The following is a 72,089-nucleotide window of genomic DNA, read 5'->3' as shown; positions in this document are numbered from 1 at the left end:
GAATAACACCTTAAGACACAAATCAACCAAAACCCTAATGTCACCTAGATACTCCAATGTCACCTCAAGTATCCGTGGGCATGATTATACGATATGCATCACACAATCTCATATTCATCTATTCAACCAACACAAAGGACCTCAAAGAGTGCCCCAATGGTCTAACGGGGAATCACGACGAAAACGTGTGCCAACCCCTATGCATAGGTTCCCAATGTCACGAAACCCACAAGTTGGTCACCAAAACATACATCAAGTGGCACGTGGTATCCCATTGTCACCACAGATATCCACGGCAATACATACATCAAGTGTTCTCAAGTCTTTAAATACTCAATTCGATAAGATTACTTCAAGGGGAAAACTCAATTCATTAGAAGAGAGAAGAGGGGGGAGAAAACATCAAGGATCCAACTATAATAGCAAAGTTCGCGATACATCAAGATCGTGCCAAATCAAGAACACGAGAGAGAGAGATCAAACACATAGCTACTGGTACATACCCTCAGCCCCGAGGGAGAACTACTCCCTCCTCGTCATGGAGAGCGCCGGAATGATAAAGATGGCCACCGGTGACGGATCCCCCCTCCGGCAGGGTACCGGAACAGGGTCCCGATTGAGTTTTGGTGGCTACGGAGGCTTCTAGCGACGGAACTCTCGATCTAATCTCCGTTCTGGAAGTTTTAGGGTATACGGAGTTATATAGGCAGAAGAAGCATGTCAGGGGAGCCACGGGGGCCCCACAAGGCAGGGGGCGCGCCCTAGGGGGGCGGGCGCGCCCTAGGGGGGCGGGCGCGCCCCCCACCCTCGTGGGCAGCTCCCGTATCTTCTGACGTGGGGTCCAAGTCCATCAGGTGTGTTTCCTTCCAAAAATAACTTCTCCAGTTGATTTCGTTCTGTTTCGACTCCGTCTGATATTCCTTTTCTTCAAAACACTGAAATAGGCATAAAACAACAAATCTGGGCTGGGCCTCCGGTTAATAGGTTAGTCCCGAAAGTATAATAAAAGTGGATAATAAAGCCCAATATTGCCCAAAATAGTAGATAATATAGCATGGAGCAATCAAAAATTATAGATACATTGGAGACGTATCAAGATGACATGCCCAAGATAAAGAACTTCATCGAGCCAAAACTCACATTTGGAAAACTTTGCATAGAATTGAAACTCTCTAAGGTTGTCGAGCACCAATCGCAAATGTTTGGCATGATCCTTCTTATTATTGGAGATACATGTGACGCCCCGAGACCGATGTGCCAGGTGTCCGCCAGTTATTCGCTGTTGTTGCTTTGTCATTGCTTGCGTGTCATGCATTGCATATCATGTCATAATGTGCATTTCATTTGCATACATGTTCATCTCATGCATCCGAGCATTTTATCCCGTTGTCCGTTTTGCCATCCGGCGCTCCTATGTCACCCGGTGTCCCTTTCTACCTCTTTTCGTGTGCGGGTGTTAAACGTTTCCGGATTGGACCGAGACTTGTCATGCGGCCTTGGTTTACTACTGGTAGACCGCCTGTCAAGTTTCGTACCATTTGGACTTCGTTTGATGCTCCAACGGTTAACCGAGGGACCAAAAAGGCCTCGTGTGTGTTGCAGCCCAACACCCTTCCAATTTGGCCCAAAACCCATGAAAACCCTATCCATCATCTAGAGCATTCGATCACAATCACATGGCCGAAAACCACACCTCATTTGGACTCTCCTAGCTCCTCCTATGCCTATTTAAAGACCCCCTCCGAAATTTTCGTTCTCCTCTTTCCGAAACCATAGCTCCACCCCTCTCCGCGCGGCCGGACACGTCCGCCGGCCGCCGGACACGTCCGCCGTCGGCCGCAGCGAATCGCGAGCCGCCACGTGGCGCCCGCGGCGCCCACATCGCCGTCCGCCCGTTCGGCCCGCAGCAGGCCCTCCGCGGCCCGAAGCCACCGCCGCCCGCGCCCGTCTGCCCCGCCGCCTCCTTCCCCGAGTCCGGCGCCCGACTCCGCCGCGACCCTCGCCGCTCCACCGCGGCAGGTTCCCCGCCGGCTCCACCCTCCTCGCCGCCGTACGCGCTCGGCCTGCCGCCGGTCGCCGCCGCACACCCTCCGCCCCGCCGCCCGCGTATTCCGCCGCCCCGGCCGCGCTCCGGCGATCCCCTCCGCCGGCCGGAGCTCCCACCGCTGTCCCTGCCTTCTCCGGCGCGGATCCGGCGAGATCCTCCGCCGCTTCAAAGTCCGTGCCGCGGTCAACCCTAGATCCGCGAGGTGATGATTTTTCTCAAAGTCCTCATTTTCCAGATTCAAATTCCCTTGTTCATCACGCTGTAACTTTGCATCCGTAGGTCCGTTTTGGGCGTGTAGCATATCGAAATGTTCGTCTCAGAGAGCACATCATTTCATATCATTGCATCATTTTCATTTGAGTTTATCTTGATTCCTGAAATGCTGTTGGAAGAGTGCTATTTGAGTTAATTGTCAGATCTGCTGCACCAAATAGCTATTTGTCATTTTTGCCATGATTATTGTGTGCATGATATGCCCATGAGCTCTACATGTGTTTTGTCATATGCTTTGCCATCTTTCCAGAGGTGCTATCCATGTATTTTTGTGATGTGTGTGGTGACTAGCACAAGCTTGCCAAGTGGAGCATTCGTTAATGCTGATTTCAGGGACTTAGCAATTCCACTAAGTCCTTGATCTGTTTTTATCAATATGCCATATGTTCATGTTGTTTCCTAGTGATCTGTGTCTGTTTTGAGGATGATCAGTAAGGATGATTTGTTAATCTTGTAGTTCTTTATCCATCCATGTCTTTGTTTGCAATTATGGAGCACCCTAGCTTGAGTCAATCGAGCTCTACTTTTGCTATTTCATGAATCTGGGAAGATTGTCTACTTGTTAGCGATTTTGCCGAGGATGTTGTAGTTGATCCGTGCATGCTATCTTGTTGTTCATGCCATGTCTAGCTTTCATAATGTGTATTATTGATGGGTGTATGCTTATATTGTCATGACATGCTCTGTAGTGAGTGCATCGAGCTCGTAAACATGCCTACTTGATATCTGATTTGCATGCTCCAGTTTTTCACTAAGTCTGAGATCTGATTATGTTTTTGCCATGTTCACATGCTTGCAATTGTATTTTCTAATCCCTTTTGGCTCAAGGTCACTAACGTACTTTTGTTAAGTTCTTTGAGTAGCTCCATGCCATGCTTTACTTTGCCATGTTCAGGCCATGTAGCATATAGTTTTCATGCTCCAAAGTGTGCTATCTGATCTGAAATTCCAGACAAGTGTTAATTTCACTAAGTCTGAAATCTGTTTACCAGTTGCACTTTTGCCATGCTTGTTTGAACCTGTTAATGGTTGAATTGGCCATAGCTCAGTGTTCATCTTTTGTTAAGCTTCACGAATGGATCCCTGCCATGTATTTTGTTGCCATGTTTGGGTGCTATAGCATGTTTAGCTTGTTGCATTTAGATGGCTACTTGCTGTATATGGCAGACCGGTGCCATATTTGAATTGCTTGCCATTTCCAAACCGCGTCTCCAATTCCGGCGTTCTTTATATTGTTTTCAAGCAAAATCATCTCACCTTTCCAGTGGCACACTTGGATTTCCAAGTTGAGGCCAGGTTCATTCATTCCTTGTTAAATCTTGCATATGCATCACATATCGCATCCCGCATAGCATACCATGTTTGCATCATGTTGTTTGAGCTTTGCACGTGGTTGATTGTGTCCTTTTGCTTGTTTGTCTTGTTTGGTTAGAGCCGGGAGACGAGTTTGCTAACAAGGAGCCCATTGAGTTTGCTTTCAAGGATCCAGTCAACTTTGACAACTTTGCAGGCAAGATGATCATACCCTCGAAATCACTTCTATCTTTGCTTTGCTAGATGCTCGCTCTTTTGCTATGCCTATGCTACGATGCCTACCACTTGCTTATCATACCTCCCAAATTGCCATGTCAAATCTCTAACCCACCATGTCCTAGCAAACCGTTGATTGGCTATGTTACTGCTTTGCTCAGCCTCTCTTATACCGTTGCTAGTTGCAGGTGAAGATTGGAGACCGTTCCTTGTTGGAACATTATTTTCTTGTTGGGATATCATTATATTATCTTGTTATCTTAATGCATCTATATACTTGGGAAAGGGTGGAAGGCTCAGCCTCTCGCCTAGTGTTTTGTTCCACTCTTGCCGCCCTAGTTTCCGTCATATCGGTGTTATGTTCCCAGATTTTGTGTTCCTTACGCGGTTGGGTGATAATGGGAACCCCTTGACAGTTCGCCTTGAATAAAGCTCTTCCAGCAATGCCCAACCTTGGTTTTACCATTTGCCACCTAGCCTCTTTTTCCCTTGGGTTTCCGGAGCCCAAGGGTCATCTTATTTAAACCCCCCGGGTCAGTGCTCCTCTGAGTGTTGGTCCAACCTAGATCCCCTTGCAGCGCCACCTCGGGGAAACTCGAGGGCTGGTTTTAGTTGTATGGATTGCTTATCCGATTGTGCCCTGAGAACGAGATATGTGCAGCTCCTATCGGGATTTGTCGGCACATTCGGGCGGTGTTGCTGGATTTGTTTTAACTTGTCGAAGTGTCTTGTAGAACCGGGATACCGAGTCTGATCGGAATATCACGGGAGAAGGTATATCCTTCGTTGACCGTGAGAGCTTGTCATGGGCTAAGTTGGGACTCCCCTGCAGGGATTTGAACTTTCGAAAGCCGTGCCCGTGGTTATGGGCAGATGGGAATTTGTTAATGTCCGGTTGTAGATAACTTGAACCTTAACTTAATTAAAATGAATCAACTGTGTGAATTACCGTGATGGTCTCTTCTCGGCGGAGTCCGGGAAGTGAACGCGGTGTTGGAGTAATGCTTGCCGCAGGTTGTTCTCTAGTTATGCGTTCGCGCTTTGCCTTCTCTTCTCGCTCTCATTTGCGAATAGGTTAGCCACCATATCTTTCTAGTCGCTTGCTGCAGCTGCACATATTTTACCTTGCCTTACCTATAAGCTTAAATAGTCTTGATCGCGAGGGTGCGAGATTGCTGAGTCCCTGTGGCTCACAGATTACTTCCAAACCAGATGCAGGGCCTGATGACTCCGTTCCAGATGACGCGCTTGAGCTCAAGTGGGAGTTCAACGAGGATTCACGCCGTTACTATGTGTCTATCCCTAATGATCAGTAGTGGTGCCCAGTTGGGGCGATCGGGACCGTGTCGCATGTTGGGTTGGTCTTTTATTTTGGCACCGTAGTCGGGCCATGAGTGATTGGATGATGTAATGCTATTTATGTACTTTGTTTGACGTGGCGAGTGTAAGCCAACTATGTACCTTCCCCTTTTATTATTTATATTACATGGGATGTTGTGAAGATTGCCTAACTTGTGACATTGCTTTCAATGCGGTCATGCCTCTAAGTCATGCTTCGACACGTAGGAGATATAGCCGCATCGAGGGCGTAACAAGTTGGTAATCAGAGCCTTCCCCAACCTTAGGAGCCCCCACTGATTGATCGTTTTTAGCAGCCGAGTTGAGTCTAGAAAAAATGGTTTGAGTCATTTAGGAATTATATATCGGAGAGTTTAGGAATTCTTTTTACTCCCCAGTCCCTTCATCGCTCTGGTAAAGCATCCTGACGTAGAGTTTTGACTCTTCTCTTCTCAAATTTCACTAAATTTTTTTTAGGATCACGCGGGTATCTTGGAATCGTTCGGATGGATTTGTGACGAGAACATTGTTCTTGGTGCCTCCTGTCATTTAGGGGTTGTGGCAGTGTCCCAGGGAGTTGAGCTCCGAGGTGTTGTCGTCACAATTTTATCGTTGCAGTTCTGGAATACCTGAGTTTAGTACGCCGACATCGAAAATATCTTTTATGCAGTTGTTGGTGAGATAACCTCGACGCCACCCAGTACTGGGGCGGGAGTTCGGGAGTATTGCCATAACTTGTATAACGGATGCTTTTCGAAGGTTGAGGTAGATGGTTTCCGAAGTTTTTCTTGGTTATGTGTTGAAGGATAGATACAGCTGGATGTAGGATTTGCTAGATTTGGGTGAGATATTATGCTTCCCCTGTATCCCCAACACCTGATTGCATAACCGGAAAATTTTCGGGAGTTTATAAGTGGGAATTCAAGTAGCTCTTGGGATTTCTTTCCGACAGATGTATGATTTGAAATTGGGGTTCGACGTCTAGTGGTCCGCCTATTCACGATTGGTTTGGTCTCACTGTGTCTTAAACAGTCCTTGGCTATGCCGACTCAGGGACACTTCGTATGTCATGTGCACTGCCTTGTACATGATGGTGCTGTACGATCGAGCCCGTGTAGGCCCCACCACGAAAACTTCGGACGAAATCTCTATCATATGTTTGTTCCGGCTTATTCTGCAAGTCAATCCTTTGTTTTGTTTTGAGTTGTGGTATTCGAGTTGCTTCGATGTCAAGTGTTGGTTCCATACCTTTTTCCTAAGTGGTGTTCTCATACTCCGATGGGAATACTAATCCTTCTTGATAATCGAGATTGCCATGTAAATCCTTTTCACTGGTGTGTTTCTCTTCAAGTGGATCCGATCATTTCAACATCCGCAAGATCAAGTATCAGTTCTTCTCAACGTTGTTTGTTTCATCCGCCCAAGCTGCCTTTGTTTTTTCCACCCTCCCACCCTTTTTTCTTGAAGGACTAAGATTTCTTTATCATGTATCCTTTTATTCTTGTGAAGTCTCTCCATCCTTTTCTGTCAATATTGTTATCCGGTCATTCTCATGAAGATTCTAACGGAGCCTCAAGTTCGTCATTCTTCATTCCTTTCATCTACGGTGGATTCAATTCAAGCTTTTGGTGTTGATCATATCCTTTCCTCGTTTCAGAAGTTTTATCATACCGGTGCAACCTCTCCTTTAAATCATTTCAACGGTGTTTCTTTTGAGTGGGCCCTAACCCACAGCTATTTTCCCAGGATCTTACCTGACTCTTCTTATTTTCCCGGAGCTATTCCCAAATTATTTTCAAAGTTTGACGTAAGAATGAGTTATCATCAGTCAATGGCCTTCTCCAAGATCTTTCAAATTCTTTTCATCATTGCTTCAACCTTTATAATTTTCATCCCGGAGTATCTCAACAACTCTTGTTGGTGTTTCTCGTCGTCATTCTCAACATTTGAAGACCAAAGAAGAGTTTTACCTCCGAATCTTGTCCGTTCTCTCAGAGACTCGTGATTATAGTTTGTTGCCTTCCTCTCATAATTGTTTTCGTTCGTGATAATTCTTTTCACCCATCCGGAGTAATTCAGAGTATTTTCAGTTTGTTTCTCCGGAGCCCATCATCTCATAATTATTCATTCTCAGCTTTAAGCTCTTTTCTCTAAAATCTTACCGGTGTTTCGTGCAAATGTCCTCTATTCAGTTCGGGATCTTTTCGTTCACTTGTATCTAAATACTCTCAAGTATCGTCATTCGTTCTCAAATTCTTCCCGGTGTTTTCTTTATCTTTTCTTCAATCGTTTTCAATTCTTACGGTGGTTCGTTCAAGAGTTTTCTTCCTTCGTGTATCATATCTATGCATTCGTGCTTTTCAAATTCTTCCGGTGGTTCATTCAATACCTTCTCAAGTTTACGCTATATCTCTCTTAATCCTTTCTACGACAATAAGTAGTGTGCCAAATCCATTGTTTGTCATCAATTTAAATTGGTGAAGGATAAGCACAATGTAATTCTTATTCTTGTTTCATCGAGTGAAATCAATTCCTTATCCCGGAGGTTCATCAAAATTCTTGTTTCCAATTGTTCATCTTCTCTTTTTCCCGGAGTTCCAACCTTTTTCAACTATTTCATCACGGAGATCCATCTAAGTCATTACAAGGATTCACCTTGTGCTTTCAATTTCTCTTTCTTTCGTTTGATCATTCTTTTATTACCGGAGTTCTTCAGGAAGACTCTACATGTTGGTTCATAAAGGATTTAATTCCGTCTAGAAGTTTTTCATTGAGATTCTTTTTCTGAGGAGCTCATGCTTTCCTCATCCTGTAATCCGGAGTGCAATTGTTTCTCCCTTATCTTTTGAGGTGGTAATATATCATTCTTCATTCACAAGATTGAGATATTTAAACCCATCAATCTCTTCATTGCAATTATCTTGGGTTATATTTCACCTAAAGTTTTCCCTAAGGATTGTTGCTATTTATGGTGCTTATAAAGGACCCTAGTTCTTTATCCTCCCGGCGAAATACGTTCTCGTCTCCTTGCTGATATCAATCCAATTCTTCTTCCTGTGAGTGGCAGGTTGTCACCTCATAATTTTGAGATGTATTCCATAAGACCATATCAAGCTTATTCTTTTCGTTGTTGTTAATTCAACAACTCCGTTCGACCCTTCTCCTAAATATGCTTTTTCAAGCTCAATTGAGGTAGAAGATGTTGTTTTCTCCTCCGTTCTTTTGATTCCATTATTTTATCTCTTCCGGAGGCATTGTGGTGTTGCTCTCCTCACTCTTCATCTCGGATTGTCAGGTATATGTTCTTTTTGTGCTCATCCTTTTAACCGGAGTGTCATGGCCTCTTTCCAAGTATCCTCTCATCCCGTGAAGATCATGTTCAATTCCTTCCATTTCAAACCGGAGTATTGCCATAATTGATCTTTATCGTTCTTTGTGCTTCTTGTTTCAACCGGCGTGCTTGCTTGTAATTCTTGTTCATTGCAACCTTTTTTCTTATGTCTTCAACCTACAAGGTTCTAGTAATGTTCCTTGTTCCTCTTGTCTAACGGAGTGTTTTCAACTTTGTTCACCTTCGTTGTATTCTTTTCTCGTATTTGTTCAACCTCGCAAGGTTCTTTGGTTTCACTCAATTGTCAAAGAAGCAATTTGGTTAACCTCACCTCTTCCTCTTCCTTTTCCCTCCGGTGCCATCCCTAGGATCTCGGGTCGAGATCCTCTCGTAGTGGTGGAGTGTTGTGACGCCCCGAGACCGATGTGCCAGGTGTCCTCCAGTTATTCGCTGTTGTTGCTTTGTCATTGCTTGCGTGTCATGCATTGCATATCATGTCATCATGTGCATTTCATTTGCATACATGTTCATCTCATGCATCCGAGCATTTTTTCCCGTTGTTGGGGATATTACTACTAGGCGTAAACCGGCCTATCTGGGCCGGGTTAACTTCGTAAGTAGTTATGTATGTTAAAGCCCAAGAAGACAGAGGAAGGCTCAAGGCCCATGGTCGGTTCAAGGCCTGTAGCCGTAAACCGGCGTTAGTAGTTAACTTGTATTGTAAGTTAGGAATAAATAGAGATCAAACCGGACACATCTACGAGCCAGTATTGGGACTCCGTAAGCCGACGGGAGTCACCCGTGTATATAAGGGAACGACCCGGCGGCGGTTCAAGGAGGACAGACAACAACTCGAGACATAGGCGAAGCTTGTTTGCTCCCTAGTCATCGAAACCCCATCAATTCCATCACAACTAGAAGTAGCTTTTACCTTCATTGAAGGGGCCGAACTAGTATAAACTCTCTTGCGTCCCTGTGTCCGCTTTAACCCCTTCAAGCTAACCCGTCGCGATGGCTCCACGACTAAGTCCTTTCTCTAGGACATCTGCCATGACAAAACCACAACAGTTGGCGCCCACCGTGGGGCTATCACATGATGGTTTCCGGTTCTTGGAGGGCCGCTTTGAAGGACTCGAGGGCTACGCTGTAGGCCGGATGACTAAGAGTCGTCGCGGCAAGCTCTACATCGACGACGCAGGCTGGGGCCCCGAGGCCGGCTCAATTGAGTACGGGTCCCGGGTCCCCTTTGGTAGCATTCACGTTTTCATTGGCAAGATCGGTGAACCGGGCCCTGAGCCGGACATCTGCACCGACCTCGTCGAGACGGCTCAGCGTGCGCGATCCGCCCGGGTTAAACCGGCCATGAAGCATGCCTTCGTGGGAGTCATCCATGGAGGAAGTTATGAGGATGGATCGGAATCTCGTGGCGATGCCGTCGTTTGTTCCGATGACGAGTCATTGACCGGAGAAACCGAATCTCTTTATCAGCTACAAGACGGCCGAATTGGGGGCTGTTCCGATGGCGACAGTATTCCGGACCCCTCTGATCTGCCCAACCGGGTTGGAATATTCATGACTGGCACACAAGCAGCGCTTCATTCTTCGACCACTGCGGCAACGACCTCCGGTTCAGCAGCGGCAACGGCTGCCGGGGCAGGAGGCCCTGTGCGCCCGCCGGCTCAGGTTCTATCAGAACTATTTGATGCGTTGGCTGTGCTTATGGCGGAGGTTAATCCGCCGGATCAGGACGTTCACAACGCGGAGATTGCAAAGGTAAAGGAACAGATCACCCAGGCCAAGGAGGATCTGGCGGCTGAGGACACCAGGATGGCCGTAGAGCGGGCCGCTTTAGACGCACAGGCCTACAGGCTTATGTTGGACCAGAGCGCATCGCATGAAGTCATGAGGAGGAAGCACCGATCCCGCTTACCTCTAGTTTTCGAGGCCAGAGACCTTTTCAACACTCCAGGACCAAGAGCCGGCAATCCGCTGGAGGGAAACCGGGCAGAAGCCCCTGGGACCGGTGCACCGGTTCAGCCTCGTCAGATGGACCCGCCTCGCCAAAACACCGTTATACCTCAGGATGCTTTAATACCTCCGGGTCACTACTCCAACCCAATGGACAATCTTGTTGCCGCTGCTGCACGGCTAGAGGCCATTCCAATTGATGGTGACTCGCCGCAGGCAGTAGAGACGCGACGGGTCAAGGAACTTCTGAGGACAGCTTTGGCCCAACAAGAAGCGTACTCGTACAGCCGCGACCGGATCCACTCCACCCCCCATCCAAGCTGGAGCTATAGCAGACATATGGATGAACCAGCAGTGTCGAGTAATGAACGACGTGGAGCACCCCGTGGCAACAACCCGACGGGTGGTGCTGATGACGCTCAGGAAGTGGTGAACCGGGCCCGAGCGCGCAGGGAGGCCGAGTTAGCTGCATAGCATCAGGCTCGGCAGCTCACACCGGTTCGTCCAACCACCTTGACTGAACCTGGTGTTACTTCTAGTTCTTTGGGGGTGCCTTGCCTTATCCCCGCTTTACGCAACGTGCGCCTGCCCAAGGATTTCAAAGGCCCGCGCAAGGTACCAAATTACACGGCGGATCAACCTCCAAAGACATGGGTGGAGAGCTATGAGATGGCCATGGAGATGCTTGATGTGGATGACGCGGCGTGTGCGAAATACTTCACCATGATGCTTGAAGGAACGGCCCGTACTTGGTTAAAAAGCTTGCCGGCTAATTCTATCAGTTCATGGGCCCAATTACGAGCCCGGTTTAACAGCAATTTCAAGGATACCTGTAAACAGCCTATGTTGATAGTGGACTTAGCTGCATGCGTCTAGGAGGAAGGAGAATCAACAATTCATTGGGTGCGCCGGGTTTCACAAGTGTTGCACTCATCAGACCGCATCAACGCTGACACCGCAGTATTAACCCTAGAAGGCAACTGCCGGTTTGGGCCCCTGAAGCTGAAGTTGGGACGGATGAAGCATCATTGCACTAACATGGGGACCCTCATGGCTGCTTTGGTGAAATATGTTGATTCTGATAGTACCAAGGATCCCGAATCTGATGATGACAAGATAGGGAAGGGAAAGAAGAACAGCAGCTCCAAAGGTCAGCAGCATCACTGGGTAGGCAATGGTGGCGGAGGCAAGTGTAAAGCGGACGGTAACATGGACTTTGTGGCTAATACCAACGCACAGGACAATGGCCAGCCATGCAAGGGTAGACCGAAAAATCGTAATGGAGCACCCAACCCTAACCCAAACCGCCTAAACTATCTGCTAAGCCAGCCCTGTCCAAGACATGGGATGAAGGAGGCGCCAGCGAACCACCTTTGGAAGGATTGCTTTATTATCCAGGAGTTCAAGAATTCTAATAATTTCCGGTATGATCACGAATCTGGCGGTGGCTCAGGATCCGGGCTGGGTTACGGTGGAGGAAGTTCCGGTTCAGGATTCAATGGTAATCCGGGCGGACATAATGGTCAAAATAGTCAGAACAACCAGGGTGGTTACAACCAACAGCAGCAACAGTCAGGCTACCAGAACAACCCAAAGCAGTTGAGTAGTGGGCAGTACCATGTCTTCACCACTAGCTTGGACAAGCAAGACCGGAAGGTTCAGAGGCGGGCGGTCAACTCTGTTGAACTGGCCATACCCCGTTATCTACGTTGGTGTGAACAGCCAATCATATGGAGCAGAGAGGATCACCCACCCCAGGTCGATAATCCGGGTCAGTTGGCTCTGGTGGTGGCGCCTCAAGTGGGAGGTTATAAGTTCACCAAGGTGCTCATGGATGGAGGTAGCAGCATTAATATCTTGTACTATGAGACCTTCCGTCGTATGGGACTGACAGATAAAAATCTTAAACCGTCTAATACGGTGTTCCACGGTGTAGTACCTGGTAGATCAGCATATCCTGTTGGCAAGATAGCTCTGGAAGTGGCCTTTGGGGATGACCATGATTCCAGGTCGGAGACATTGATGTTTGAAGTGGTGAAAATCTAGAGTCCATATCACACCCTGTTTGGGCGACCAACTTACGCCAAGTTTATGGCACGGCCCTATTATGTGTATTTGCAGCTCAAGATGCCGGGTCACAGGGGGACAATAACGGTTCACGGAAGCCACAAAATCGCTTTGGAATGCGAGGAAGGAGATGCGGCTTATGCAGAGTCGGTTTGTGCCACCAAGGAGTTGAAGTACTATAAAGACAATGTTGATCCGGCGGACATGACTCCGTTGAAGAAGCCAACTACGGAACATGATCCGGCCCTGAAGTTCAAATCGGCAGTAGAAACTAAGCTTGTTGACTTCGTACCTGGTGATTCGTCCAAGCAGTTCAGCATCAGTGCCAACTTGGATCCGAAATAGGAAAGCGCGCTCATCGAGTTCATCCGTGAGAATCGGGACATTTTTGCATGGAAGCCCTCTGACATGCCAGGTGTACCGAGACAACTCGCTGAGCACGCACTTAATGTGGATCCTAAAAATAAACCGGTGAAACAGTTCCTCCGCCGGTTTAACGAAGAAAGACGCAAGGCGATTGGAGAAGAGGTAGCCAGGCTCTTAGCAGCTGGCTTTATTGTTGAAGTTTTTCACCCTGAGTGGCTTGCCAATCCGGTGCTGGTCCTCAAGAAAAACGGCACCTGGCGCATGTGTGTGGATTACACAGATCTTAATAAGGCTTGTCTAGCAGATCCTTTTGCCCTCCTCCGTATTGATCAAATTATTGATGCTACGGCGGGTTGTGAGCGTTTATGTTTTTTGTATGCGTATTCTGGCTATCATCAGATCAAAATGGCAGTTAAGGACCAGGAGAAGACAACATTTATAACCCCCTTTGGAGCCTTCTGCTATGTGTCTATGCCCTTCGGGCTCAAGAGTGCCCAAGCAACTTACCAACGGTGTGTATAAAATTTTCTTCACAAGCAGATTGGCCGTAATGTACATGCTTACGTGGATGATATCGTGGTTAAGTCCAAGGAGAAGGAGACTCTGATTGATGATTTGAAGGAAACCTTTGATAACCTGAGAACATACAAGATGATGCTTAATCCGGACAAGTGTGTCTTTGGTGTACCGGCGGGCAAGTTATTGGGTTTTCTGGTGTCCAACAGGGGAATTGAGGCTAATCCGAAGAAGATCACGGCTATCACCTCCCTGGCTAAACCGAAGTGTATCAACGATGTTCAACGCCTGGCAGGACGGATTGCCGCACTAAGCCGGTTTATCAGTCGCCTTGGTGAGAAGGCAATCCCTTTGTATCAGATGTTGAAAAAGACGGATCAGTTTGTCTGGAGTTCTGCTGCTGATGAAGCATTTGAGGACTTAAAGCGGCAATTGGCCAATCCGCCTATGCTCGCCGCTCCCATTGACAAGGAGCCGTTACTGCTATATGTTGTTGCTAATTCTCGGGCAGTCAGCGTGGCTATTGTGGTGGAGCGAAAGGAGGCAGGTAAGGAGCATCTGGTTCAACGTCCGGTCTATTATATCAGCGAGGTGCTCATTGAGTCCAAGCAAAGGTATCCGCATTGGCAGAAGCTGGTGTATGGAGTTTTTATGGCAAGCCGGAAGCTTAAACAATATTTCCAAGGGCACCCAATTACGGTGGTCAGTTCTGCTCCTTTGGGAGATGTCATCCAGAACCGGGAAGCAACTGGCCGGATTGTAAAGTGGGCCATAGAGCTGGGGCCGTACGGTTTGAAGTATGTGCCTCGGACAGCGGTTAAGTCTCAAGCACTTGTTGATTTCATCAATGATTGGATGGAAATGCAAGCACCTGAAGAAAAGCCGGATCACACGTATTGGACCATCCATTTTGACGAATCCAGACAGTTGGAAGGCTCGGGGGCTGGAGTCGTATTAACTTCCCCACGAGGTGATAAGTTTTGTTATTTTCTCCGCTTAATGTTCCCTTGTACTAACAATGCAGCTGAGTATGAAGCCTTGCTCCATGGTCTCCGGATGGCTAAGGAGATGAATCTAAGTCGAGTTAAGTGCTTCGGTGACTTGGACCTTGTGGCTCAAAAAGTGTCTGGCACTTGGGACTCCAAGGACCCACTCATGGCAGCGTATCGTCGGGAGGTGGATACGGTTGCATGTTATTTCAAAGGCTATCAGGTGGACCACGTGGACCGGCGGAAAAATGAAGCGGCGGACGCTTTAAGCCGGCTGGGCTCTCAGCGCAAACCAGTCCCGCCCAATATTTTTCTGGATGTGCTGCACAACCCGTCGGTCAAGATCGCTGGTGAAGAGGACTTGGCTATTCCTGATCCGGAGGCTCAATTGGTGGCGGCTCTTCATGTTATTCTGGATTGGACGCTTCCTTACCTGGCGTACAAGAACCGGGGCGAGTTGCCAGAGGATGAGATTCTGGCCCGGCAGATAATCCGGCGATCCAAGTCCATGGCTATCATCAACGGCGAGTTGCATCATTGCAGTGTATCAGGAGCTTTTCAACGCTGCGTGTCTCCTGAAGAAGGCCGTGAAATTTTGCGTGAGATACACGAAGGAGATTGTGGTCACCATGCCGGTTCAAAGTCTTTGGTGGCTAAAGCGTTTCGCCATGGCTTCTATTGGTTAACCGCACATGCTGATGCGGAGGATCTGGTCAGACGATGTGATGGTTACCAAAGGTTTTCAAGACGTGCTCATGTACCGGCTCAAGAATTGAGAATGATTCCAATTACTTGTCCGTTTGTGACTTGGGGGCTGGATATGGTCGGGCCTTTCAAAAGGTCCAAAGATAAGAAGACCCACCTCCTGGTGGCGGTTGACAAGTTTACAAAGTGGGTGGAGGCAGAACCTGTTAGCAAGTGTGATGCGGCCACGGTGGTTCAATTCATTAAAAAGGTGATTTTCTGGTTTGGCTTTCCACACAGTATCATCACAGATAATGGTACCAATTTGTCCAAAGGTGCTATGAAGGAGTTCTGCGAACGGGAGCACATCCGGCTCGACGTTTCATCAGTGGCACATCCACAGTCCAATGGTCAAGCAGAAAGAGCTAATCAAGAGATCTTGAGAGGCATCAAGCCCCGGCTCATGGTTCCTTTGCAGAAAATGTCGGGTTGTTGGGTAGAAGAATTACCATCTGTGTTATGGAGCATCAATACAACGCCCAACAGATCAACAGGATACACACCGTTCTTCATGGTTTATGGAGTGGAGGCGGTTCTCCCCAGTGATATCCGTCATGATTCACCTCGTGTAACGGCTTATATTGAAGCGTACAACGAGACAGCACGGCAAGATGCTTTGGACCGGTTGGATGAAGAGCGTGATATCGCAGCCGCCCGATCGGCGATTTACCAGCAGGATCTTCGTCATTATCACAGTCGCCGAGTCAGAACCAGAACCTTTCAGGAAGGAGATTTGGTGCTTCGGCTCATCCAAGATCAGACTGATATGCATAAGTTATCCCCACCTTGGGAGGGGCCTTTCGTGGTCAGCAAGAATCTGCACAACGGGTCATACTATCTGATCGATATTCGAGAACATAAGGACTCACGTACATCAGAGGAGGAGACCAACAGGCCGTGGAACATAGCTCATCTTCGGCCTTATTATACCTGAGCAATTGGTTCTGCTTATGTACATATTACAACGATGTATATATTAACTATAATAAACCGGAACCTCAGCTAAAGCGGGGTATCTGTTCTTTTACATCATGTGTGGTTACATGGAGTTGTTCTAAAGCGGCTTCCGGTTTACCCCTTGAGTTCGCTTTGCTAAAAGCATCGTGTTATATCACTTGGAGGATTGGTCGTGTCCGAACCAATACCATTCCTCTTGATAGGCGAGAGCCACCAGATCACTTGGGGACTTGGTCATGTCTGAACCAGTCATGCCTCTTGGTCGGCTTAAGGCCACAGAATCACTTGGGGGCTTGGTCGAACCCGAACCATGACCATGCCACTTGATCGGCATAAATGCCACGGTTTCATTTGGGGACCTGGCTGACTAGAACCATAGTTACACCTAACGGGAGCTTGGTCGTGTTCGGCCATGGTAACACCATCTGATCAGCTCAAATAAACCTTTTTTTGCAACGTTTTGTCATTGCACTTGATTTACACTTTTCTTTGAAGGGGGTTTTTTGCTTTTTATTGCGTTTTTTAAACAGACAAAGTTTTTTAACAAATCAATTGACGGAACACAGTTCACGTCACTCCGGAGACTATTTGCCCGGTTTGATCCTTGTTGTTAACATCCTCTTATGGAGTAACACGGTGTTTATTATAACCCGGCACGGTTTACATAGTAAACTAGCGTCATATATATAGGAGCTGTTATCTCCTCCAACAGTGTGGGTTTGCAAAACTTCGCTTCAAGATTGGCCAAGCCAACTTCACGCTCAACGATGGCAGGTATTATGTATCTCAAAATTTTGATCATATACTTCAAATTTTGTTTTGCATATTTTGATTTCAGATATGCAGACATCATATTCCGCCTGACGGTACAACCGCGGTGGCACTTGACGAATTTTTCATTTCAGAAAGTGTTATGGAAAGTTCATTACCACAGGAAGAACAAATTATGCACGAAGGCATATCAACATCAAAGGTATCAGCTAGCCTATTACAAGGCAACATGGTGCCCATAATAATATAATTGTTTTTCGCAAAGGAGAGGCAGTTTTAAAACCGGCTTCCGGTTCAAGCTTGGTCACCAGCCTGGCCTGATGGTTGTGGGTCATCCTGCACCGCTTCAGCCTCCGTTTCTCTACCCAATGGCTGGAAATCCACAGTTGTCCAGTCGATTCCCATTAATGCTTGAAAAACAGCTTCATCATGGATCAACAATAACGGGTCAATATCGGGAGCGTAAGTATGCTTACGGATTGGAGGGATCAGATTTTCCGATTCATGGATTGGTGCGGCTATTCGCTTGTTCTGACTGTCATATTGGGCTTGATAATGAGACAAGTCTGCTTCCTCAGCCAATTGACAAGCTAGCGGACGTACCTCCCGGTTTATTGCTCGCAGATCCGCTTCACCAAATTCTGACCTGTCTTCCTTCAAGCTGGGATAGCCCTAAGCCGCTTCAATAGGATCAAAATCCGGCACCCAGGCTTTGGCCCGGATTAAGGCATTGATTGCACCGGTTCGAGCAGCAGATTTCTTCAGCTCTTCAACCCGGGCAGGAAGCACCGACAGTTTCATCGGAGTATCTTGAATCAAAGTGGGCGCCGGTTTGTTATGAGATGCGGTACAGATGATCCGCTGGGCACCAGTATATAATTGTTCAACCAATGTATAGGCGGCTTTCAGTTTCTTCCGCACATCTGACCCCAAGTGACCAATGCGTGTCCCTGAAATACGATAAAGGGTTAATAAACCGGTGACTCTGTAAGGAGGCAGAGCCAATTCAGAAGGCAAAGTGGCTTACCAAAGATAGCAGTAGTCATGGCATGCACGTGCCGCTTTATGGTGGTCAGTTCATCCGCCACTAGTTTTAGTGCAGCCTCGACATCCTCTACTCATTTGATCAAAGCGGACTTTTCAGTGGCCCAATCCACCCGCTTCTTCTTGAAGCTCTCCTTAAGTTGTTCCATGGCGCTTAAAGCGCTGGCCAATTCCTCTTTCGCTTTGGAGGTTTCAGCCTGTTGGGTTTTCAGGTTTTCTTGGAGATCGGTGACTTGGTTTTCTTTCATCTTCAGCTCCACCTGCATGCATACAGATATATGCTTCAACAAATCGGTATAAGGATTCAAGTACCAATCACATAACAAGTTATGCACTTAGCACTTGGGGGCTAATGCATATTCGATCTTCATCTTTCAATTGCTTACAAAGTCCCAAGATCAATACAAGTATTCAACTTGGCACTTGGGGGCTAATGGCTATTTGCTTGTATATATTCTGATGCGGCAATTTCAATTACTTAAAGTACCGGTTTAACTACGTTAAGTTGAACCGGCCCTTGGGGGCTACATCAGCGAATTTCAAAGCATCAAGATTTATATTGGTAAGTCCCAGTTTGAAAGAATATTACAAACCGGCCCTTGGGGGCTAGGAGAGTCAGCAAGAATGGAAGCATACAAGCAGGAAGGAGCATATGGAAGTTACCTCATATTTCTCTTTCATCATATTAACCAGACCGGCTTCATAGTCGCGACTGGTATACAACCGGTTTAGATAGCCAGAATGGATATCTTGGGCGTTCAGAGCAGCATAAGTCGTCAGATCAGCGTTCCACTTGCCTTTGCCAAAGGCAGCAAATTCTTCCTTGGCAGAATGTTTGGATAAAGAGACAAGATTGCTTGGCTCAGTATGGCCAGTGCCAGTAATGACAACCTCATCATCCTGGGTACCGCCGGTTTGCACTGGGGCTGTTGGCTTGTTAGTAGGTTTTGCTGGACTGGTGGAGCTTTCAATCCGGATGGAACCTGTGGGCTGATTGACAGGACCTGAGGCGTCAGTAGGTCTCTCTTCAGCAATAAGATCATCGTCTTGCTGCGGTGGATCGTTGGGTATATCCTCAGGAATAGCCGTTTCAAGATTGGGTGTCTTGCCTGGTTCAAGAACGACATCTTCTTCGGCCGCTTTGTCCAGGCGGGCCTTCTTTCTTGGCCTAGGTTTGGCCTGAGAAGAATAACAAATCAAATACAGCATATGTTCTAAGGCGATGTACTACAAACATCACAATAAGTATAGCTTACCCAAGCACCGTTTTGAGCGGTGGGAGCTGAGTAGCCGATGAATCCCCAGAAGATGAGTGGGAAGTAACCTGGTAATCGGAGTCAGACGGATTAGGAGGTTGACGAAAGCAGCCCGCTTTAGGACAAGCACTGACAAGCAAATTAGAGACCTCTGAATGGCGTTTCCGAACCGGACTGTTCAGTAAACCGGCGGAGGTAACTACCTGGCCGCTGTGCCGGGTTGTGCGACGAGCTTCGTGTTGTTGGGTCTTCATAAGAAATTTAGGATCCAAATAAGCAAGAGGATGAGAAAATTTAACTTTCCGGTTTGCCTGACGGATTTTTTGTGAAGGCAAAGTTTCTGAATCGGAAGAGAGAATAATTACCTCTGCAACATCCGCGTTGCTGGCTTCGGCATCATCCTGACAAATATCATCATCAATAAGACGCATGAAAAATAAACCAAGTAAGTCAAGCTCTACCTCAAAGTCCGGATTATCCACATCATCATCAGGGGCCGGATTAGAAGATGCAGTGGTTCTTTTCCTGTGGGCAGTCTTCTTCACAGCTTTAGTCTTTTGCCGAGTTGCTCTTTCCGGTTTGTCTGGTTTTTCTGGTTTCTCCTGCGGCAGTTTCTTGCTCCAAAACGGCTCATTGCCCTGATTACACAAACACTGATATTAAACAAAGACCAGATATATCATTAACAGATTCAGCAAAAAGAAAAATCAAAGTCTTACAGCTGGCGGTTTGTTGGTGGCACAGAAGGGAAGCAGGCCATTTCTAGCACAGGCGTGTTCCGGTTCATTCAGCATCTTATTCACAGCCTCTGTGATTTCTTCATCGGTGAGCTGGATTTTGGAATGTCGCAGTGGGTCATCAACACTGCCAGTATACTCGCACATCAAACTGGAGCGCTGGCTAAGGGGCAGTATGCTCCATGATATCCAACAGTGAGCGAGATCAACCCCTGTTAAACCGTTGGCCATAAAGGCTCTGAGCTTTGACAGTTGAGGAGCATATTTACTTCTATCCTGTGTAGTCAATCTTTGTGGAAAAGGGTGTGTATTGCTGAGCCGCTCCGGACGAAAGCCAGGCAAGGGATTCTCACCAGCAGGGGAGGTGTCTTTGCAGTAGAACCATGTCTGATTCCATTCTTTGGGGTGGCTATGCAGTTTGGCGTAAGGGTATGTGACCTCTTTCCTTTTCTGAATCGCCACGCCACCCACGTCAGTAAACTCAGTACAGCGGTTTAGATGGAAAAGGTCTTTGAACAATTCCACTGTGGGCTCCTCTTGAAAGAACGCTTCACAGAGCACTTGGAAGTGACACATATTTGTAACAGAGTTGGGGCCAGTATCTTGTGGATGGAGCTGGAAATCGGCTAAAACATCCCGGTAAAATTTAGAACCAGGTGGCTTAAAGCCCTGGGCTAAGTGATCTACAAAAACAACAACCTCTCCTTCTCGAGGTGTGGGAGGGCATTCTTTGCCAGGAGCCCTCCAATGGATGGTATCTTTGCTGCCTAAAGCGCCAATCAGGACTAAATCGTCCAGTTCAGCCTCCGTGACGCGAGAAGGAACCCAATTCCACTCATACACTTGCTTGGCCATGATGGAATCTACAAGGTAGAAGATCCCGGTTCAAAAATGCATTTGATCAAGATACATTGGTATGGGCACTGTTAAACCAGAGACAGAACTATCTGAACCGGAGTTTTATGAAGCAACAAGCATCTGGCGGTTCAATAAGGGGACTAATGGCATATACCGGTTTGGAAAAAAATTCTATAAGGTTAAACCGCCTGATCTAAGCATTGCGGATGGACAAGTACGCAGAAGCAGGTTTCACAAGATTTCCTTATAGCATTGGATCTGAAGCAAGTTCAGAAAAAGAGATAAATACTTAGAGGTTCAAAGGAGCAGTACCGAACCAATGAGCAAAACGTTCATATAGATCTATGGTTTGAGATGCATAAGTGAAGGCGAAGGTCAAACAACTATCATTGCACAGAGTAAAGATTTGCGGATTCATCTAAAGATCTATCGTATGAGCAAGAGGCAGACGATGAACACCGAAGAACTGCGAAACCCTAGGTCAGATCTGCAGGGGAAAGGATAGAAGATTTACCGGAGCTGAGGAAGATGCGGAAGGTTGCCGCGATGTTCTGGTGCGCTCAGGTTGATGCAGCGGCCAAGGATGAGGCAGAGGTCGACGGAGGCGGCAGAGCTCCGAGGCTGGCGACGCGAGGAAGACGAAGAAGGCATGGAAGGAGAAAAGAAATGACCCTTCGGTCCTATTTATAAGGCGAAAGAACATGAGTCAGGCGCGACAATCAAGGAGCCACAAAACGGAGTTGTCGCCTCGATTTCCGCCGATCTATTAAACAAAGAAGCATAATGGATAGCTTCGTTATGACAGGTGACGTCACTCCGGTTTACAGCAATCAGAGAAGATGACATCATGGTGGTTTACCAATTTATAAGAAGATGTTGAAGATGAAGCTTTTATTAAAGAATTGACATGAACCCGTTCAAATCAATCTGGGGCCTAATGTTGGGGATATTACTACTGGGCGTAAACCGGCCTACCTGGGCCGGGTTAACTTCGTCAGTAGTTAAGTATGTTAAAGCCCAAGAAGACAGAGGAAGGCTCAAGGCCCATGGTCGGTTCAAGGCCTGTAGCCGTAAACCGGCGTTAGTAATTAAATTGTATTGTAAGTTAGGAATAAATAGAGATCAAACTGGACACATCTATGAGCCGGTATTGGGACTCCGTAAGCCGACGGGAGTCACCCGTGTATATAAGGGAACGACCCGGCGGCGGTTCAAGGAGGACAGACAACAACTCGAGACATAGGCGAAGCTTGTTTGCTCCCTAGTCATCGAAACCCCATCAATTCCATCACAACTAGACGTAGGCTTTTACCTTCATTGAAGGGGCCGAACTAGTATAAACTCTCTTGCGTCCCTGTGTCCGCTTTAACCCCTTCAAGCTAACCCGTCGCGATGGCTCCACGACTAAGTCCTTTCTCTAGGACATCTGCCGTGACAAAACCACGACACTCGTTGTCCGTTTTGCAATCCGGCGCTCCTATGTCACCCGGTGTCCCTTTCTACCTCTTTTCGTGTGCGGGTGTTAAACGTTTCCGGATTGGACCGAGACTTGTCATGCGGCCTTGGTTTACTACCGGTAGACCGCCTGTCAAGTTTCGTACCATTAGGACTTCGTTTGATGCTCCAACGGTTAACCGAGGGACCGAAAAGGCCTCGTGTGTGTTGCAGCCCAACACCCTTCCAATTTGGCCCAAAACCCACCAAAACCCTCTCCATAATCTAGAGTGTTCGATCACGATCGCGTGGCCGAAAACCGCACCTCATTTGGACTCTCCTAGCTCCTCCTATGCCTATTTAAAGACCCCCTCCGAAATTTTTGTTCTCCTCTTTCCGAAACCCTAGATCCACCCTCTCCGCGCGGCCGGACACGTCCGCCGGCCGCCGGACACGTCCGCCATTGGCCGCAGAGAATCGCGAGCCGCCACGTGGCGCCCGCGGCGCCCACATCACCGCCGACCCGTTCGGCCCGCAGCAGGCCCTCCGCGGCCCGAAGCCACCGCCGCCCGCGCCCGTCTGCCCCGCCGCCTCCTTCCCCGAGTCCGGCGCCCGACGCCGCCGCGACCCACGCCGCTCCGCCGCGGCAGGTACCCCGCCGGAGCCACCCTCCTCGCCGCCGTACGTGCTCGGCTTGCCGCCGGTCGCCGCCGCACACCCTCCGCCCTGCCGCCCGCGTACTCCGCCGCCCCAGCCGCGCTCCGGCGATCCCCTCCGCCGGCCGGAGCTCCCGCCGCCGTCCCTGCCTTCTCCGGCACGGATCCAGCGAGATCCGCCGCCGCTTCGAAGTTCGTGCCGCGGTCAACCCTAGATCCGCGAGGTGATGATTTTTCTCTAAGTCCCCGTTTTACAGATTCAAATGCCCTTGTTCATCACGCTGTAACTTTGCATCCGTAGGTCCGTTTTGGGCGTGTAGCATATCGAAATGTTCGTCTCAGAGAGCACATCATTTCTTCTCATTGCATCATTTTCATTTGAGTTCATCTTGATTCCCGAAATGCTGTTGGAAGAGTGCTATTTGAGTTAATTGTCAGATCTGCTGCACCAAATAGCTATTTGTCATTTTTGCCATGATTATTGTGTGCATGATATGCCCATGAGCTCTACATGTGTTTTGTCATATGCTTTGCCATCTTTCTAGAGGTGCTATCCATGTATTTTTGTGATGTGTGTGGTGACTAGCACAAGCTTGCCAAGTGGAGCATTCGTTAATGCTGATTTCAGGGACTTAGCAATTCCACTAAGTCCTTGATCTGTTTTTATCAATATGCCATTTGTTCATGTTGTTTCCTAGTGATCCGTGCCTGTTTTGAGGATGATCAGTAAGGATGATTTTTTAATCTTGTAGTTCTCTATCCATCCATGTCTTTGTTTGCAATTATGGAGCACCCTAGCTTGAGTCAATCGAGCTCTACTTTTGCTATTTCATGAATCTGGGCAGATTGTCTACTTGTTAGCGATTTTGCCGAGGATGTTGTAGTTGATCCGTGCATGCTATGTTGTTGTTCTTGCCATGTATAGCTTTCATAATGTGTATTATTGATGGGTGTATGCTTATATTGTCATGACATGCTCTGTAGTGAGTGCATCGAGCTCGTAAACATGCCTACTTGATATCTGATTTGCATGCTCCAGTTTTTCACTAAGTCTGACATCTGATTATGTTTTTGCCATGTTCACATGCTTGCAATTGTATTTTCTAATCCCTTTTGGCTCAAGGTCACTAACGTACTTTTGTTAATCTCTTTGAGTAGCTCCATGCCATGCTTTACTTTGCCATGTTCAGGCCCTGTAGCATATAGGTTTCATGCTCCAAAGTGTGCTATCTGATCTGAAATTCCAGACAAGTGTTAATTTCACTAAGTCTGAAATCTGCTTACCAATTGCACTTTTGCCATGCTTGTTTGAACCTGTTAATGGATGAATTGGCCGTATCGCAGTGTTCATATTTTGTTAAGCTTCATGAATGGATCCCTGCCATGTATTTTGTTGCCATGTTTGGGTGCTATAGCATGTTTATCTTGTTGCATTTATATGGCTACTTGCTGTATATCGCAGACCGGTGCCATATTTGAATTGCTTGCCATTTCCAAACCGTGTCTCCGATTCTGGCGTTCTTTATATCGTTTTCAAGCGAAATCATCTCACCTTTCCAGTGGCACACTTGGATTCCCAAGTTGAGGCCAGGTTCATTCATTCCTTGTCAAATCTTGCATATGCATCACATATCGCATCCCGCATAGCATACCATGTTTGCATCATGTTGTTTGAGCTTTGCACGTGGTTGATTGTGTCCTTTTGCTTGTTTGTCTTGTTTGGGTAGAGCCGGGAGACGAGTTCGCTAACAAGGAGCCCGTTGAGTTTGCTTTCAAGGATCCAGTCAACTTTGACAACTTTGCAGGCAAGATGATCATACCCTCGAAATCACTTCTATCTTTGCTTTGCTAGATGCTCGCTCTTTTGCTATGCCTATGCTACGATGCCTACCACTTGCTTATCATGCCTCCCAAATTGCCATGTCAAACCTCTAACCCACCATGTCCTAGCAAACCGTTGAATGGCTATGTTACTGCTTTGCTCAGCCCCTCTTATAGCGTTGCTAGTTGCAGGTGAAGATTTGAGACCGTTCCTTGTTGGAACATTATTTTCTTGTTGGGATATCATTATATTATCTTGTTATCTTAATGCATCTATATACTTGGTAAAGGGTGGAAGGCTCAGCCTCTCACCTAGTGTTTTGTTCCACTCTTGCCGCCCTAGTTTCCGTCATATCGGTGTTATGTTCCCGTATTTTGCGTTCCTTACGCGGTTGGGTGATAATGGGAACCCCTTGACAGTTCGCCTTAAATAAAGCTCTTCCAGCAATGCCCAACCTTGGTTTTACCATTTGCCACCTAGCCTCTTTTTCCCTTGGGTTTCCGGAGCCCAAGGGTCATCTTATTTAAACCCCCCCCCCCGGGCCAGTGCTCCTCTGAGTGTTGGTCCAACCTAGAGCCCCTTGCAGCGCCACCTCGGGGAAACTCGAGGGCTGGTTTTAGTTGAACGGATTGCTTATCCGATTGTGCCCTGAGAACGAGATATGTGCAGCTCCTATCAGGATTTGTCGGCACATTCAGGCGGTGTTGCTGGATTTGTTTTAACTTGTTGAAGTGTCTTGTAGAGCCGGGATACCGAGTCTGATCGGAATGTCTCGGGAGAAGGTATATCCTTCGTTGACCATGAGAGCTTGTCATGGGCTAAGTTGGGACTCCCCTGCAGGGATTTGAACTTTCGAAAGCCGTGCCCGCGGTTATGGGCAGATGGGAATTTGTTAATATCCGGTTGTAGATAACTTGAACCTTAACTTAATTAAAATGAATCAACTGTGTGAGTTACCGTGATGGTCTCTTCTCGGCGGAGTCCGGGAAGTGAACACGGTGTTGGAGTAATGCTTGCCGCAGGTTGTTCTCTAGTTATGCGTTCGCGCTTTGCCTTCTCTTCCCGCTCTCATTTGCGAATAGGTTAGCCACCATATCTTGCTAGTCGCTTGCTGCAGCTCCACATATTTTACCTTGCCTTACCTATAAGCTTAAATAGTCTTGATTGCGAGGGTGCGAGATTGCTGAGTCCCTGTGGCTCACAGATTACTTCCAAACCAGATGCAGGGCCTGATGACTCCGTTCCATATGACGCGCTTGAGCTCAAGTGGGAGTTCGACGAGGACTCACGCCGTTACTATGTGTCTTTCCCTGATGATCAGTAGTGGTGCCCAGTTGGGGTGATCGGGACCGTGTCGCATGTTGGGTTGATCTTTTATTTTGGCACCGTAGTCGGGCCATGAGTGATTGGATGATGTAATGCTATTTATGTACTTTGTTTGACGTGGCGAGTGTAAGCCAACTATGTACCTTCCCCTTTTATTATTTATATTACATGGGATGTTGTGAAGATTGCCTAACTTGCGACATTGCTTTCAATGCGGTTATGCCTCTAAGTCGTGCTTCGACACGTAGGAGATATAGCCGCATCGAGGGCGTTACAACACACCAGGACGAATTCATTTGTGTAGGGGTTGAAGATGAAGTTCATCATGCGAGAGAACGTTGAGGAGCATTGACAAGGCCGAAAGACATGACCGTATATTCATAAGAACCAAAACTTGTTGTGAATGCTGTCTTGGGGATATCTTGTTCATGAATGCGAATATGATGATAACCCATATGGAGGTCAAGCTTGGAGAATATTTTAGCACCTTTAAGTTGCTCGAATAACTCATTGATGTTGGGAAGAGGATACTTGTTCTTGATTGTATTCTTGTTCAATGGATGGTAATCGACGCAAAGTCGGTCCGTGCCATCCTTCTTCTGGACAAAAAGAGCACCACAACCCCAGGAGATAAACTCGGTCTGATCAAACCCAGACACTCTTTTTCATAGATTTTTTTTTCTTTAATTCCTTCAACTCCTTTGGTCCAAGCTTGTATGGACACTTGCAAACAGGTTCAGTACCAGTCTCAAGATCGATAACGAATTCAACTGGCCGGTGAGGAGGCATTCCCCGAAGATCTTCTGGAAAGACGTCTTGGTACTCACAAACAACTGGAATCTGAGAAATTGCATCTAACTCGCCCTTCTCATTGAGAGAAAACAATCGAATGGTTTCGTCCCGAGCGGCATAAATGATTACATCCATAGAAGAGTGTGCCAATTGAATCTCCCTGGAAGCACAATCAAGTTGAGCCTTGTGCTTAGAAAGCTAGTCCATCCCGAGAATTAGATCAATATCCGAGTCGCCAAGAACAATTGGAGAAGACATAAATTTATAGTTGCCCATCTTGATAGAAACATCCCGAACTATCGAGCTTGCGTCCATGAATTTACTTGAAGAAACAACTAATAACGGTCTAGGCAAATCTTTAAAAACCAACTCATGCTTTGATGCAAAAGGTCTTGACATGAAATAATGCGATGCACCAGTATCAAACAAAACTTTTGTAGGAATATCATTAAGTTGGAGATTACCCATGATCACTTCTGAAGAATCCTCTGCTTGAACTGAATTCATCAAGTTCACTCTTGCAGACTTGGGATTATGCTTGACCACTGCATTGCATGAAGACCTCACAGGAGGAGGAGGCGGAAGGCGCCTTTGGTTGAAGCACTTGTTTGCATGGTGACCTTTCTAGTGACACTTGTTGCAAGTGACCTCTGAGAGCGGACGATGATAAGGAGTAGGAGCACTTGACCTTGGAGCTTGAGTCTGAGACTTGTTCTCATAGCCTGGGATGGGTGGGTGGGAAGATCCATGGCCACCTTTGCTCTTCTGCTGGTAGGGCTGACGAAACGGAGGAGGAAGCCAAAACTTTTGTTGCTTAGCTGCCACTTGTGAGGAGGAACAAGACTGAACCGCATCCCTGATTCTCTTTTTTGATGCCTCACACTTGAGTTGAGAACCTTGTTGCTTGAGGGCCATGCATGTTATAGAATTGATCAAACTTAGTAGGCTCAACAAGAACGAGAGATAACTGCAGATCTTCTTTGGGGCCACCCCTGAAGTGATAGATCATGCTCTTTTCATCAGGAACATCCTGCCTTGCGAAGCGAGCAAGTTCCTGAAACTGGATGTTATATTGGTACACAGACATGCTTCCTTGCTTGAGATTGCGGAACTCCTCAAGCTTGCTCTCAGCAACACTTGTTGGAATATGATGAGCTTTGAAGTCTCGGCAGAAATCATCCTAGCTAATCACTCGACCTCCTTAGGAATCTTTGTATTGTTGATACCAATTAGCAGCTTGGTCCTTGAGCTGAAAAGAAGCGAACTTGACATAGACCTTAGACCTTACATTGCTAAATTTAAAATGCTTGCTGATGTTCATGAGCCAATCATCGGCGTCTGTGGCCTCGACACAGTTGCTGGAAGACTTCGGCTGATTTGCAAGGAACTGGTTGAGCGTAGCAAACTGAGGCTGATTGTTGAACTGCCCTTGACCTTGATTTCCTTGGTTGCCTTAGCCTTGGTTGCGCTCTTGCAAGATTTCCAAAAGCATCTAGGTGTTGGCATTGGTGGCTGCCATGACAGCTTGCCATGCCTCCGGAGGCGGAGGTGGAGGTGGAGGGTTCGCCTGTTCCCCATCATTACGGTCCGGATTCAGACGCGTTGGAGGAGCCATCCTAAGGAGGGTGACATCCGTTAAAATCTTGATAGACAAATAGAAAGCTGAATCAACGGATAGAAATTGCAACATATAGTCTTCACAATAAACATCCGAACATAGCTTGAACGAATGAATTCCAAAGTTAACATCACACGTCCATTAAGGTGAGAAACCACTTAGATAAAGGTTGATGAATGAAACAACAAGGTACGACTGGAAAAAATAAGTGGTAAGGATCACCCAATCACAAACCAAATATCTGCGGGAAGAAATACTAGAGCTACTTGAATTCCCACCTATAAACTCCCAAAACTTTCTGGTTATGCAATCTGGTGTTGGGGATACAGGAAGGCACAATATATATCACACAACTAACAAGCCCCACGCTCCAACTATATCCATCCGTCAACACATAACCAAGAAAACTCTGGAAATCGTGTACCTCAACCTTCGAAAAGCATCTGTTATACGAGTTATGGAAATACTCCCGAACTCCTACCCCAGTACTGGGTGGCATCGAGGATATCTCACCACTAGCAGCATAAAAGAGATTTTTGATGTCGGCAAACTCAGGTATTACAGAACTGCAACGATAAAATTGTGACGACAAAATCTCGGAGCTCAACTCCCCGGGACACTGCCACAACCCCTAAACGTCAGGAGGCACCAAGAACAATTTTCTCGTCATAAGAATATTGGAACAATTCCAAGATACCCGCGTGATCCTAATTTTTTTCATGAAATCTGAAGAGAGGAAAGTCAAAACATCTACGTCAGGAGGCCTCACCAGAGCGACGAAGAGACTGAGGAGTAAAAAAAATTCTACTCTCCGATATATATAATCGTAAGACTCAAAACATTTTTGTTCTAGACTCAACAACGTCAGCGATTCGATCAAGCAGGGGGCTCCTAAGTCGGGGATGGCTCTGATACCAACTTGTAACGCCCATGATGCGGCTATATCTCCCACCTGTCGAGGCACGACTTAGAGGCAAAACTGCATAGTGGTTTTTTTGCAAGAAGGGTCATCTTCACAGCATGAGGGAAAGAAGTAAGACAGCAAGGATTTGGTAGAGAAAAAATGATGCAAAAAATGATCTAGGCATGTAGTTTGGTCCCCTTCATGGTGGTTAGTGGGGTTTGGTAGTATGAATGGTGTCATGTTTGGTAGCGGTGGCTTCCTGCATGCAATGTGAGAGGAGGATGCAGCCTGGCAGGGAAAATGAGAGAATCTTTCTCACCTCATGATCTGCCTGAGCCTGCATTAGTGGAAACGGCTGATTCGGCCTTCCCTCCTCAGTCTGGCCGGGGAGTGCTTTAAACAACGTGTGATGCAAGAATCTAATGGAACCCGAGCAAGCAAACATCGCTTGAAGCAAAAGATTTCTTGTACATGCAATCTACCTACCACTATGCAGGCTACCAAACACCTCTACGTCAATGGCCCTTTTCCTATTAGTTGGATCCATTTGTGAGACGCAAATATAGCAGATGATTGCGTCTCAATGATAATTAAAGCATAGTGTACCAACTCATCAACAAAACCTAGATCCTTCCTCTCTTGCTTCTCATGAGTCGTCTCTCTCCCTCGCATCGCGATGTCATCCACGTGCATATCCTCCAGCTGATATGGCTCGTGGACATCCTCTCTCTCTCTCTCCTCTCTACGTAATCTTGCACAGGGTATGTTAGTTGCGTGTCCCCATCTCCTCTTTCCTTCATGCGACCTCGACAGGTAGGATGGCAAAGGTTGGCGGTTTAGTAAGCAATATGCAGAAAATGGCTGAATTAATCTCGTTGGCAAGAGAATCAACCTCAAAGGCGGATGTGGTGTCCTTCCGCCCTTTTCCATTAAGATTTATATAGTATAATCTTTCATTTTGGATTCCATATGTTTAACTGTTGGACATTTATTCCCTTCATACTTTCTCTAGGCTTAAGAATCTATTGTGTGCACATTTGTCAGAGTCATTGTTTGTCAAGGTGGAATGTTTGTACACTCTTTAATGGTGTGGTTGGTGCAAAATATGTTTATATGATAGCTGATGTGAGGCTCTGATAAATGTGATGTGAGCATCGTTGTAGCTCCATCTAATTTAATGGTGCTATGTGGATCTGCCACCGAATGTCATTCATGAGGAAGGTGCGGAGATGTTGGAGCATCCAGAAGTGGAAGTTTGGCAGTGTCGGTGACCTTCCTCCCTCATCAATCTTTATCGTATGTATGATAGTTTCCTTCGCCATTCTGAGCCTTTGGTGGCAACCAACTCTTGTCACAGTTTGACTGCCTTCTTGTGCAGGCATGGTCATCATTTATGTGGCTTCACACGTTAAAATTGTGCATGCGTATAGCTACTAGGATCATGGCAAGTTGTGGTGAAAAATAGGATGTCTTCAATTAGTTGGATGAAACATGCATGAAAAAAAAGACTCATCTCAACATGCAAGCATACACGAGAATTTTCATTCTATTATGTTATTTGTATTTAATAAACATTTTACAACTATACTATACTGGAACATAATAAATTATATGTATTTCTAGTTTTAGCCTTTTATATTATTACTTCAAATATTCATGTTTCATCCAATGAATCACATTGAAATATCTCGCAAAATATTCCCGCAACAATGTGCAGGGTATCATCTAGATTAACAAAGACATGGGTCACTAATCCATGTTGATATGGGTGGCGCATGTGCTATTTGATTTATTCATAAACTCCAGACAAAAATATATACATCAATATAACAAACATGGACCAGACGCAGCATAACAAAACAGCAGAGGCCCCCTATTTGGTTTGAGCACCACTGACAACATGCATACAAAAGTACGGTCAGATTGCAATACTTTAGAAAAATATATAGTCATTTCAAGGTCCTTTTCTCAAACTGAAACCAGTTGGGTTTATAGCTCTAAAATTGTTTGTTTTGTTGACCAGAATTTGGATCAGAGAAACTCTGTGCATCTGTGTGCTTCTTTTCTTCTTCAATGTCAACCTATTCATAACCAAGGACTATATGTGCTGATAACGGAAATATATACTTGTATTGCAAGTAATTTTTCACCATGAGTGCTCTAACCGTACCAATTGCTTTACCTGTGCTAGGTGACAACTAAAAAGTACGGAACGCATATCATTAGAGCATCAACCTGATACAATCCTATTACAGCAGTAGCTTTGATTTGCTCTAACTTTCCACAGAACAATGTGTGAAATTAGCTTTCGATCACATGCAATCTCAATATAAGTACAAGTATTTCCTCATTTACAGTACTAGCAAAATTTTGTTGGACTGCAGTGTATGTGCACCATTATAGGCAACAGTAACATGGGAAGTGCCCGGTGTCGCTTATTTTGAACTCTTTTAACCTACCTATGCAAACAAAACCCACAAATAAAGAGGATGTCTTTCTAGTCTTCTGAAGCAATGTTGTGTCAAAAGTTATCTAACAGCAGGATGAACATTATGAAATTTCCTATCAACAGCACCATTGTGGCTGTGATGTTCTGCTAATAAAATAACCTATTTAAAAGACAGGACAAACATAGCACCAAAAGAAGTGATAATGTTATCATCCAAAGTGTATCACAATCTCCCGTTGTCCAGAACCATTGGTATACCAGGACAAAACAAGTACAAACAAAAGAAGGTGCATTGAAACTTTGAATAACTAGTGTGAGAGAGAAATCAGCCGCAGTGCCCCAAGAACGAACCAGCATTGCTCCAAACTTAAAAACATGCATAGATCAGAGAAAGGAGGACCAAATTCAAGCCAACATACCATGCCCACTTCTCCATGGCATGAATAAGACATCACTTGTGCAACGATTGTAGCTCTTTATATAGCGGCACATATGGAAAATATGGCTGCTCGCCTTCAAGATTGCAGATCACTTTAACTTGTCCATTATCGATATCATAGCATGCATAAGATGTCACTTCTGCAACGATTGTAACTCTTCATATAGTGGCACATATGGAAAATATGCCTGCTGGCTATCTTCAAGATTGCAGATCACATTAACTTGTCCACTATCCATATCATAGTGCATGAATGTGATATCGTCCTGGGCGACAGCGAAGAAGATCAAGTCACATTCTGGATGAATTGCAATCCACTCGAAGTCCTCATCAAGGTATTCTATGTATCGCCCTCCAAGCAAATGCGAAGTTTCGACACTGTGCTTCAGTACCCATTCTTTGCGGTCATAGTCTTTAAGAACATAAACTAGCAGTCATGTGACAATAGAAGAAAGGTGTCGATAGATCGCGGAAGAGGGGTGAAGCGTACGGAATTAGGGACACTTAATTTTCTTTGAGACGAGAGAACTTTAATTACTTACCGCATAAATTTGTCTTACGGTTTACTTTATACAACCTCCAACGGTGGTGGAAGTCTCCGTAGGCGACGGGCCATCCCCAGGAATTTGGGGGCCCAATGCGAAGTATTAAAGGGTTGTGTAGCCCTGTGGTTATAAATTCGCGCTATTCGCACTCACCGCCACATAAATCATCCGAGGCATCATCTCTCAATGATCTTTGCACATGGGGGTTGTGTTACAGTGATAAATTTGCATGATTAGCAGCCAATCACATGGCCTAAATCGGGCTAAGTTAGAGTATTACAGGTCGCACATTCATGCGATATGGACACATAATATAAAGTATGGCTCTAAAATTTTAAAAATTCATACCACCTCCTGTCAAATCATTAGGGGCATTAGCAATTCTGAAATATTACTAGGTGTATTTGATTTCTACCTCTTTGATTCTCTACTTTGCCCTGGTTGGTCTACAGTAAATAAAGCACCCACAAATGGAGCGTGATGATTTCGTTTCCTCTAATTCTCACGCAAGCAATCACCGGGCAGATCCCGAAATAAATGAGCATGCAGTTGGCAGTTGTGTGGGCGTGAGATAGAAAAGAATCCGGTGCATACAGAGAGATAACTAAGGAGATGCGGGGACGTGCCTAGAGAAGGAAATAAATCACTAGTAGTCGGTTAGATCGTGCGAGACATGGCCATGTAATTAGCGGAAGATTAGTGCGTTTGGGGGCCCTGTGCGGTCGCGCAGCTCGCATGCTCTCATCGACAGCCCTGGTAGACGGGTTGGCTCACGACAACATTGTGCTAATTTCTCCCTGGGAGGCGAAACCTGTTGTTGGATGGTTAGGAGGACAACGATATCCCTAGCCCATCAGGGTTAAAGTCATAGACTTTACACTGGTGCTCGCATTTTCCTGGATTATTTCAGGCTTTCCCGTGATGTTCGTTCAGTGGGAGGAGATGTTCCCTTCGACTACAAGGCGCAGATTTTCTATGAAAAAATGACATGGCTGATAAACCCCGGAGTTAAAAATATGACAATGGGGGGGGGGGGGGGGGGGGGATTTTATGAAAAATGACTCTTTTTTATCGAGTTTCTAGAGATCCTCAATTCAGTTAAGAATCGAAAGATTAGCAGCAATTATATGAGATCAGTCCATAATATGCTTCCTTGTAATCATGCAAGACCAGTAGAATCTCTCGAGAGAAAAACTAACAGTAGTAGTTAATTGAGCAACGGCATAACCGCTCCTGGGATGAAGCTTGCAAGTCATTGGTTTGAAACTGGAGTGCAATGTTGTTTCACCTTTGTATGGAGATTGAAGTTTGTGTTTCTTTCTTTTTTTTCCTCCCCACCCCATCACCTTGGTGCATCACTGACCTTGGTTGTACAGTTTTAATTTTAACATAGGTTCAGGCCGACGTAAGCCCACCACAATATGTAGGGACTTTTTTATCCTGTGTTTAGATATCCGCACTTCAGTTAAGAAAATCCAAAGATTAGCAGTAATTATGAGATCAGTCGCTAATATGCTTCCTCGTAATGCAAGACAAACACAGTAGAATCCCAAGGGAGAAAAACTAACATTAGTTGCTCACTGATCGTATGGCTGAGGATTAGCAAGCCCACACAAGAATGTGTGCTGGCCTAATTAAGCAGATCATCAGCGACCAGCGCCATCCACAACATATGACCAGTTCTTATCAGATTCCTCGGATGGTTCAAGGTTTGCAGAATCAAAAACTGAAAAGAACTGGGTTTTGGCCCATAGATTCCCTAATTCCCTAGCCTGTTGCCCGCAATCATGTGTATGGTCAAAAGCGAGCGAACCGAAGCTTAGTGCTTACCGAGATTGTGAGCTAAAAATTGAAGGCTACAAGTGATTGCCCCTATGCAACATTCTTATGTGTGGATCCTAGAAGAGTGCCTTCCTACCTACGATCGATCTACCTTGAAACCACAAACAAGAAAGGGGAGAACAATCTTCTTCCTGAACCCGCGCGATGTCCATCCACGACGCGGGGCAAGCTGAGAGGGGCGCAGCAACACAAAGGTGCTGGTTTCATTATGTCTTGAAGGCCATGGACGCCACTTTTTCTGTACTGATTTAAGTACTTGGTATTTAGTTTAGAAAAGACAACTACTGGTAAATGAACGGCACTGCTTGCAACACACTCTTTCAGTCTTCTGGAGCGCTTTCTGTTAGGAAAACAAAAATCCTACGTGTCCAGAGAGTGTCTTCTTATGGCTGAACCTTCCTTCTGATTAATCAGATCCATCGCTTCATGAACACCGGTGCATTTCTTCTTTCAGACCTTTTTTAAATGCCTACCTGAACAAAACCCACTGCCAAAGCGGGGGTCTTCAGTTTTATGATCACAGAACAGCTTGCTGATGTCCTGCTAGTGACATTTTATATTTAAAGCACACAAAAGTAATCAGTATCAACTGAGCAGACACCATATTTATCCAGATTCACGATCAACTAACGCATACCTATGAGCAAAGGTAAAATATTTCACACATGTGCTAGTAGCAGACAAGCAATCATTGGCCAGTTCTTTCTCAATAAAATGCTTATGATTTTCCCGGACATAAAATAGAACATACAAGTTTATGTTGCCTGACAGTCATGGATTATGACTTTTGCTAAAAACGTGCATAGATCAGTTAAGAAAACGAGAACTAAATCCAAGCAGACATACAAGATACTTCTCCATAGCATGAAAAAATGACTCCTATCTTAGATCTTCCTACAAAGACAGCGGCGGTTTCACATTGATGTCATGCATGAAATGAATTTCATATTGATGTCATGCGTGCAGTGATTGCAACTCTGCATACAATGGCACATATGGCAGGCGTGGCAGATAGCCATCAAGACTGCAGATCACTTTGACTTGCCGACGGTCCATATCATAGCACATTAATGTGGAATCTGACCCCACAGTGAAGAAGATTAAGTTATAATCCGGATGAATCACAACCCAACAGAAATCGACCAGATGAATCGCAAACAAATCGGAATCAGTTACATTTGTCCCTCCAAATATGTCTAAAGGTTCAACACTATGCTTCGATTTCCACTCTTTGCGGTCATAGTCAACATAGACTACTAGTCGAACCAAATCACCTTCACCTTTCTCGAACATGGCATAATGCAGGCAGTCCTGTGAGTGCTGAATAAAACCATTATTCAAATGAGCAGGGATATGGAAGTTCATCGATGTTTCCCCCACCGTGTCCACCACACCTATAAAAAAGGGTGACCTTTTGCTGTTGGAGTAAAAATGCAAACAGCCGTTGAGGAAGACAGCGGTAGATTGCCCCAAAAAAAGGAAAGAACAAAAGAATTGTGTTTCCTGTTGTGCAATCAATTTCCTTGTAAACCCAGCTCCTGGTTTCCAATGAATACACTCAGGCCCGTATGGGGCACATGTGCAGGATGTGCAACTGCACAGGGCCCCCCAAGAAAATGGGGCCCCAAATTAGTTTTTACTAGAGCCATCTGTACATGAAGAAATTAGCCAATTCACTCCGGAACACAAAGCACTAGCTACCGAGAGTATTTACTCCTTGATAAATCTGGACAGGTCTTTTGGTCTTCTCTCCTTTGATTACTTTCTGGGAGACGCATGCCTTTTTCACTCTTTGCCTTTGGTCTTCTCAATGGCAGCATTGATGGGACTACTTGTTGATGTGATTTTTTTTTCTCAAAATTGTTACAATATCACTTCAAACTATCAAAGGACCACAGTCATTTTTGGTGCTTTCATTTTAAGAAAATGAAAAGGAGGGGAATTATTTTTTTAAATGTAGCACTTCAGAATTGTGCTTGAAATTCTCTAATGGAGAAGACTTGAAGATTTTGTGGAAAAAAGTTCCAGAAAGATTGGTCGTTGCAACTAAAATACAGATTGGTAGATATTAATTCATAATTTTACACAATTTTTTGCATAGCTCTTGGAAAAATTGTGTTGCGCATATGGTAAATTAAAAAAAAACTTCTTTCCCTAACGATTTTTTCTTAGTGACCGCGCCTGAACTTTGATTTTGCACTGGGCCCCCAAATTCTCACATACAGCCCTGAATACACTTCCACTTCAGCAAGGTAGTCGTTAAAGTTGACATCCTCTAGTAACACAAACACATAGAAGTGGGAAGACACGGTCGGATCGAAGTCCAGACGCTCTATGCCCACCTTGTGTTTCATGGCTGCGATCGGGCAACGAAACCCACTCCTTCGTGGCAGGATTGCACAGGATGTAACAAAACTCGTCACCAAGAGCGGAAACGTCGCACCAGCGAGAGAGGAGGAGGCCATTGCAGCAGTCCAATAGATCGACACGCCGGTGGCTGGGAAGGAAGGCGAATAAGGTGTCCATCGGAGGGCAGTTTTTCCCCAAGACACTGGTGAAGTGGACTTCTGTTTCCAAAGGTAACTCCCCATTGTCGCTCCGAGTGTAGAAGGAGCCGGCAAGGGTTTGAGGGAGCTTCCTGCGGTAATCGGGGTGGTCGATGAGGCTGAGCCAGTCCTTGGAGACGCACTTCAGGCGGCACACTGACCTTACAGGAACACGCAACAGTATCTCGATGAGCAGGTCATCGGCGATAGTATCTCGATGAGTTTGCGATGGCTATACATAGAAAACAACAGCCCTGGTGTGCTTTATATACACACCTAGGAGCAGACCCAACGTGACTTGGTAAAGGACTCCATGATCTGGTAACCTAGACAAGTTACTACTCCTGGAACAAACTAGACCTGATTACAACATTTACTAGCAGGACACGGCACGCCGAATAGCTATATACTCCTAATTAACTACTGTACCATACTAGTGCGTGAGTAACGTGTCTAGGTGTGGATTATTTCCAACACTGGACTTACTCCCGTGGCCGAGAGCAATCCACCGACATGTACATGGCGGCGGTGGTGCTGTAGCGATAAGGCGGAACGGTATTGAAGCACTGCGACTAGGCTCCGGGCTTCGGTTTTCTTGCGTTAGCCAATGGTTGTCAGTTGGTCGCCGAATGTGCTAAATAATGAAGCTCTCTCGGGAATTCATCACTTTGGCGCATTCATGGCATTCTTATGCCCGCATTAGCAGCCTGTTGCCTTCCTTTGTCACACATGGACACGTGCAAAATGACCTAACACAGCTGAAAAAAAAGATAACCTTCTAAATTCTCATGATAATTCCAAGGAAAATTTTTCCTGTTCTCAATCTCCTTTGTGACCGGGAATAAAAGTCCTGAACAACAATGCATTATGCCGTAAAATGAGCTACAGCAATGGGTTTATGATGAAACAAGAACAATTTTAGTTTTCTTTTTCGTCTCACAAGATGATTAAGGCAAAACCTTCTTTCCCTCGCCTCCGCCGGCAAGCCTATGGGTACGTCTCCACTTTGGCTGCCGCTCGAGTGGTCGATGGCGGGGAGGGCAATCATGGTGGCCTCGGCTCTGGCTAGTAGATAGGTTAGGGTTTTAGTCCTCGCGGGGCGAAGCTCGGACGGATGGTCACGCTTCTTCTTCCAGTCATTTTTTCAGGCTTCGGCATGTCTCAAGTTCGTTTGCTGGGACAGATTAGACGGAGTTTCAGCGTAGAATCCTGTCAGCTCCTCGGGGCAGAGGTTTGACGATTAGGCCCGAAGGGGTGCAACCAACATCAGACGATGCAATGGCCCTAGAAAGAGTGCCACCAAACCGCCGGACACTGCACTCCCAGCTCAAACACGACCCTATGTCCTTGAAATAAAACCATCAACCAAACCACTAGAGACAACGGATTTCATCCATGTTTCTCCGTTCGTGTCCACTGCAACTAATGGCCATTGTCCGGTTTGAGACGGATACACTGTCATACTGCCCCCCCCCCCCCCCCCCGAGTGCTCGTTAATGTCGTCGTACCAACTTAAATACAAGGAAATGCAATGCAGTGAGTCTACAGAGTGTGGAATGGCTGAGAGCGGACCAAATGGATATATAATCCAAGCCGAGAGTGGAGTTACGTGAACAGCCGTCTGATGGAAAACAACTTTCACGTTCAGTTCAGAGAGCACTTTTTTCGTTGAGAATAAGTCCTTCCCTTTTGTGTGAACTCCCCAACGGCGAATTAACAACTTGTGGGGCCCTATCTATTCAATCTCTCGAGCCCCAAGAAAACCCCCCTCTCCCTCGGACTCAATCTCTCTTTTGACTCTATATATGTGGGCACCTGTTCCGCGTTGAAGCCCAAACCGACAAGGCCAGCAGCACGACGCAATTCCCTGTGGCTGGATTGCATTCACACACAAGGCACACATTTTGAAAAATCAGTCTCAGAGAAATCAGTGACAATCCCCGCAGAATGATCCACCATTGCTCCAAACTTACAAGCATGAAGGCATCAGGGCACTCCAGCCAGAGTGAGGACGAAATTCAAGCAGGCACACCCTACTAAGCTGCTAAATTTACATAAGAACAGGTAAGATTGCAGCATTGTTCGAAGTCCTAGTTTTCCAAAGGTTTGCCAGCTCAAGGCAATCAATTGCCATGATGACCTTCTCAGCATGAATCTCCTGGAAGATAAACATCATCCCAGTACGCAAACGCCACAGCAGTAAGTTGAATTACCTCTCTTATTTAACAAATCAGAGTTGCTGGACTGGAGTGTATGTGGACAATTATAGTAAGACTAACATGGGAAGTGCACTGTGGCGACATCGCTTACTTTAATTTCTTTCAACCTACCTACGTGAACAAAATCCACTAACACAAAGACAATGACTTCCTAGTTTTCTGGAGCAGTTTTGTGTTAAAAGTTCCTACCAACAGGATGAACATTATGATCCACAATATTTCCTATTTGCTAAACAACAGCATTGTGGCTGTGATGTTATGCTAACAGCATAACCTATTTGAATCAGACAAGTAAATAGCACCAAAAGAAGTGACAATGTAATCAACCAAAGTGTATCACATCCTCTGATGTCCAGAACCATTGGTATAACAAATAAGTACATACAATAGAAAGTACATTGAACATTTGAATAAGCTAACTGAGAGAAATCAGCCACAACGCCCCCAGAACGAATCACCATTGCTCCAAACATAAAAGCATAGTAAACATCAGAACATTCAATCACAGGCCAAATCAAATGCAAGCAGACATACCAAACCCGATGCTCCATAGGCAATAGCACGAATAATTGACATCACTTGTGCAACGATTGTAACTCTTCATATAGCGGCACATATGGCAGATATGGTGGAGCGCCATTTTCAAGATTGCATATCACTTTGAGTTGCCGACGATCCATATCATAGCACATGAACGTTCTATCCCAGCCCAAGGTGCAGAAGATCAAGTTACATTCTGGATGAATTGCAATCCAACAAAAGTCCTCCTCAATGTCTACATCATGTCGCCCTCCAAGTAGATGTGAACTTTCAATGCTATGCTTCAGTATCCATTCTTTATTATTATAGTCTTCGAGAACATAAACTAGCAGTCGAACTACATGATCATCATTGTCATCTCTTCCATAACCAGCATAATACAAGCAGCCCTGTGACTGCTGCATAAAACCATCATTCAGAGGAGGAACATGAGAGTATATCATTGTTCCCGCCTCCTTGTCGGCAGCTAGACACAGGGTATTGTGATTGACTTCGGCGAAAAAATGCAGACAACCATTAAGATATGCAGCTGAGTGAACACGAACGAGATCAATATCCCAGTACCATTTCTTCTCCTGATGAACCCACCTCTCGGTTTCCGATGAATAGACATATGAACAGACGTCCACACCCGGGAGACCAAATCCATTTAGTTGGTCCGTCAACAAAAACACATAGAAGTGGGGGGACACGGCTGGATCAAAACCTAAGTGCACAATACCCACCCAGCCGGCATGATCGCAATGCGGCAACTCAGTCCATTCCCCCGTGGCAGGATTGCACACGACGTAACGGCGCTTGCCAAGATGGGAAGATACGTCGTAGAGAAGGAGGCCATTGCAGCAGTCCAAAAGAAAGGCGTTTCGGCCGTTGGGCAGGAAGGTGAGACTGGTGCTACTGCGGCTCCCGGATAAATTGGTGAAAGGAAGAACTGGATGTACCAATTGCTCCTCCGTGGTGCTGCTGAAGAAGAAGCCGGTCAGGGTCCGGGGGAACTTCCGGCGGTAGGTGCGGTCGTTGATGAGGCCGAGCCAGTGCTTGGAGACGCACTTGAAGCGGCAGAGCGACCTGCCGGGCACGCGCGAGAGTATCTCGACGAGGAGGTCGTCGGTGAGTCTCTCGGCCGCCGTCTCGCTGCCGCTGGGAGGAGGAGAGGATGACCTGCACACAGAGATGGAGAAGAGGTCTGAGGGGATCGGGTGAAGAAGGGAGATGAAGGTCGCGACGATTCATGGCGATGTCTGCTCTGCGTACCTGATCCGAGTTGATTTGAGTCCGTCCTCCCACGGGCGAGCTCGATCCACCGGTGTGGACATGGCGGCGGCCGCAGCGCCGTCAAAAGCGGAGCAGGGGGGCGATGAAACCTAGGGTGGCGGGGGAGGGGATTTAAACCTACGCGACAGGGAAGGCTAATGGGCCGTCATTAGAATATTGGGCTAAGCAGTACATGTCACATTTCCACTAGACCCCTTTAGAAAATCAACCCTAAAAAAACATAAAAGTAGGAATATACACAAATATATTGGGCTAAACCTGACGGCAGCATTGTACTAATATCTCCCTGGGCGACAGCGCTCTCTCTTCTGTCTGAATCTAGCGAAGGAGAGAATAATATACAGAAAGAGGTTTTTGCTTTGCTTGTGGATGTGTTATTTCATGTAGGGAGGTGGTAGTTGTTCTGGCCTAATTAACCAGGTCATCGGCGACCAGCGCCTTCCACAACATATGGCTAGTTCTTTTTAGATTCCTCAGCTGGTTCTAGGTTTGTAGAATCAGAAACTGAAATGAAGTGGGTTTTGGCCCATAGATTCCTTGCTAACCGGCTGCCAGAATTCATATGTATGGTCAAAGCAAGCGAACCCAAGCTTACCGATATTTTGAGTGCCCATAGGTTTATGCAACATCCTTATGTGCACAAGAGTGCCCTCCTACATCAATCCACTTCTAAACCACGAACAACAAAAGGGAGAAACGATCTCGTTCCTCCTGAACAATAGCGGCATCTACGACACCGTGAGGCAAGCGAATGAGAGGGGCGCGGCAACACAAAGGTGCAGGTTTCATTCTATACTTTTTGTTTCAGAAATGACGCAGAAACACTGTACTGATCGACTGAAGTACCTTGGAAAGTGAACGGCACTCTTTTAGTCGTCTGGAGCACTTTCTGCTCGGAAAACAAAATTCCTACATGTCCAGACCCTAGAGTGTCTTCTTACAGCCAAACCTTCCTTCTAATCAGTCCGTCTCTTCATAAACACTGGCGCTGTCCCTGATACAGAGAAGGGAGCAAATGACAAATGGCAGTGTTGGTTGCAGTTTGTCCTGGAGGCTCGAGACTGATATCCTTGCCCTGTATGAAAAATGGGAGACAAACTCGTTTATAAAATGGGAGAAAAACCTGAAGATATTTTTTTCCAAGGTATATGTTATTTACAGGTGGTGCCGTCTTTCACTCTTGTTGGTGGATCATTTACTTATATCTGAAAACATAAGCAGACATGGTAGAAGTAGGACAAACACTTGTTATTTCATTTTTTTTACAGCAACAGCCACTCGTTGTTTGTGTTACAGGGCGTTCTAAGTCAACACTGTAAATTTGCATTGGGATAGTGGGGTGCATGTTGCAAAAAATGCTGACCAGACAACTAGAATTAACACTTTTTCTTTGACAGGAAATAAGTGAAACTACCATGAAAAGGGACACGACATTTCTTCTTCCAGACCTTGTTCAAATGCCCATCTCAACAAAAGTCACCGGCAAACTGGATGTCTTCAGTTTTAGATTAACAAACTTGTCTAGCAAAAGAATCAACATTATGATCCAATCACAGACTCTTGATGTTCTGCTAATGACATTTTCTATTCTAAACACGCCACAAAACTTATTAGCATCAACAGAAGTGACACCATGTTCATCCAAAGTGTTTCATAATCAACTAAGACATATATTTTAGCAAAGGTAAACTATTTCAAACATATGCGAGTAAAAGACAAGCAATCATTCGCTAGTTCTTTGTCAATAAGATGCTTATGATTTTGCCCAACTTAAAATGGAAGATACGAGCTTATGTTGCATGACCGTCATTGATCATGACTTATGCTAAAAGCAGGCATACATCGGCCAAGAAAACGCGAACCAAAGCCAAGCAGAAATACTGAAGATACTCCTCCATAGCATGGACAATTGACTACAACCATAGCCGTCAGGAAATATTTTCCTAAAGGTATTTCGTAATTTGTTGTCGGTTTTTAGCCGTGGGGAATAGTCCAGTTTATGGTAGTGTGAGGTCATGGATGTTCTTAATTTCATAGAGATGTCATGTGTGAAGTGATTGTAACTCTACATACAATGGCACATATGGTAGGCGTGGATAGCCATCATGATTGCAAATCACTTTGACTTGCCGACGGTGCATATCATAGCACATTAATGTGGAAGCTGACCCCATGGTGAAGAGGATCAAGTTACATCACGGACGAATCACAATCCAACGGGAATCAACTGAATGAATTGTAAACCGGTCAGAATCAGTAACATTTGTCGCTCCAAATATATCTGTAGTTAAAATGGACATCCTCCAGCAATGCAAACACATAGAAGTGGGCAGACACAGCCGGATCAAAACCCAAACGCAGTGCTCGCACATTGTCAGCATGACTGATGTCCAGCAACTTGACCCACTCCTCCCTGGCAGGATTACACACGATATAGCAGAACTCATCATCCGGAGCAGAGAGGTCGTACCAGCGATAGAGGAGGAGGCCATTGCAGCAATCCAGTAGATCGACGTGCCAGGGGCTGCGCAGGAAGGTGAAAGAGGTGTTGACCGGAGGGCAGCATTTCCCCCAGACACCGGTAAAGCGGACTTCTGTTTTCAAAGGCAACTGCCCGTTGTCACTCCTAGTGTAGAAGAATCCGGCTAGGGTTTGAGGGAGCTTCCTGTGGTGATCGGGGTGGTCGATGAGGCCGAGGCAATGCTTGGAAACGCACTTGAAGCGGCACAAAGACCTTGCCGAGACGCGTGAGAGGATCTCGACGAGAAGATCGTCGGCGAGCCTCTCGGCCGCCATGACACGAGTTTAGAGTTGAGACGCAACCTTCATCAGTGGAAACGGGAGCGATCCGACGGGACGAACATGGCGGCGCAAGATGGCCGGCGGTTTCGTCGAGCCTCAAGCGAGGAGCAAGGGGATTGAAACTTACGGCCACGAGCAAGGAACTTCGGTTTTCTTCCGTTAGGGGTTGGGCTGTCAATGGGTTGCGGGATGGGCCGTTAGTGTTTTTCTAAAGAAAACAAAACTCCGCTGCTCGTGTGGCTGAGGCACTGTGCATTCAAAGTTCAAGGACTTCTTTTAGCTTTTCTTGATAATCAAGGAAATTTTCTTCTTGTCAGTCTTGCACGAACATTCATGTTGATGCCAAGAGACGAGCTATGACAATAGGTCTACAACAATGTAAGAGCAAGTATAATTTGGTGACATAAGCAGGTTGTAAGGATTTAAATATAATATTATTTCTGAGTTGGAAGAAAGAAAAGAGAAGCGGGCTGTCGCACAAACTCCAAGAAGGTTTGTGAGAGTGAAAGATGGGTCATGTGTTGACAAAGTAGTACTTTCTTAAAGCCAAGTATTATATGTGTGGACTATTACATTGGAAATAGATGACGTGGCAACTAGTTATAGCCAGCAGCTGGCTATATTATCAACCATGCTCTAAGTATAGTACATTAGTTTGTATTGGAAGGCATGAATCTGCTAGACAAAGCAATGCGGCCACCTCGCATTATTTTAGTGTGATAGAATGGCCAAAATTGGTAAACTTATATGTGGTGGTAGAACTCATCACCCACAGAAGCAGTAAGGGGCTATTTGGTAGACTGCAGCAATTGCACCGGGCTACATGAGGGAAACGAGTCAGACTGGTCGGGGTTTGCTAGAGAAAAAATGATGCAAGAAACAATCTCCATGGTGGTTAGTGGGGTTTAGTAGCAAGCATGATGTCTTGTTTCGTAGCGGCGGCTTCCCGCATGCGCTGTGAGAGGAGGATGCATCCTGGCACGGAAAAGAAGAGAATCTTTCTCACCTTGTGGTCTGCACAACCCTGCATTAGTGGAAACGGCTGATTCAGCCTTTCCTCCTTAGCCTGCCACGGAAATGCTTTAAACAATGTGTGATACAAGAATCCAATGCAATCCGAGCAATTAAACACCACTTGAAGCAAAAGATTCCTTCCACATGCAGTCTACCTACCACTATGCAGGCTACCAAATGACTCTACGTCAATGGCCCTTTTCCTATTAGTTGGATCCGTTTATGAGATGCAAATAGAGGATATGATTGCGTCTCAGTGACAATTAAGGCATAGTATACCAACTACCAACTCATCAACAAATCCTAGCTCCTTCCTCTCATGCTTCTCATGTGCCGCCTCTCTCCCTTGCATCGCCATATCATCCTCGTGCATATCCTCCAGCCGATATGGCTCACGGCCATCCTCTCTCGCTCCTCTCTACTTCTACTTGCACAGGGTATGTTAGTTGTGTGTCCCCATCTCCTCTTGCCTTCAGGCGACCTCAACAAGTAGGATGGTAGAGGTTGGCGGTTCAGTAAGCAATATGCTACAAATGGCTGCATTAACCTTATTGGCAAGAGAATCTACCTCAAAGGAAGATGTGGTGTCCTTCTGCCCTTTCCCATTAAGATTTACATAGTATAATCTTTTATGTTGGATTCCATATGTTTAACTGTTGGACATTTATACCTTTCATACTTTCTCTAGGCTTAAGAATCTATTGTGTGCACATTTGTTGGAGTCATTGTTTGTCAAGGTGGAATGTTAGTACATTCTTTAATGGCGTGGTTGGTAAAAAATGTTTTTATGATAGCTGATGTGACGCTCTGATGAATGTGATGTGAACATCATTGTAGCTCGATCTAATTTAATGGTGCTATGTGGATCTGCCACCGAATGTCATTCATGAGGATTGTGCGGCGTTGTCGGAGCATCCCGAAGTGGAAGTTTGGCAGTGACGATGACCTTCCTCCCTCATCAATCTTTATTGTATGTATGACATTTTCCTTCGCCATTCCGAGTCTTTGGTGGCAACTAACTCTTGTCACAGTTTGGGTTCCTGCTTGTGCGGGCATGGTCATCATTTGTGTGGCTTCACATGCTAAAATTGTGCATGCGTATAGCTACTAGGATCATGGCAAGTTGCGGATCATAGCTACTAGGATTTAGTGGTGCTTCTCGAGTACCTAATCTCGAGTTTTGAGGTGGAAACCCTAGGTCTAACTCTAGTGGGTTATACCTAGCAATGATAGTGTTTTTGGGTCATTTGTCGTTACCTTTTTGAATGCATTGCTTAAAGTTGCCTTGACTTGATCTTCAGGATGAAAACCTAGGATGTGGCCTTTGGCACTGGCGGAGGCTCATGGAGGCCCCCCGGAGCCCCCCCCCCCCCCCCCCCCCCCCTCAAAACTCAAAAAGAAAATTTACTACTAAGCATCGGCCCAGCTCAAGAATAAACTCCTCCCTCCTTCCACACACACACACGGACGCACTCGTCTCTTCTCCTTGAAGGTTTTTAGACCACAAGATCAAATCACCACATAAGGTGTATGTACATACGTGCAAGAGCTAGCACATAGGCACCAGGATTGCTCTATAGTAGCATTGCTAGAGTTATATTGATGGTGCATCAGTAATAGGGCGACGCCTCGGTCCGCCGCGCCGTCCAACGCCCACCGCGACGCCTCGGTCCGCCGGGCTCTACAATGCCCGACGTGACGCCTCACCCCATTCCTGGGCTTGGGCGGCGCGGACACCCGCTGTGATGCATCCCCCTGCCTTGGCTTCTGCGGCGTTGACGCCGGCAGCAAGCAGCAGGGCATGCCCGGCGGTTCAGTGGAGGCAGGCAATGGATAAGTGGTGGAGGTGGCCGGTTGTGGCAAGGTTTTTTTTTGCAAAAAAAAACGAGACGTTATCCATCAGTAGCACACTTTAAATAGGACTACTGGTTAATTTCTCAGAAATGCGGTGACTTTTTTTGCAAAAAGGCTGACTACGTACGGCCTGAAATAATAAGTGCTTTATTATTAGGGAAAGATTGATGGTGGCCTTTGGCCTTTTGTATTCTTGACTTTTGACATCCTCGTGTACATCATATATATATGGTGGCTTTGACCTCCTAGTAATACAAATTGCATTATAACATGGTATCGAGCCTAGGTTCAGAGTTTTTTTGGCGTTGCAACTCACCACCTGATCCAACCTCGCACACTACCGTCACTTTTTTGCCAGTGGTTCATGTTTTCCTCTACTCCAGGCCGGCCTGATCCAGCGGCTCTCTCACCGAAATGCTCCAGGTCCACAACTCCACCTCCCACCTCCCGCCGAGGTTGCCGCCTTCACCTCCCGCCGCGTCTGCCGCGCCGACACCTCTCGCCGAGGCTGCCGTGCCCACTCCCGTCGAGGTCTCCACCTCCACCCCCTACCATGGCCGCCGCGCCTCCACCTCTTGTCGAGGCCGCCCTGCTCACCACCTGCCGCGCCCGCCGCCGGCTCCAGGCAAGGGCGCCCTCTCCACACCCTGACGCCGCCTCCAGTTGTGGGCGTCCTCTGGACACCCGGCCGCCCTTGCAAGCCCAGATCGGGACCCGCTCGCGATTCGGTTGCCCTCGATCGAGGCAGTGCCATTCTCGTCCTATGGATCGAGTGCCCTGGTCTCCGCTGCTGCTTTTGAAGTCAGCCCGCTGGCTATCTGCATCGCGCATGAGCACTAATACTTTGTTCGGCCCTTGATTCCGCTGTTTTGGGTCGATTCCACGGTTGTTTCTGAGTGTAAAAAAATAAAGATAAGAAAATAGAGTAAAATGGATATGAGGTTTCTGTCCCTGCATCTGTGTCGCTGCCCGCTGACTTCTGACAGTGTTCCCTATATTATAACAAGTTGCATTATAACAAGCACTAACACATATATACACCTGCACGTGAACTTGCCATGGGCTGATCGATTAGATGAATCGACTCTCTCAGCGGAGTCTCTCGGCGAGAACGGCAAAGGCACAACACGAATCGGTGGATTGCAACAGGCTCTGCTTCTACTTGGTGCGCACCATTGCCGCCCGTCGATTGCCGAAATTTGAAGGAGACAGGAGGAAAATGCAAGTAACTGAGAGAAACTGAGAGAAAGCAATATTTGTTATGAGACAGTGAGATGCATGTGTTTTGGGGCACATTTTACTTTGAGATTGAGAATCCCCCCTTGTTTGCTCGCCATGCTCCGCCACTGGCCTTCGGTGGTCGGATCTGTCTAGGAGATGCATAGCAACGAGAGGAAAGAGTGTGTCTACGTACCCTCGTAGAGTCAAAGTGGAAGCGTTTAGTAACGCGGTTGATGTATGATGACCCATAAGTATAGGGGATCTATCGTAGTCCTTTCGATAAGTAAGAGTGTCGAACCCAACGAGGAGCAGAAGGAAATGATAAGCAGTTTCCAGCAAGGTATTCTCTGCAAGTACTGAAATAAGTGGTAACAGATAGTTTTATGATAGGATAATTTGTAACGAGCAACAAGTAATAAAAGTAAATAAAGTGCAGCAAGGTGGCCCAATTCTTTTTGTAGCAAAGGACAAGCCTGGACAAACTCTTATATAGATAAAAGCGCTCCCGAGGAGACATGGGAATATCATCAAGCTAGTTTTCATCACGTTCATATGATTCGCGTTCGGTACTTTGATAATTTGGTATGTGGGTGGACCGGTGCTTGGGTACTGTCCTTACTTGGACAAGTATCCCACGTATGGTTAACCTCTATTGCAAGCATCCGCAACTACAACAAAAGTATTAAGGTAAACCTAACCATAGCATGAAACATATGGAATCAAATCAGCCCCTTACGAAGCAACGCATAAACTAGGGTTTAAGCTTCTGTCACTCTAGCAACCCATCATCTACTTATTACTTCCCAATGCCTTCCTCTAGGCCTAAATAATGGTGAAGTGTCATGTAGTCGACGTTCACATAACACCATTAGAGGAGAGACAACATACATCTCATCAAAATATCGAATGAATACCAAATGCACATGACTACTAATAGCAAGACTTCTCCCATGTCCTCAGGAACAAACGTAACTACTCATAAAGCATAAGCATGTTCATAATCAGAGGGGTATTAATATGCATATAGGATCTGAACATATGATCTTCCACCAAATAAACCAACTAGCATCAACTACAAGGAGTAATTAAAACTACTAGCAACCTACTAGCACCAATCCCGGACTTGGAGATAAGAATTGGATACAAGAGATGAACTAGGGTTTTGAGAGGAGATGGTGCTGATGAAGATGTTGATGGAGATTACCCTCTCCCGATGAGAGGAGCGTTGGTGATGACGATGGCGATGATTTCCCCGTCCGGGAGGGAAGTTTCCCCGGCAAAACAGCTCCACCAGAGCACTAGATTGGTTCCGCCTCGTGGCGGCGGAGTTTCGTCCGAGAAGATGGCTTGTTATTTTTTTCCCATCGAAAGACTTCATATAGCAGAAGATGGCCACCGGAGGGCCACCAGGGGGCCCACGAGGTAGGGGCGCACCCAGGGGGGTAGGGCGCGCCTCCCACCCTCGTGGGCAGGGTGTGGCCCCCCTGGTGAATCTCTTCCGCTGAGTATTTTTTATATATTCTGAAAACGTCTTCCGTGAAGTTTCAGGACTTTTGGAGCTGTGCAGAATAGGTCTCTAATATTTGCTCCTTTTCCAGCCCAGAATCCCAGCTGTCGGCATTCTCCTTCTTTATATAAACCTTGTAAAATAAGAGAGAATAGGCATAAGTATTGTGACATAATGTGTAATAACAGCCCATAATGCAATAAATATCGATATAAAAGCATGATGCAAAATGGACGTATCAACTCCTCCAAGCTTAGACCTCGCTTGTCCTCAAGCGAAAAGCCGAAATCGAAAAATATGTCCACAAGTTTAGAGATAGAGGTGTCAATAAAAAAAATATGGACATGAGGGCATCATGATCATTCTTAGAACAACAACTTATATAATTCTTGTCATATGATTTTTTATGCTAGAGTAATAATTCAATCACAATTTCAAGTATGAATCGTAAACTTCATTGAAAACTAACAAACAATAATCTCAGTCATTGGAGCAATTGCAATTTATCATAACATAGGAAAGAGTGAATGTATAAGAGCTTTTCAGCAGGTCCACATACTCAACTACCATATAGTCTTTCACAATTGCTGACACTCACACAATACTTATGGGTATAGAGTTCTAGTCGGACACAGAGAAAGATAGGGGCTTATAGTTTTGCCTCCCAACGTTTTACCTCAAGGGTAATGTCAAAAATAATAGTTCATGAAAACTCACATCCAACTAGCCATATATACCAGGATCTTTCCAACATACTTTGCTTGAAGAAAGATAAAATGTAAAAAGGATGGGTGAAGATCACCATGACTCGTATGCAATGTAGGAGATAAAAGTAAAAGATAGGCCCTTCGCAGAGGGAAGCAGAGGTTGTCATGCGCTTTTATAGTTGGATGCACAAAATCTTAATGCGAAAGAACGTCATTTTATATTGCCACTTGTGATATGGACCTTTATTATGCAGTTTGTCGCTTTTATTTCTTCCATATCACACGATCGTATAAAGCATATTTCTCCCACACTAATAAGTCATACATATTTAGAGAGCAATTTTTATTGCTTGCACCGATGACAACTTACTTGGAGGATCTTACTCAATCCATAGGTAGATATGGTGGACTCTCATGGCAAGACTGGTTTTAAGGGTATTTGGAAGCACAAGTAGTATCTCTACTTGGTGCGATGAATTTGGCTAGCATGAGGGAGACAGGCAAGCTCAACCATGTTGGATGATCCATGAAAATATAATTTATCTCAGATGTAAGAAAACATAACCCATTACGTTGTCTTCCTTGTCCAACGTCAACTCTTTAGCATGTCATATTTTAATGAGTGGTCACAATCATAAAAGATGTCCAAGATAGTATATTTATATGTGAAGACCTCTCTTTCTTTATTACTTCCTATTAATTGCAACGATGACCAAAACTATGTTTGTCAACCCTCAACAACTTTTATTCGTCATACTTTCTCTATGTGAGCTCATCACTCTCGAGAAGACTCACATGATCTCTTTATTTCTTTTTATTTCTTTCTTTTTTCTTTTTTGTTCCCTTAGGATCATGGAAAAACAATCAAGCCATTGACTCAACACTAATCTTTATTATATAGCTCACCGACTCGATTACATAGAACAACTATAAGCAAAACTCACAACTAGATCATACTAAGACTTTTATTCTACTAGATCAAGATACTACCAAAAGGATCAAACTAAGAAAAACAGTAAAGATAGAAGTGATGGTGATACGATACCGGGGCACTCCCCCAAGCTTGGCAGTTGCCAAGTGTAGTGCCCATACCCATGTGATTATGTCTCTCTTTTCAGGGATGGTGATATGATATTCTTGGCTATGATGCCCCTCAGGATACGATTCTCCTCCTCGAGCTTATTGATTTGCTGCTTGAGGTCCATTATTTCCTTTCGGAGTTTTCCTATAATAGCCAAAGCTCCCTACACCCAAGGGTGCTGCATAGCTACGGGAGAACCAGTGACACTCTTTTTCATATTCTCATAAGAAAGAAATCTAACATTGGAAGGGATAACCGAGTTTGGAATAGCCGAGCTCTGCAGTTCTCCCATTGTGAATCCAGCTCGGAAGTGGGAAGTGACTTCTTGATCCTCTTCCATGGCATCTATCCTCTTCAAGTCAGCTTCCATCTCTTCCTCCCTTGCTGGCCCAAGGAGTTCAACATTATTGTTTGTCATTGATCTCGGTGCCGGATGAGACACCCGGCTCTTCCCGACTGACTCTTGCGAAGACATCTTGCTCTAATCTGCAGCAGCAACAGCTGGAAACACAAACAAAGGGTAATTGCGTGACACGGGAGTCAAAACCCCCGGGAGATTATATAATGAATTTTTACCGACCAAAATACATGTCATGTACGAAAACGGAGTCCGGAGAGCACACAAGGTGCCCACGAGGTAGGGGGGCACGCCCAGGGGGGTAGGGCGCGCCCTCCACCCTCGTGGAGCCCTCGTGTCCTTCCCGGACTGCTTCATATTTTTCTATTTTTCTAAATATTCCAAAACGGAGAAATATTGCCTTAAAAACTTCTTTGGAGTCGGTTTACTTACCGTACCACATACCTATTCCTTTTCGGAGTCTGAAACGTTCCGGAAAGTGTCCCTTATGTATTCCTCCGGGGTTATAGTTTCAATAACATTGATTTCAACATCTATGGGATTACTTGAGATATAATGTTTGATTCTTTGACCGTTCACCACCTTCGGATTTGTGCCTTCGAAGTTGTTGATTTTTATGGCACCGGAACGATAGACCTCATCGATAACGTAAGGGCCTTCCTATTTAGAGAGAAGTTTTCCCGCAAAAAATCTTAAACGAGAGTTGTATAGCAATACATAGTCACCTACATTAAACTCACGCTTTTGTATCCTTTTATCATGCCATCTTTTAACTTTTTCTTTAAACAACTTGGAATTTTCGTAGGCTTGAGTTCTCCATTCATCGAGTGAGCTAATATCAAATAACCTGTTCTCACCTGCAAGTTTAAAATCATAATTGAGCTCTTTAATAGCCCAATATGCCTTGTGTTCTAGTTCGAGAGATAAGTGGCATGCTTTTCCATAAACCATTTTATACAGAGACATACTCATAGGATTTTTATATGCAGTTCTATAGGCCCATAATGCATCATCAAGTTTCTTGGACCAATTCTTTCTAGATCTATTAACAGTCTTTTGCAAAATTAATTTGATCTCTATATTACTCAATTCTACTTGACCACTAGACTGAGGATGATAAGGAGATGCAATTCTATGATTAACATCATATTTAGCAAGCATTTTATGGAAAGCACCATGAATAAAATGTGAACCACCATCAGTCATTAAATATCTAGGGACTCCAAATCTTGGAAAAATAACTTCTTTAAGCATTTTAATAGAAGTGTTATGATCAGCACTACTTGTTGGAATAGCTTCTACCCACTTAGTAACATAATCAACAGCAACTAAAATATGTGTATATCCATTAGAGGAAGGAAAAGGTCCCATATAGTCAAAGCCCCAAACATCAAATGGTTCAATAACGAGTGAATAGTTCATAGGCATTTCTTGACGTCTACTAATATTACCAATTCTTTGACATTCATCACAAGATAAAATAAACTTACGGGCATCCTTGAAGAGAGTAGGCCAATAAAAACCAGATTGCAATACCTTATGTGCAGTTTTATCTCCAGCATGGTGTCCTCCATAAGCTTTGGAGCGACACTTGCGTAGGATCTGTTCCTGTTCATGCTCAGGTACACAACGTCTAATAACACCATCTACTCCTTCTTTATAAAGATGTGGGTCATCCCAAAAGTAATGCCTCAAATCATAGAAGAACTTTTTCTTTTGCTGGTATGTGAAACTAGGTGGTATAAACTTAGCAACAATGTAATTAGCATAATTAGCATACCATGGAGCAGTATGAGAAGCATTTATGACATTTAATTGCTCGTCTGGAAAGCTATCATCAATAGGTAGTGGGTCATCAAGCACATTTTCTAACCTAGACAAGTTGTCTGCAACGGGGTTCTCAGCTCCCTTTCTATCAACGATATGTAAGTCAAATTCTTGTAGCAAGAGAACCCATCTAATAAGTCTAGGTTTAGCATCTTTCTTTTCCATGAGATATTTAATAGCAGCATGATTAGTGTGAATTGTTACTTTAGAATCAACAATATAAGGTCTGAACTTTTCACAAGCAAATACAACTGCTAAGAATTCTTTTTCAGTGGTAGCATAATTTCTTTGAGCATTGTCTAGGGTTTTACTAGCATATTGAATAACATTTAATTTATTATCAACTCTTTGTCCTAGAACAGCACCTACAGCATAATCACTAGCATCACACATAATTTCAAAGGGTAAATTCCAATCAGGTGGTTGAACAATAGGTGCAGAGATCAATGCTTTCTTAAGTATTTCAAATGCTTCTACACAATCATCATCAAAGAAAAATGGTATATCTTTTTGTAATAAATTAGTCAGAGGCCGGGAAATTTTTGAGAAGTCCTTAATGAACCTCCTATAAAATCCGGCATGACCAAGGAAACTTCTTATACCTTGGATGTCCTTAGGACATGGCATCTTCTCAATAGCATCAACCTTGGCTTTGTCAACCTCAATACCTCTTTCAGAAACTTTGTGCCCCAAGACAATACCTTCATTAGCCATAAAGTGGCACTTTTCCCAATTCAAGAAAAGATTAGTTTCTTCACATCTCTGCAAAACTCGATCAAGGTTGCTCAAGCAATCATCAAAAGAAGATCCATAGACAGAGAAATCGTCCATGAAAACCTCACAAATCTTTTCACAAAAGTCAAAGAATATAGCCATCATGCATCTTTGAAAGGTAGCAGGTGCATTACATAAACCAAAAGGCATACGTCTATAAGCAAAAGTACCAAAAGGGCAAGTTAAAGTAGTCTTTGATTGATCTTTGGCTGACACAGGTATTTGAGAGAAACCAGAATAACCATCTAGAAAGCAAAAATGTGTATGTTTGAATAATCTTTCTAGCATTTGATCGATAAAATATAAGGGGTAATGATCCTTTTTAGTGGCCTTATTTAATTTGCGGAAATCAATTACCATCCTATAACCTGTAATAATTCTTTGAGGAATCAATTCATCTTTATCATTAGGAACGACAGTAATACCTCCCTTCTTAGGGACACAATGGACAGGACTTACCCACTGACTATCAGCAACGGGATAAATTATACCTGCCTCAAGGAGCTTTTGTATTTCATTTATTACCACTTCTTTCATTTTAGGATTCGGCCGTCATTGATGATCACGAACTGGTTTAGCATTTTCTTCCAAATTTATTTTATGTTGACATAGAGTGGGACTAATGCCCTTAAGATCATCAAGAGTATACCCAATAGCAGCACGGTGCTTCTTCAGAGTTTTCAATAATCTCTCGTCCTCATGCTCTGAAAGGTTAGCACTAATAATAATAGGATATATCTTTTTCTCATCAAGATAAGCATATTTAAGAGTATCAGGTAACGGTTTAAGCTCAAACATGGGATCACCCTTGGGTGGAGGAGGATCCCCTAGGATTTCAACAGGCAAATTGTGTTTTATAATAGGTTCCTGTTTAAAGAATACTTCATCTATTTCCCTTCTTTCATTCATAAACATGTCATTTTCATGGTCTAGCAAATATTGTTCTAAAGGATCACTAGGAGGTACGGCAATAGAAGCAAGACCAATAATTTCATCCTTACTAGGTAATTCTTCACGGTGTTGTCTACTAAATTTAGAGAAATTAAATTCATGAGTCATATCATCTAAACCGATAGTAACAACATCCCTTTTGCAATCTATGGTAGCATTAATAGTATTCAGGAAGTGTCTACCAAATATAATGGGACAAAAGCTATCTTGTGGGGAACCAAGAACAAGAAAATCAGCAGGATATTTAGTTTTCCCACACAAGACTTCAACATCTCTAACAATTCCCATTGGTGAAATAGTATCTCTATTGGCAAGTTTAATTGTGACATCAATATCTTCTATCTCAGCAGGTGCAATATCATGCATAATTTCTTTGTATAAGGAATAAGGTATTGCACTAGCACTAGCACCCATATCACATAAGCCATGATAACAATGATCTCCTATTTTAACAGAAATAACATGCATGCCTACCACAGGTCTGTTTTTATCTTTAGCACAAGGTTTAGCAATTCTAGCAGTCTCATCAAGAAAATGAATAACATGCCCATCAATATTATCAGACAACAGATCTTTAACAATAGCAATATGAGGTTCAACTTTAATTTGCTCATGAGGTGTATAAGTTTTAATATTGCTTTTACAAACCACCGTTGAAGCTTTAGCATGATCCTTTATCCTAACAGGAAAAGGTGGTTTCTGAACATAAGAAGTAGGAACAATAGGATCATTATAAGTGACAATCTTTTCTTCAACTTTAATAGGTGCAACTACTTTTACTTCTATGGGAGGATGATATTTAAACCACTTCTCCTTGGGGAGATCAACATAAGTAGCAAAAGATTCACAGAAAGAAGCTACTATCTTAGAGTCAAGTCCATATTTAGTGCTAAATTTACGGAAAACATCGGTATCCATAAAATATTTAACACAATCAAACATTTGTCGAGGTCCCAATCTTTAGAGTTGCGTTTAATTATTTCCAATAAATCCCATTTGAATTCAATAGTCTTCATCATAAAAGAGCCAGCACAAGAAGTATCAAGCATGGTGCGATTGCTATCAGAAAGCCCAGCATAAAATTTTTGAATAATCATTTCTCTTGAGAGCTCATGATTGGGGCATGAATATAACATTGATTTAAGCCTCCCCCAAGCAAGAGTGATGCTTTCTCCTTCGCGAGGCCAAAAATTATATATATAATTGCGATCACGATGAATAAGATGCATAGGATAAAACTTCTGATGAAATTCCAATTTCAATCGTTTGTAATTCCAAAACCCCATATCATCACATAGCCTATACCATGTCGATGTGTTGGTGGGAACAACACCTATGGGATCACAAGAATCCCTACTATGGTTAGCGGGGCGCGGGGTCGTGAGAAGAGCGGATCTAATAGGTAGCACACGGTTCGTTTATCCAGGTTCGGGCCGCGAGGATGTGTAAAACCCTACTCCTGCTTTGGTGGATTGTATATCTGTGTTCTTGAGCTAGCTATGGGGCATGAGGAGCTCCAAAAAGCCGAATCCTTCTCCTGGTCGCCTCGGGCCTCCTTTTATAGAAAAAAGGGGTTGCCACAGTGGCACACAGGAGGTGGAAAGGTTACAGTGATGCGAGGTTATCCCTCACATTACATGACAAGGCGCATTTAATGTGTCTTGCTTTGGTGTCCTTGCTTTATCGGGGACGGGGGAGAAACCTGTCTCGTCTGTTGCCTCTCCTTCTTGTGTCGACACGCGCCCTGGCCAGTGACGCTTGCGATGCCACGTAGGTAGGCATGCAGCTGAGGTGGCGCAGTGGTGGGTCTTCACGAAGATCTGCATGCCGCCACGTAGGTGCCTGCCCAGCTAGTTGGGTCGGCAGCTGCATGCGAATGGCGGTGGAGGTTTAGTCGGCGTGGGCCTGATGGTGGCCCTGTAGGTGTCCTCGGTAAGGGCCTTGCCGGGGCCCCGGCAAGGGTCTTGCCGAGGCGCCTGCTATCATCCCCAGAAAGGCGCTTGCCGGGGGCCTTGTGGTCTTCCTCGGCTGGGATCCCGCCAAGGCTTGTCGTCTCCTTAGTGCGTATCTGATCTTGAATGTCTTTACAAAGATCTGCATGCCGCCACGGGGATGTCTCCCGAATCCTTGCCCTTTGGGGGCAGTGGACTCAAGGGTGACTTGCTCCGTAGGCGCGGGACGAGTCGCCGCGGCAAGGGTCTTGTCGGGGCTGCTAGAACTGTCTCCCGGCAAGGATCTTGCCGCGGGAGTCCGCTTCGTCCCCTTTGCTCTTCGTGGTCTTGGCCTTGGCGTCGTAGTTCTCTTGAGCTTCAGTCTTACCCTGGCTCACCTCCCTTGCCTTGCTTGGTGTGGTGGTGCCCGTGGCTCAGACTGCCCGTGCACAGTTATAGGGGTACAAAAAGTGTACCCTTCTTTTTGTACACCGACAGGAGCCCCCGGGCCTGGGCCACACATAAGCGCAACGCGTTGTTGGGCTAGGCCCAAAAACAGTGCGCGGGCAGGCGGGGCGGTTTTTACCGCGGTAAGATTCTTCACGCGCTGCGCTTCCCATGAATCCCGCGCGTGGCGTGGCGTGGGGAGGCGCGTGTGACGTGGGCGGCATGTTGGGGTTGGTTCCCGCAGGCATGCGTCACATCGTAGTAAAGGGGCGGTTCGTGTTGGGTTTCGTAGTAATTTCAAAAAATTTCCTACGCACACGCAAGATCATGTGATGCATAGCAACGAGAGGGGAGAGTGTTGTCTACGTACCCAATGCAGACCGACTACGGAAGCGCTGACACAACGTAGAGGAAGTAGTCGTACGTCTTCACGATCCAACCGATCAAGCACCGAAACTACGGCACCTCCGAGTTCGAGCACACGTTCAGCTCGATGACGATCCCCGGACTCCGATCCAGCAAAGTGTCGGGGAAGAGTTCCGTCAGCACGACGGCGTGGTGACGATCTTGATGCACTACAGCAGCAGGGCTTCGCCTAAACTCCGCTACAGTATTATCGAGGACTATGGTGGCAGGGGGCACCGCACACGGCTAAGGAATAGATCACGTGGATCAACTTGTGTGTTCTAGGGTGCCTCTGCCTCAGTATATAAAGGACTAGAGGGGGGAGGCTGGCCGGCCAAGGTGTGGCGCGCCAGGAGAGTCCTACTCCCTCTGGGAGTAGGATCCCCCCCCCCCAATCCTAGTTGGAATAGGATTCGCGGAGGGGGAAAAGAGAGAGAGGGGGCCGGCCACCTCTCCTAGTCCTAATAGGACTAGGGGAAGGGGGAGGCGCACAGCCCATGTAGGGCTGCCTCTTCTCTTTTCCACTAAGGCCCATCATGGCCCATTTAGCTCCCGGGGGGTTCCGATAACTTTCCCGGTACTCCGGTAAAATCCCGATTTCACCCGGAACACTTCCGATATCCAAACATAGGCTTCCAATATATCAATCTTTATGTCTCGACCATTTCGAGACTCCTCGTTATGTCCGTGATCACATCCGGGACTCCGAACAACCTTCGGTACATCAAAGTGCATAAACTCATAATATAACTGTCATCGTAACCTTAAGCGTGCGGACCCTACGGGTTCGAGAACAATGTAGACATGACCGAGACACGTCTTCGGTCAATAACCAATAGCGGGACCTGGATGCCCATATTGGCTCCTACATATTCTACGAAGATCTTTATCGGTCAGACTGCATAACATCATACGTTGTTCCCTTTGTCATCGGTATGTTACTTGCCCGAGATTCGATCATCGGTATTCCAGTACCTAGTTCAATCTCGTTACCGGCAAGTCTCTTTACTCGTTCTGTAATACATCATCCCGCAACTAACTCATTTAGTTGCAATGCTTGCAAGGCTTAAGTGATGTGCATTACCGAGAGGGCCCAGAGATACCTCTCCGACAATCGGAGTGACAAAACCTAATCTCGAAATACGCCAACCCAACATCTACCTTTGGAGACACCTGTAATGCTCCTTTATAATCACCCAATTACGTTGTGACGTTTGGTAGCACCCAAAGTGTTCCTCCGGCAAACAGGAGTTGCATAATCTCATAGTTATAGGAACATGTATAAGTCATGAAGAAAGCAATAGCAACATACTAAACGATCGGGTGCTAAGCTAATGGAATGGGTCATGTCAATCAGATCATTCAACTAATGATGTGACCTCGTTAATCAAATAACAACTCATTGTTCATGGTTAGGAAACATAACCATCTTTGATTAACGAGCTAGTCAAGTAGAGGCATACTAGTGACACTTTGTTTGTCTATGTATTCACACATGTATTATGTTTCCGGTTAATACAATTCTAGCATGAATAATAAACATTTATCATGATTATAAGGAAATAAATAATAACTTTATTATTGCCTCTAGGGCATATTTCCTTTAGTCTCCCACTTGCACTAGAGTCAATAATCTAGATTACACCGTAATGATTCTAACACCCATGGAGCCTTGGTGCTGATCATGTTTTGCTCGTGGAAGAGGCTTAGTCAATGGGTCTGCAACATTCAGATCCGTATGTATCTTGCAAATCTCTATGTCTCCCACCTGGACTAGATCCCGGATGGAATTGAAGCATCTCTTGATGTGCTTGGTCCTCTTGTGAAATCTGGATTCCTTTGCTAAGGCAATTGCACCAGTATTGTCACAAAAGATTTTCATTGGACCCGATGCACTAGGTATGACACCTAGATCGGACATGAACTCCTTCATCCAGACTCCTTCGTTTGCTGCTTCCGAAGCAGCTATGTACTCCGCTTCACATGTAGATCCCGCTACGATGCTTTGTTTAGAACTGCACCAACTGACAGCTCCACCGATTAATGTAAACACGTATCCGGTTTGCGATTTAGAATCGTCCGGATCAGTGTCAAAGATTGCATCAACGTAACCTTTTACGACGAGCTCTTTGTCTCCTCCATATACGAGAAGCATATCCTTAGTCCTTTTCAGGTATTTCAGGATGTTCTTGACCGCTGTCCAGTGATCCACTCCTCGATTACTTTGGTACCTCCCTGCTAGACTTATAGCAAGGCACACATCAGGTCTGGTACACAGCATTGCATACATGATAGATCATATTGCTGATGCATAGGGAACATCTTTCATATTCTCTCTATCTTCTGCAGTGGTCGGGCATTGAGTCTTACTCAATTTCACACCTTGTAACACAGGCAAGAATCCTTTCTTTGCTTGATCCATTTTGAACTTCTTCAAAATTTTGTCAAGGTATGTTGTTTGTGAAAGTCCAATTAAGCGTCTTGATCTATCTCTATAGATCTTAATGCCTAATATGTAAGCAGCTTCACCGAGATCTTAATGCCTAACGACAACTTTGGTTTCTTGCCAAACCACAGTTCATAAGGCGTCGTCTCAACGGATTTTGATGGTGCCCCATTTAACGTGAATGCGGCCGTCTCTAGAGCGTATCCCCAAAACGATAGCGGTAAATCAGTAAGAGACATCATAGATCGCACCATATCCAGTAAAGTACGATTACGACGTTCGGACACACCATTACGCTGAGGTGTTCCGGGTGGCGTGAGTTGCGAAACTATTCCACAATTTTTCAAATGTACACCAAACTCGTAACTCAAATATTCTCCTCCACGATCAGATCGTAGAAACTTTATTTTCTTGTTACGATGATTTTCAACTTCACTCTGAAATTCTTTGAACTTTTCAAATGTTTCAGACTTATGTTTCATTAAGTAGATATACCCATATCTGCTTAAATCATCTGTGAAGGTGAGAAAATAACGATATCCGCCACGAGCCTCAATATTCATCGGACCACATACATCTGTATGTATGATTTCCAACAAATCTGTTGCTCTCTCCATAGTACCGGAGAACGGCGTTTTGGTCATCTTGCCTATGAGGCACGGTTCGCAAGTACCAAGTGATTCATAATCAAGTGGTTGCAAAAGTCCATCAGAATGGAGTTTCTTCATGCGCTTTACACCGATATGACCTAAACGGTAGTGCCACAAATAAGTTGCATTATCATTATCAACTCTGCATCTTTTGGCTTCAACATTATGAATATGTGTGTTACTACTATCGAGATCCAACAAGAATAGACCACTCTTCAAGGGTGCATGACCATAAAAGATATTACTCATATAAATAGAACAACCATTATTCTCTGATTTAAATGACTAACCGTCTCGCATCAAACAAGATCCAGATATAATGTTCATGCTTAACGCTGGCACCAAATAACAATTATTTAGGTCTAATACTAATCCTGAAGGTAGATGTAGAGGTAGCGTGCCGACTGCGATCACATCGACTTTGGAACCGTTTCCCACGCGCATCGTCACCTCGTCCTTAACCAATCTTCGCTTGATCCGTAGTCCCTGTTTCGAGTTGCAAATATTAGCAACAGAACCAGTATCAAATACCCAGGTGCTACTGCGAGCATTAGTAAGGTACACATCAATAACATGTATATCACATATACCTTTGTTCACCTTGCCATCCTTCTTATCCGCCAAATACTTGGGGCAGTTCCGCTTCCAGTGACCAGTCTGCTTGCAATAGAAGCACTCAGTTTCAGGCTTAGGTCCAGGTTTGGGTTTCTTCTCTTGAGTAGCAACTTGCTTGCCGCTCTTTTTGAAGTTCCCCTTCTTCTTCCCTTTGCCCTTTTTCTTGAAACTAGTGGTCTTGTTGACCATCAACACTTGATGCTCCTTTTTGATTTCTACCTCCGCAGCTTTCAGCATCGCGAAGAGCTCGGGAATAGTCTTGTTCATCCCTTGCATATTATAGTTCATCACGAAGCTCTTGTAGCTTGGTGGCAGTGATTGAAGAATTCTGTCAATGACGCTATCATCTGGAAGATTAACTCCCAATTGAATCAAGTGATTATTATACCCAGACATTTTGAGTATATGCTCACTGACAGAACTATTCTCCTCCATCTTGCAGCTATAGAACTTATTGGAGACTTCATATCTCTTAATTCGGGCATTTGCTTGAAATATTAACTTCAACTCCTGAAACATCTCATATGCTCCATGACGTTCAAAACGTCATTGAAGTCCCGCTTCTAAGCCGTAAAGCATGGCACACTGAACTATTGAGTAGTCATCAGCTTTGCTCTGCCAGACATTCATAACATCCGGCGTTGCTCCTGCAGCAGGCCTGGCACCCAGCGGTGCTTCCAGGACGTAATTCTTCTGTGCAGCAATGAGGATAATCCTCAAGTTACGGACCCAGTCCGTGTAATTGCTACCATCATCTTTCAACTTTGCTTTCTCAAGGAACGCATTAAAATTCAACGGAACAACAGCACGAGCCATCTATCTACAATCAAACATAAAGCAAGATACTAATCAGGTACTGAGTTTCATGATAAATTTAAGTTCAGTTAATCAAGTTAATTAAAGAACTCCCACTTAGATAGACATCCCTCTAATCCTCTAAGTGATTACGTGATCCAAATCAACTAAACCATAACCGATCATCACGTGAGATGGAGTAGTTTTCAATGGTGAACATCGTTATGTTGATCATATCTACTATATGATTCACGCTCGACCTTTCGGTCTCCGTGTTCTGAGGCCATATCTGTATATGCTTGGCTCGTCAAGTATAACCTGAGTATTCCGCGTGTGCAACTGTTTTGCACCCGTTGTATTTGAACGTAGAACCTATCACACCCGATCATCACGTGGTGTCTCAGCACGAAGAACTTTCGCAACGGTGCATACTCAGGGAGAACACTTCTTGATAATTTAGTGAGAGATCATCTTATAATGCTACTGTCAATCAAAGCAAGATAAGATGCATAAAAGGATAAACATCACATGCAATCAATATAAGTGATATGATATGGCCATCATCAACTTGTGCTTGTGATCTCCATCTCCGAAGCACCGTCGTGATCACCATCGTCACTGGCGTGTCACCTTGATCTCCATCGTAGCATCGTTGTCGTCTCGCCAAGCTTGTGCTTCCACGACTATCACTACCGCTTAGTAATAATGTAAAGCATTACATCGCGATTTCATTGCATACAATAAAACGACAACCATAAGGCTCCTGCCAGTTACCGATAACTCGGTTACAAAACATGATCATCTCATACAATAAAATTCAGCATCATGTCTTGACCATATCACATCACAACATGCCCAGCAAAAACAAGTTAGACGTCCTCTACTTTGTTGTTGCAAGTTTTATGTGGCTGCTACGGGCTTAAGCAAGAACCAATCTCACCTACGCATCAAAACCACAACGATAGTTTGTCAAATAGACTCCGTTTTAACCTTCGCAAGGACCGGGCGTAGCCATACTTGGTTCAACTAAAGTTGGAGAGACAGTCGCCCGCAAGCCACCTATGTGCAAAGCACGTCGGGGGAACCGGTCTCGCGTAAGCGTACGCGTAATGTTGGTCCGGGTCGCCTCGTCCAACAATGCCGCCAAACCAAAGTATGACATGCTGGTAGGCAGTATGACTTATATCGCCCACAACTCACTTATGTTCTACTCGTGCATATAACATCAACATAAATAACCTAGGCTCGGATGCCACTGTTGGGTTTCGTAGTAATTTCAAAAAAATTCCTACGCACACGCAAGATCATGTGATGCATAGCAACGAGAGGGGAGAGTGTTGTCTACGTACCCAACGCAGACTGACTGCGGAAGCGCTGACACAACGTAGAGGAAGTAGTCCTACGTCTTCATGATCCAACCGATCAAGCACCGAAACTACGGCACCTCCGAGTTCGAGCACACGTTCAACTCGATGACGATCCCCAGACTCCGATCCAGCAAAGTGTCGGGGAAGAGTTCCGTCAGCACGACGGCGTGGTGACAATCTTGATGCACTATAGCAGCAGGGCTTCGCCTAAACTCCGCTACAGTATTATCGAGGACTATGGTGGCAGGGGGCACCGCACACGGCTAAGGAATAGATCACGTGGATCAACTTGTGTGTTCTAGGGTGCCTCTGCCTCAGTATATAAAGGACTAGAGGGGGGAGGCTGGCCGGCCAAGGTGTGGCGCGCCAGGAGAGTCCTACTCCCTCTGGGAGTAGGATTCCCCCCCCCCAATCCTAGTTGGAATAGGATTCGCGGAGGGGGAAAAGAGAGAGAGGGGGCCGGCCACCTCTCCTAGTCCTAATAGGACTAAGGGAAGGGGGAGGCGCACAGCCCATGTAGGGCTGCCTCTTCTCTTTTCCACTAAGGCCCATCATGGCCCATTTAGCTCCCGGGGGGTTCCGGTAACCTTCCCGGTACTCCGGTAAAATCCCGATTTCACCCGGAACACTTCCGATATCCAAACATAGGCTTCCAATATATCAATCTTTATGTCTCGACCATTTCGAGACTCCTCGTTATGTCCGTGATCACATCCGGGACTCCGAACAACCTTCGGTACATCAAAATGCATAAACTCATAATATAACTGTCATCGTAACCTTAAGCGTGTGGACCCTACGGGTTCGAGAACAATGTAGACATGACCGAGACACGTCTTCGGTCAATAACCAATAGCGGGACCTGGATGCCCATATTGGCTCCTACATATTCTACGAAGATCTTTATCGGTCAGACCGCATAACATCATACGTTGTTCCCTTTGTCATTGGTATGTTACTTGCCCGAGATTCGATCGTCGGTATTCCAGTACCTAGTTCAATCTCATTACCAGCAAGTCTCTTTACTTGTTCTGTAATACATCATCCTGCAACTAACTCATTTAGTTGCAATGCTTGCAAGGCTTAAGTGATGTGCATTACCGAGAGGGCCCAGAGATACCTCTCCGACAATCGGAGTGACAAAACCTAATCTCGAAATACGCCAACCCAACATCTACCTTTGGAGACACCTGTAATGCTCCTTTATAATCACCCAGTTACGTTGTGACGTTTGGTAGCACCCAAAGTGTTCCTCCGGCAAACGGGAGTTGCATAATCTCATAGTTATAGGAACATGTATAAGTCATGAAGAAAGCAATAGCAACATACTAAACGATCGGGTGCTAAGCTAATGGAATGGGTCATGTCAATCAGATCATTCAACTAATGATGTGACCTCATTAATCAAATAACAACTCATTGTTCATGGTTAGGAAACATAACCATCTTTGATTAACGAGCTAGTCAAGTAGAGGCATACTAGTGACACTTTGTTTGTCTATGTATTCACACATGTATTATGTTTCCGGTTAATACAATTCTAGCATGAATAATAAACATTTATCATGATTATAAGGAAATAAATAATAACTTTATTATTGCCTCTAGGGAATATTTCCTTTAGTTCGCGCCTTCACCATAAACGGAGGGAGGCGTGGAGGCACGACCCATTTACTGAATGGGGCTGAAGCGCGGTCTTCAAGGCGTCCACTCCCCATGATCATGGGGTGGGGACTGGTCGTCTCACCCGTACCCTCGGTTCTGCACGTCCGCCACGCCCCCCATGCACCTGGGGTGGCAAACGGTGGAGGCGGGAAACTGGGCCGTCGCTGGTTGGGGCGGCGGGTCGGTCTTGGCTCCCTGCGCCTTCCGTATCTTGATTGTCCGAGCGGGGTGGCCGAGCTCCAACCCTGATCCTTTATAAAGAGCAGGAGGGGGGATGGCGTCCCGCATTCTTTCATCTTCTTCTTCCTTCAGCTTCTGCTCCTCCCTTCCATCCGTCATGGAGAGAGGGAATCCCGGTCCTTCAATAGTGGCGGCGAGGGTCGCCGCTCGACAACGCGTCCCTCCTTCTCCTACACCTGTGGTGGCAGAGCCAGCCGCGAGGGGAAGGGGGAGGGGCGAGGCCGGGGCGCTCGCGGAAGAGGAGGACGGGGTGGCGCGTCGACCTCGCCTCCGCCAGCAGCTCCTCCTCCAATGGAGGGCCATGTTGGGGATGACCCTTGTGAGTTCTTCGTCAGGTTGCGCCGGCCGCCGCGCCGTCGCCTTCGTCTCCCGACTCCATTTGCGCGGGAGATGGAGCTGGATCCGCCGGAATCGTTGCGGCTGCACATGAGGGGCTACGGGATCAGTGGCACGCGGGTCCGCGTCGACTTCCCCGCCCCTCACGTGATGTATCTTTGTCGGGGATGGAAGACATTTTCTCATATCCACCGCTTGACGGAGGGGCTCACTCTCCATTTTAAGCTGATGAAGGGTGGCCTTCTCTCCGTCAAGGTCTTCGGGTGCTTTGGGACCCATGCAAGGTGCTGCGTGGAGAGCTCTTCTGATAGTGAAGACTCCTCGGGCGGGAGTGACGAGGAGGACAGCGGCAGCGACGATGAGGGTAGTAGGCGGCAGGATGACGGGTCCGATTAGCTGTCAGGTGCCGCTCCGTGCGGCACCAGCGACCCCATCATCCGCATCGCCGGCTCCCTGAACTTCTCGGGGTCGTCTCCTTGGGTGGCTAGCGTTGGGAGGCTGTGGAAGAGGAAGAGGGCGGACGGCAAGGCCGTCAAGTCGGAGTACGCAGGCACCGACGCCTTCGACGCGTGCTGACGTCCTGCCACCTCGTCTTCGAGCTCTACTTCCAGCGCCGCCATCACCATCCAGCCTTTGGACGTCCACCAAGATGTTCTCTTGGTGTCTTCTGCCACCCGTAGCTCGCCTAGGCAGTCCTTTTTTCCCTTTCGCCTCCTTGACCTGCCTCCTGAGGAGAGGGACAAGAAAGGGATTACGGGCACCTTATCTCTTTTTAGTTTGTAAGCCTTCGGGCCTTTGTTGAATTTAAAACTTGTAATCCCATCATTCATGTTTTTCATTCCCTATGGACTGTACCTGAGTGGAATGTTTTTTTAATGAAAAAGGGATGCTTGCCGGGTCATTTGTTTGCGGGTGGAACCCACAACAAGGAGTAAATCCTTGATATCTTCAAGATAAACATTTCCTTGCCCGGCAACAGGCCTTGCCGTCTCCCCACTTCGCTCGACCTTCCTCCCGCCTTTGGCGGAGGCAGGGATGAGGCGGGTTCAGGCTCCTTGTTTCATCCTTTCGCTGCCGCGACTACGACCCAACTTGGCCCCAGGAACGAGCCCTAGGGCCTAGAGTTAGGGGAGCACGGTAGCTTGGGGGGAAACGAGGTTTCACATACCTCAGTCCATAATGGAATGCATGATAAGGGCTGAAGAACTTATCTGAAGCTGCAGTCCCCAGCAACCCTGGTTCGTCGTGGGTGAATCTTTGCTCTTGCAGCCCCCGGCAATACTGGCTTGCCGGGGGCTAGATGCTGGCATGTTCCTCTTTTTTTCTCCCCAAGTGGTTTGGCACGGATATCTGCGTGTCCTGTGAACCAAAGAAGACAAAAGAAAGACAAAGAGACGCACACTCGACCTCTAAGCTAGGGGTTAGTCGCCGCTAAGCACTATCAACCCTAACCAAGGATGAGACTCGACCTAGCATGCATGCTATAACTTAGGGCGCTAGCGCTTCATTTACTTATGCTCAGGGTCTGCAGGCTTTGTACAGAGGGTTACATGCGTCATCGGCAAGGCTCGTACAAAAGGTGGCTTGCCGGGGGGCCCGGCAAGCCGCGCGTCACGGGTAAAACTTGCGAAGATGCTCAATGTTCCAGGAGTTACTCACCGGAATGGCATCTTCGGTCTCCAGGCGGACTGTGCCGGGCCTGGTGACTCGTATTACCCGATAAGGGCCTTCCCACTTTGGCGTCAACTTGTTGGAATTCCTGGCCGATTGAACGCGCCGAAGAATAAGGTCACCTTCCTCAAAGCTTCGGGCATGAACCTTGCGGCTATGGTAGCGGCGCAAGGCTTGCTGGTAGCGCACTGCTCTCACAGCCGCCCGAAGACGATCTTCCTCAAGGAGCGTTGCGTCATCTTGGCGCAGTTGCTCTTGCTCAAGATCATCATAAGCGAGTACTCGAGGTGACCCGTATATGAGTTCAGTGGGGAGAACTGCTTCTGCCTCGTATACCAGGGCAAAGGGTGTCTGGCCGGTGGCTTGATTTGCCGTTGTTCTGATTGACCAAAGAACTGTCGGCAACTCATCAATCCAGCGCCTTCCACTCTTGCGCAGCCTGTCAAAGGTCTTTGTCGTTAAGCCTCACAGTACTTCAGCTTTTGCCCTCTCAGCTTGACCATTGCTTCATGGGTGAGCAACAGAAGTGAAACAGACTTTGCTGCCGAGTTCTTGGGTATATTGCATGAAGGTGTGGCTTGTGAACTGTGTACCGTTGTCGGTGATGACCCTATTGGGTACACCAAAACGGCACACTAGTCCCTTGAAGAATTTGACGGCTGACTGAGTTGTGACCTTCCTCACTACTTCCACCTCTGGCCACTTTGTGAACTTGTCGATTGCGACGTACAAGTACTCAAAGCCCCTGACAGCGCGGGGGAAAGGGCCCAGTATGTCAAGCCCCCAGACCGAGAAGGGCCAGGAGAGAGGAATGGTTTGAAGGGCTTGAGCTGGCTGATGAAGTTTCTTTGAATGGAACTGACACGCTCCACACCTGGTGACTAGTGTCGTCGCATCCTGGAGGGCAGTGGGCCAGAAGAAGCCTTGCCGAAATGCCTTGCCGGCAAGGGCTCTTGACCCTATGTGGGATCCACATATGCCTCCATGTATCTCTGCCAACAGCCCCAGTCCTTCCTCTCAAGGGATAAACTTCAATTTCACGCCGTTTGGCCTCTTTCTGTACAGGACGTCATCGACGAACTGGTACATAGTAGAGCGACGGGCTAGTTTTTCCGCTTCTTCCTGCTCCTCAGGAAGTTCCCCTGTTTGGAGGAACCGGATGGTATGCTGTGCCCACGCTGGAGCCCGGGGCTCGACGGCGAGGACTAAAGGCATTTCCTCCGCTACATGAGCGGCTTTCTCGACGGCAAGAGGTTGATGCTCTGTCGGAGCAAGCCTTCCTGTGGCGGGCTCAGTGTCTCCGGCAACATCCTTGCCGGCGGCTTTGGGGAGCTCGGCGGGAAAGTACTTGCCGGGCCCTGATTTTCTCCTCTTGTTCTGCTCTGTTGATGGATCAACGGATGGCTGAGTTAGTCGAAGCACAAAGGTACCTGGTTCCATAGGTAGCTTGAGGGCAGCGCGTTTTGACAGGTAATCGGCGATATCATTCTCTGCTCAGGGAACGTATTCTGCCTGTATACCGTCAAAACGCTCTTCCAACTTTCTCACTTCATCGACGCAGGCCTTCATCAACGGGCTCTGGTAATCCTTGTTGACTTGCTTGACGACAAGTTGTGAGTCGCCTTTGACGACGAGTTTCTTGATTCCGAGGTCCGCCGCGATCCTAAGACCGGCAAGCAGCCCTTCGTACTCAGCCATATTGTTTGTTGACACCTCCCTGGGGAAGTGCATCTGGATCACGTACTTGAGGTGCTCTCCGGTGGGCGCGACAAGCAGTACGCCAGCCTCGGCGCCCTGTAAGGAGAAAGCTCCATCAAAGTACATGATCCAGTAGAAACTTGCCTCCTTGCCGGGGAAAGCAGTCTCTTGGGTTTCTTCGTCAGGCGTCGCAGTCCATTCTGCAACGAACTCCGCCAGGACTCGGCTTTGAATCGTCGAGGTACTCTCAAACTTGAGGCCAAAGCTGGACAGTTCTAGTGCCCACTCTACGATCCTTCCCGTTGCGTCTGGATTGTGCAATATCTGTTGCAGAGGGAGCCAAGTGACGACAGTGATTTCGTGCGCCTAGAAGTAGTGACGCAGCTTCCTCGAGGCCATAAGAAGGCCGAAGAGCAGTTTCTGCACACCGGAGTACCTCGATCTAGCCCCCTGCAGGAGGGAACTAACAAAGTAGACCGGGTGCTGCATCATTTTCTTCTTCGGCGGCACTTCAATTGGCTGCGTCGTCTCGGCATCGGTGGCATCGGGCTCCGTCGCTGCTATTACCTCATCATCAATTCCCCTCTGCGCCACTAGTGCGGTGCTAACCACCTGGTTCGTTGCCGCCATGTACAGCAGCAACGGTTCCTATGGCCTAGGCGCAACTAGTATTGGCGCGGAGGAGAGGTACCTCTTCAAATCTTGCAATGCTGCTTCGGCTTCTGGCGTCCACTCCATCAGGTCCGCCTTTTTCAAAATCTTGAAAAAGGGAAGGGTGCGCTCGGCGGACTTGGAAATGAACCTGCTCATGGCAGCAACGCAACCAGCAAGCCGACGCACATCCTTGACTCGCTTGGGCGCTTCAATCTACTCTATAGCTTTGATCTTTTCCAGATTGGCCTCTATCCCACGCTGTGACACAAAGAACCTAAGAAGCTTGCCAGACGGGACGCCGAAGACGCACTTCTCAGGGTTCAGCTTGAGATTGATCTTGCGTAGGTTTGCAAATGGTTCTTGTAAATCTGATATGAGGGTTGCCCTGTTCTTGGTTTTGACCACTATATCATCCATATAAGCTTCCATATTTCTATGGAGCTGGGGTTCAAAACCAATCTGGACCGCCCTTGCAAACGTTGAACCAGCACTCTTCAACCCGAAAGGCATCCGTATAAAGCAATACGTACCACATGGGGTGATGAATGTCGTTTTCTCTTCATCTTCCCTTGTCATGAAGATCTGGTGGTAGCCGGAGTAGGCATCGAGGAATGACAACAGATCACACCCAGCAGTGGAGTCAACAATCTGGTCGATGCGCGGCAACGGGAAGGGGTATTTGGGACAAGCCTTATTAATATCGGTGTAATCAATACACAGCCTCCACTTCCCATTTGCCTTGCGCACTACCACCAGATTGGCCAACCACATTGGATGGAGCACTCCTCTTACCAAACCCGTTGCTTCCAATTTCCGGATCTCCTCTGTGATGAACTCTTGTCGTTCCAAAGCTTGCTTTCTGACCTTCTGCTTGACGGGCCGCGCATGAGGACAGACAGCAAGGTGGTGCTCAATCACCTCCCTGGGAACGCCGGGGATGACGGATGCTTGCCATGCAAACACATCGACATTCGCCCGCAGGAAGGTGATGAGCGCGTCTTCCTATTCATCGTCAAGGGTGGAGCTTATGGTAAAAGCTCCTCCCGTGTCGTCCTCCTTGACAGAAACCTTCTTGGTTCTCGGCGGTGTGGCCCTGGACTTCTTGTTTCTGTCGGCGGAGCTCTCTGGCATGTCCTCGACGGGAGCGCTACACTCCGAAGAGGCGCGCTTGCCGGAGTGGGTGCCTGAGGTCTCACCAGTCTTCTTCTTTCGCCTTCCCGGGGCTCCAGCGGTAGGAGCAAGCGCCTTAGCAGTGGCGGCTGCTGCAACTGCTTGTTGGTAGAGTTGGTCAGCGCAAATTAGCGCATCCTTCTTGTCTGATGGGACGGTGATGATCTTCATAGGCCCCGACATCTTCAGGGTGTTGTAGGCGTAATGTGACGCCGCCATGAACTTGGCCAGCGCTGGGCGTCCAAGGATCCTGTTGTAAGGCAAGGGGATCTTGGTAAGGTCGAACACAATCCTTTCTGTCCTGTAGTTCAGATCACTTCCAAAAGTCACGGGCAACGTGACCTTTCCCTTTGGTTGACATCTTCCCAGGTTGACCCCCTGAAACGTGCCCATCTCTTCGAGGTCTTCATCAGGAATCTGCAATTTCTCGATCACGGCAGACGAGATTAAGTTCAGACCGGCCCCGCCATCGACTAGCATCTTTGTCACCTTGAGGTTGCGTATTGTTGGTGAAACCAACAATGGCAAGCACCCGACTATAGTAGTGCGATCAGGGTGATCCTGAGTGTCAAAAATGATAGGTGTGTTGGACCACTTCAGCGGCCTTTGGGCATCAAACGACGGTTCCGCCGCTGTAATCTCACGCGCCCACTGTTTAAGCCGGCGGTGAGAGGTATGCAGCAAGGCGCCGCCATCGACGCACA

The 72,089-nt window shown here is 46.2% G+C and overlaps 2 protein-coding genes and 1 pseudogene across 2 annotated transcripts; all 3 read right to left on the bottom strand.

The window, feature by feature from the left end:
• Window positions 1-36,787: 36,787 nt before the first annotated feature.
• On the bottom strand, window positions 36,788-38,213 carry LOC147961360 (F-box protein At5g07610-like; annotated as a pseudogene).
• A 1,598-nt stretch (window positions 38,214-39,811) lies between these two features.
• LOC147961359 (F-box protein At5g07610-like) lies at window positions 39,812-41,260 on the bottom strand. The gene is made up of 2 exons (XM_087535679.1): window positions 41,179-41,260; window positions 39,812-41,085 (listed from the first exon to the last, which is right to left on the bottom strand). Exons 1-2 carry the CDS (start codon window positions 41,238-41,240, stop codon window positions 39,960-39,962), a joined length of 1,188 nt encoding a protein of 395 aa, XP_087391805.1. The 5' UTR covers window positions 41,241-41,260; the 3' UTR covers window positions 39,812-39,959.
• Window positions 41,261-43,452: 2,192 nt separating this feature from the next.
• Window positions 43,453-44,079, bottom strand: LOC147961358 (F-box protein At5g07610-like). The gene has a single exon (XM_087533777.1). The coding sequence runs from the start codon at window positions 43,993-43,995 to the stop codon at window positions 43,453-43,455; it is 543 nt and encodes a 180-aa protein (XP_087389903.1). The 5' UTR covers window positions 43,996-44,079.
• Window positions 44,080-72,089: the final 28,010 nt, after the last annotated feature.

Source organism: Triticum urartu, chromosome 7A, assembly GCF_056163025.1.
Source record: "Triticum urartu cultivar PI428250 chromosome 7A, HENAU_Tu73, whole genome shotgun sequence".
Taxonomy (NCBI): Eukaryota; Viridiplantae; Streptophyta; class Magnoliopsida; order Poales; family Poaceae; genus Triticum; species Triticum urartu.
The sequence above is the reverse complement of the archived record's forward strand: the minus strand, read 5'-3'. Positions and strand labels throughout refer to the sequence as shown.

Coding starts and splice junctions, on each gene's coding strand:
- LOC147961359 (XM_087535679.1), bottom strand. CDS start 41,240: ATGTCCACACCGGTGGATCGAGCTCGCCCGTGGGAGGACGGACTCAAA. Junction 41,086..41,178: donor CTCAAATCAACTCGGATCAG/GTACGCAGAGCA, acceptor CTCTGTGTGCAG/GTCATCCTCTCCTCCTCCCA.
- LOC147961358 (XM_087533777.1), bottom strand. CDS start 43,995: ATGGCGGCCGAGAGGCTCGCCGACGATCTTCTCGTCGAGATCCTCTCA.